The 71,397-nt window shown below is 43.6% G+C and overlaps 2 protein-coding genes across 2 annotated transcripts; both read right to left on the bottom strand.

Annotated features, from left to right (window-relative positions):
• Positions 1 to 20,184: 20,184 nt before the first annotated feature.
• LOC114895485 (epidermal retinol dehydrogenase 2) lies at positions 20,185 to 34,177 on the bottom strand. The gene is made up of 7 exons (XM_029222946.1): positions 33,500 to 34,177; positions 30,500 to 30,846; positions 27,494 to 27,625; positions 24,940 to 25,039; positions 22,741 to 22,885; positions 21,754 to 21,879; positions 20,185 to 20,463 (listed from the first exon to the last, which is right to left on the bottom strand). Exons 2-7 carry the CDS (start codon positions 30,830 to 30,832, stop codon positions 20,370 to 20,372), a joined length of 930 nt encoding a protein of 309 aa, XP_029078779.1. The 5' UTR covers positions 30,833 to 30,846; positions 33,500 to 34,177; the 3' UTR covers positions 20,185 to 20,369.
• Positions 34,178 to 48,997: 14,820 nt separating this feature from the next.
• Positions 48,998 to 56,841, bottom strand: LOC114895362 (short-chain dehydrogenase/reductase family 16C member 6-like). The gene is made up of 5 exons (XM_029222648.1): positions 56,521 to 56,841; positions 55,100 to 55,239; positions 51,047 to 51,122; positions 50,961 to 51,010; positions 48,998 to 49,067 (listed from the first exon to the last, which is right to left on the bottom strand). The coding sequence occupies exons 1-5, from the start codon at positions 56,839 to 56,841 to the stop codon at positions 48,998 to 49,000; spliced, it is 657 nt and encodes a 218-aa protein (XP_029078481.1).
• Positions 56,842 to 71,397: the final 14,556 nt, after the last annotated feature.

Here is a 71,397-nt window from a genome sequence, read left to right as displayed (position 1 = left end):
AAGTGTTAAAAATGAATCTGTTGCCTCATTGTACATATTTTTAAAACAAGCTATAATGGTCTATATAACGAGTATGAGAAAATTCAGCAAAGTTCTGTTTTAGTTTTGTTTTCCTGTAGTAAGTTTGTGTGTGTGTGTGTACAATTTCAAATACTGAATGCTTTCCAAATATTTTTTTCTGGTGTCTTTCCATTACTGGTACCTTGAACACATACTAGATCTGACTATTGGGAAACTGACTACCAAGAGGGAGAATAAAGGATCAATTCCAGGGTGCCCGGGTGGGTGGTGGTTCTATCCACTGACACAGAGAATACCAGGGGAGGGGGTCCTGTGTTTTTGTTGTTGTTGTTTTGGTTTTCTTTTGCAGGAAGGGATTTGTGCAGACGTCCATCAGGCTTTTAGAAATCCAGGTTTAGGGGCAAGGGCTGGGCCTCAGATGCTGGTATGGGAGCCATGGACCTATTTGTGGTTGCTAAAAGAATAAGAGGGATGATTTTTGTTTTGTTTTGTGAAATAGACTCAACTGTCTGTCTAACCATGGGAGGCGCCTAGAGTGACGACTGCTCTGACACAGGCAGAAACCCTGGGGATCACGTGCACTTCAGAGGCGGTCAAGAGAGATGTGAAGAACAAAGAGAAAGGTCAGTGAAGTGGAAGGAAGGTTGTGATAGGGGCCAGGTGTCAGTTCAGGTGATAAAGAGGACAATTATAAGTAACAGACTAAAAAATGTTCATTGGTGATAGTATTATAAAGGAATATAGGATGATGCTGGTGGAATGCAAGGAACCTGTTGATTTGGGGGAGAAAGGCATAAATCTTTTGAGGGAAGTAGAGGGACAGACCCTGTGATCAGAATGGGAAACTGAAACCTAGGGCATCAGGGACAAGGCAATCTGGCAGGCAAATGTCTTAGCTTGGGCTGCTATAAAAAATAAGCTGGCTCTCTTCTTCTTATAGGGACACTAATCCTACCCTGTGGGCTCTGCCCTCAAGGCCTAATTACCACCCAAAGCCCTACCTCTGAATACCATTACATTGGGGGCCTAGGATTTCAACATGTGAATTTTGAAGGGACACATTCAGCACATAACAGTGAGCTCTAGGGAAGCCCACAAACAAGGGGGTTCCTCAAGTACCATTGATGCTCGAGTACTGGATTAGTCATGGGGACAGCATCGTCTGAGCTACCCCAAAGGGTGGTAAAATGGGGGGTGGGGGATGGATCCATGAACCAGGGAACCAGGTTCAAATTCTATGAATGAGGGAAAACTTGGGGGAATTGTTAGATATCAGAGTGACAGAAGGTGGTTTAAACTGAAGATGTAACTTATGGGAAAACATCGTTTCCGCTCAAAGCTGGAGGAGTAATATCCTAGAATCTTGTAAACTAATATTTGTTGAGTGCTTCCTATATGCTAGGCACTATTTTAAGCTTTTTTTAAAACCTATATCAACTTGTTTAATGGTCACAGCAACTTTATAGAGTAAATATTGTCATTATCTACATATTACAGATGAAGTTGTAAAAAAGTTAATAAACAGAAACCTCAGTTAAATAGCGCCAGGAGACCAGCAGGGGGAGCTCTCACACCCTGTGACTCTAGCGGAGCAGAACAGGAAGAAGCCCGACTCCTCTTTTTTCCTGGGAGGACTCAGCCAATGACAAGCCGTGGGCTCCGTTTAATGCATCCCTCTCCACTTCTTTTCCCCTCCATAAAAGCTTCCCTTGCCCTGCAGGGACTTGCTGTGGCTGCCGTGGTTGCCCACCCCAAGCTGCAGTGCTCTGCTATCCCAGGGAAGCCCTTCTTTGCTGGAGAAGCATCTGGCGGTCTGCCTATTTTGGGTCGACGTTTTGGGGGCCTGGTGGGGGCACCAGAGAAGACCACTGCCAGCTCCGGGGCCAGTGAGCAAACAGGTGCAGGACCCACAGTGGACCCCACTGAGGCCATGGTTTTTCTCCCAGACCCTGGAGTCTTTCTCCTCAGTCTGAACCTCCACCCTCTTTGCATTTGAAGCTCTCTGGGCTTTAATGGGGATCTATTTTACGGTTTTGTTTTCTTCTGGTGAAGGCCTTGTTCTGTATGAGCGTACTTGTTTGGTACTTTGGTCTGATTTTTGTAGCATTTGTTTTACTGAAACTGTCCCAGTTCAGCTGTCAGCCCATGCCTTTGGAAGAGGAGCTGACCTATAGGCCCTGGTGAAAAGCCCTTGACCCTGCTCCTCTGGGACCAAGCTGTTGCCTTAGAACTGGCTGGCATTAGGCCTGCAGGTGGTTTGAGATGTCTGAACTCTTTAAGCTGCTTGAATTGAGTCATTTGAGCTGTAATGAGCTAGTTAGGTTGTTTGAAAATTATTCTTTTACTCTAGGAAAAAAAAAAGAGAGAGAGAGAGAAAGGGGATCCTGGTTATCTAAAGATTTTGAGCATGTGCCCCCCTACAGGGATTCTAGCTGATTTTATGTTTAAAAACTCTGGTCCTACCTCATGCCCATTTCTAACTAAATGGACCCACCTGACCACAGGCAGATTAGCACATCAATGGCTATGATGGGGAACCTTGGAAATCCCCAAACCTAATCTTCTTAAAACCAAATTGGACATCTAGAGGTCTAGAATTTCTGGAAGTGAATGGAATGCCTATTTCGAATGGTATTTTGAGGCTTCTAAACGTTATCAGGGGTTTGCCTCTCTGTAAAATGAGACTTTAAGATTAACTGAGGCAAACTAATGATTAAAGAAAGATAAAACGGCTCCTGAAGTGTCAGGCTCTTCTTCCTTGGCTTCTTTTCCTCAGACCCCACCTCCTCCTCCATCTCAGCTCTCTCCCTTGTCTCCTTGTGGTCACACTCTGCCTGTCGTACTATCTTTCTCTTTCCTTTCTTGCCACTTACACCTCCTCTAGACCCTCAGTTCCTCCGTACTAATCTCTCTCCAAACTTCCCTTTCTCTCTGAAACTCTCCCTACATCCTTTTCCTCTTAACTAATCAGAAACTGTCCCTTGAAAATTAAGACTTCTCAGCAGCCAAAGGCTAAACCCTTGATTTCTTATATCCCTGGGCTAAAGCTGAACTGCAAACCATAGACATTCTCCCAAAGTCACCGAAGAGCCTCATAGATTTGTTGAGGAATTTAATTAGTCATTCAAACGGATCAAGCTGGTTTCTCTGACTTACAGCATATGCTTGTCAGTGAAGATCAGGCCTAATATTGGATAAAAATTGTCAATTGGGAAAATCCTGGACTCTCCAGAATTACACCTGGGTGACCAGCCGGCTAGCTTATTATATGATCAGGCTCAGGCAATTGCTAGGTGACTACACTGGGCAATTCCTAGGGCTTTTCCAAAGTCTGTTGATTGGAACAAAATTCAGGCTTGCGCACAAAAATCTGATGAATCTGTTTATGAATATTACGATCGACTTCAGATTGCTTTTAAAGAAAATCCTGGTCTTCCTTCAGATGTTGATTCCCCTGGGTAGCTTGAACTCTATGTTAATGGGAAATTAGTAAAAATTCTAGTAAAAAGAATGGGAAATTACATCCACTCCAGACTTAGTTATTTTGGCAAACCAGCTCTCTTGCTCTCTAAATGAATCACCAAAAGGAAGACCGCCAAAATTCTTAATCTTCAACTCCAGCAAATGAAGTCTTCTAAACAAAACCAAACCCTCCTAGTTTCTGCTATTGTTGCAAAGATCCAGGACACTGGAAAAGAGATTGTTAGAAATTTTAGAGCTTTAGACGCCTTCAGCCTTCTAACCAGCCTTTCCAATGTCCTCCCGTTCACAACGGTAAGGCTCTGAGGAACTACAGGGGCTTTTTCCAATTCTCCCTTTTAATTGGCTTGGAGAAACATTTCCCCAGATCAGGGATGAATTTCGTCCAGTCCTAACTGGCACCGGAGCCACACTCTCTGTGCTCAACCCCACTATATAAAGTAGCCCCTGCCTCGGAGGACTAAAACAGTTCAAATTGTGGGTATCTCTAACAAACCTCAAGAGGTTCCTGTCTCTGAACCTATTCCCTTTTGTTTAGGTCCTTTGAGAGATACACGCCACTTTCTCCTTAGTTACTCTGCCCCTAGCCATCTGTTCGGCCAAGACTTCTCAGAGAAGAATCATGCTGGGATTTCTTTCTCCCAAAAGGAGAAATAATCCTAGAATTTGACAGTAGTCATCAAAGCAGCCAACCAGGTGAATTAAATCACCCTTTGATTTAATTTTTTCCATCTCTTGTGGTACTAGAACTGATTCTGGAAACACTGATCATTTGGCCCTGTTGAACCAGCTACCACCCTCCTTACGGGCAAAAGCTGCAACTGATATGGGCAAAATTCACAGTGCACCTTCCGTCAAGATTCAAACAGAGGCATCAAAATATCTTCCCAGAATTAATCAATACTTGATAAGTAAAGAAGCCTTTCAAGGTATACAACCCATAACAGAAGATTGAAAGTCTCTCAAGGCCCCATTATCCCAGTGCTATAGCCCCTGTAACACTCCCATATTGCCAGTGAGGAGACTGAAGGGCTGAGGGTGGAGGTTTGTCCAGGACCTCTGAGCAGTAAACACCTTCTTAGCCCTCAACACCCTGTGGTTCTAACCCTCAGACTTTACTACCATCCATTCCCACCAGAAGAAAATTCTTTACTGTAATTGACTTATGCAGTGCCTTCCTTAGTATTCCAGTTGACAAGGTTACCCAATACCTTTTTGCCTTCACTTGGGAAGAACAACAATTCACCTGGACAGTAATGCCTCAGAGTTTTACTGAGAATCTTCTTATTTCTCACAAATCCTGAAGGTTGATCTGGGTAATGTAAAGCTCCTTAGAGGTTCTACTTTGTTGCAATATATGGATGATTTACCTCTCTGCTCTCTTTCTCAAGCCTTCTCACAGGAAGACAGCATCTACTTGCTAATACTTTTAGCCTTAAAGGGACATTCTGTCACCAAAGAAGAATTGCAGTTTGCCCAAATCCAGAGAGACTTGATGATAGCCATTCTGACAGGTATAAGGTGATATCTCACTGTGGTTCTGATTTGCCTTTCTCTGATTCGTGATGTTGAACAGCTTTTCATGTGCCTGTTGGCCATCTGTGTATCTTCTTTGGCAAGGTGTCTATTCAGGTCTTCTGCCATTTTTTCATCAGGTTATTTGTTTTTTTTTGATATTGAGCTGTGTGAGCTGTTTATATATTATGGATATTAACCCCTTATTGATCATATCATTTGCAAATATTTTCTCCCATTCAGTAGGTTGTCCTTTCATTTTGTCAATGGTTTCCTTTGCTGTGCAATGTTTTTAGGTTAATTAGGTCCCATTTGTTTATTTTTCCTTTGTTTCTTTTCCCTCAGGAGACCACCGGGGGAGAATATGTTATAGTGGGATGAGAAATGAGTTAAAGATGGGACACTGAGAACAGCAACATGCAACAGACAGCATTTTATGGACTGAATATTTGTGTCTCTCCCTGCCCCCAATTTGTATGTTGAAATTCGAATCCCCAATGTGATGGTGTTTGGAGGTGGGGCCTTTGGGAGGTGCTTAGGTCATGGGGGTGGAGCCCTCATGAATGGGATTAGTGCCCTTATAAGAACAGACACAAGAGGGCCCCTCTACCCCACCCTCTCTTTTTCTCTCCCTCTCCCTTGAGAGGGTACAGCAAGAAGGTGGCTGTCTGCAAGCCAGGAAGCTGGTCCTCACCAGACACCTGATCTGCCAATCTACTGGCACCTTCATCTTGGACTTCTCAGCTCCCAGAACTGGGATAAATAAGTTTATTTTTTAAGCCACCCAGTCAGTGGTATATTTTATTATTGCAGCCTGAACTAAGAAACAGGGTGCACAAGTGAACTGGCATGGAAGATGGAGGAGGGGCTATCAGAAAGATGAGACTTGAGTCAGGAAAGAGTGATGTGCTAGAGGGATATCAAGAAGAAATACATCAGCAGTAGAGAATTCAGTACTTGTGCAGGATGCAGAAGCAACATCTACACCCAGCAGAGGAGAATCTTAGGGTAAAGAAGGAACATGGGAACAATCAGAACACAAACTACACTCTCAAAAAAGTGTTTTAGACTCTGTTAAGCTTCCTGATTACATTTCTACATGACCCATGAATCTACTTTGTGTGTGTGTGTGTTTGTGTTTGGGGGAAGGATCACTGCATTTCCATATCCCTCAGATTTCTGTACCCCTTGACTAGAGTCCTCTCTTAATGTATCATGAATAATGTTTGTTGTTGTTGTTTTGGCCATGCCATGCAGCTTGTGGGATCTTAGTTTCCCAACCAGAGATTGAACCCGTCTTAATGTATCCTGGATGGTTGGGAAGTGTGATTCTGAGCCATGAGGTATATACAGAATATTGCCCAATTTCTTCTCTTTCAAGTCTCACCCCTGCTGTCGGCAGCAACAGCCTTAGCTCACCTTTCTCCTTTGGGGAGTGATTGGCAACTTCCTGCATCTGCCTAGGGTTGATTTTATTTTGAATTTGCCTAATTTGGGACAAAATGTTCTTTCCTGATTGTCTCACAACTAGTGTCACATGAATATTGACACTGTGCTCATTATTTGGGTTGTGCTGGCCCCCGATCACCGATGAGCCATTTCCCAATGCACGTGAGTCCATGCGTGACGGTGGAAACTTGGAAGATGAGATTTGTCAGTGCTGGTCTAGAACATGGCTGTAGGTTCCCTCCAAGGCACAGGTGTGCTGTACGTGGTATATGGAAAAAAATGAAGCTAAGCAAATGATAAACTCCATGTAACTATAAAAGTCTAGGCTTACAACACAGATTGTTCTCTAGGTGAACAATCTTGTCCAAATCCCTTTAAAGTGTGATTCTACATCCTCTGGTTTGACAGCTCAGACACTCAGGTGTGTGCCTTTTATCTGTAATCATGATTAGACAATGTCGGTGATGTTTGTAATTGTCAGGTATTGCTCAACAGTGCTGCAGAACAAGTCATCCCAAAGCTCAGAGTTCATAAAAGTAGGCATTTATTAATGTATTCACACTGTTTGATTATAGGTCTCAAGTCATTGGGAGGCTTTGCTTCAGGCTATGAGTCAGCCCAAGGCCATGCCTCTTAAGACATCTGATTAGATCACTTCCAGTGATCACATCACTTCTTCTGTCCAAATCAAGATACATGGCCAAGCCCAAGGTCAGTGGAGCGTGGAAGTGTGCTCTGCCCCAAGGGGAAAGGGGAGGGGAGTGAATAATAAATTCATCCTTCTGAATTAAATTCCGACTGAACAGAAATCTAATCCTTCGTGGTGCTGGTGCTCAGATCGGAGAATGTTTTTAACAAATGAAATTCAGAAAAGTCGTCTTTTTTTTTTTTTTGGCTGTGTTGGGTCTCCGTTGCTGCACGTGGGCTTTTCTCTAGTTGTGGTGAGCGGGGGCTACTCTTCATTGCAGTGCGTGGGCTTCTCATTGCAGTGGCTTCTCTTGTTGCGGAGCATGGGCTCTAGGCGCGCAGTCTTCAGTAGTTGCAGCATGCAGGCTCAGTAGTTGTGGCTTACGGGCTCTAGAGCACGGGCTCAGTAGTTGTGGCACATGGGCTTAGTTGCTCCACGGCATGTGGGATGTTCCTGGACTGGGGCTTGAACCCGTGTCCCCTGCATTGGCAGGCGGATTCTCAACCACTGTGCCACCAGGGAAGCCCCAGAAAAGTCGTCTTTTAACGACTTTTAAAAGACGTTTAAAACCTTGTTCCAACTCTAATGAAATCCCCTGAGAAATCTCAAATCATTACCTTAAAAAAAAAAAAACAGTATTCCTTGCTTTCCACATATTCTTAATAAAATGAGTAAACTTAGAAGGGGGAAGAAACAATTACAAACAATCTAATTCATCAAAATTCTACTCACACATAACTGCAGTGATACAGGTATTGTGAATCTGTAACAATACAAAAAACCATTTTTTCAATTTGCATATTTTATGATATATGGTATTGTTATCTAACCTTCTAGACTGGTCAGGAGGCACCGCTGACCCTGCCAGGATGGAATGGATCCAATGTAATCACTTACCATGAAGGGCCTGGTTAGTCTCCTTGAGGGACGGTGTTGTAATGGAGGGCCCAGCATCCGTCTCCGAAGCCGCTGCTAGATCAGCCTCAGCGGAAGGGAGCATGTGGTGAAAGGCAGCCGTGCTGGGACATGCCTGGCTTCCTTCTCTGCTACCATGGCTGTTCCAGTCTATGGCCATTGTACAAAGACTGGGGTAGCTGAGGACAGAGGCTGGCTGATGTCTCCTAGCCAAGCCATCCTGTCTGTTCAGTTTAACGTCTCTGCTAAAGGGATGCTCTGCGGTGGACATTAACACGTGGTAAAAGACCCTCACATGCTATGGCCACTCCCATAGGTTTATCTCCTGCCCCTTCCCCAGACCTTCTTGTCTCTGATATCCCAGATTTGCTCCTTCTAGGTCCTGATCACCCACCAAGCCATTTCCACTGCATGAGTCTGTGTGTATCCTGGCTATGAACCCCCCTCTCTTACAAAGGAGATGGCTGGGTACACCGCCTGGACCCCTGCACAATTGGGATGGTTTCCATCCCACTCGGTCTCCTAACACCCTCCCCTTCCCCCGCCAGGGGGTTGAGGTGACGCATCGCTCCTTTGTTGACTTGTACCAACACTGAACATCCCCGTGTGAACAAAGCTTGGGGTTTTCCTCTGTCATTTGGCCACAGGGGACTTCCCGTATGTGTGAGCTGACAGAATGGAACTCATGCAGCAGTGTAAGGTGACAGGGAGCCTGAGTGGCCTGTCTGTGCCCCTTACTTGTCCCTTCTGGGCCTGTCAAGCTCGATCCTGGATATACCACTTCCATCCTGTGATAGACTGAAGCTGGCTTTGCCTGATCCTATGTCCTGGTGAGTGGGACGGTCCTCATTTAACGTGGGGAGTTCTTGCTGCATAGTTACTTGATGCTCTACAGCCAGATGCTTCATCTCTACCAGGTCCCAGCTGGACCCAGGAGCTAATTTCCTACTACGGATGGTGCGGTCTTGCTCCAGAAACCAGGAAGCGTGCCTGCATGTCTCCTATTGGATTTCCAGTATCATGGGATCTTCTGGGTCGTATGGCCCAGGTAGCGGGGCTGCTTATCCCACAGCTTATACAGCTCTGCTGCAGAGCCCTTTCTTATTCTAGGCCACTGAAAACCCCTAGCCTGACCCAGCACTTAGTATGGGTTGGTTGCTAAAACCCTGCACGGCAGTGAGGGAAGCTTTATAAGGAAGGGGAAAGAGCAAAGCCAGGAGTGGGCAGGTAAAGTCTTACCTTGAGCCCGGCTCCGTTGGGGTGCAGGGGGCACTCTGGAGCTTAAACTGTATCCTGAGTCCACTCCTTGTACCCTGAGTCAAACAAATACAGGCCCTGAAGGTGGGGCATTGGCTCAGTCAGGCAGGAAGGAGTCTGGGGAGAAGGTCACAAGCCTCAGTTGCTAGGAGTCCCGTGCAGCAGCTGGGGTGGGTGTATCACAGGGAAAAAGGGGTCTGGGTAGGGGCCCCCTGGCAGAGCTCCTCATTACAATTTGAGAGATACAGGAAGGAGAATTAGGGACAAAAGAGAACTTGATAAAGTTTATATACTAAAAGATTTTATACTTGTGGAACTATAAGTGTTTAAGTGTATAAACTTTATACTTAATGAAGAAGCTTTACACACATTCCTCTTAAAAGCACTATAAAGCTTTTTTTCTTTGCTGTAAGGAAGGCTTTTATATTTATGTATTTGGACTTGTTAGCCCTTCCTTTGAGGTTTAACTAGAAAGGCTTCCCCTACTCCAAGGCTCTATTTGAATTTTCTTATGTTTTTCTTCCAATACTTTCATGTATTTTGAATTAAAGTTTCTCATGTTTTTCTTTATGAATTGAATTTATAAATTGAATATTCTCATGTTTTTCTTCTGGTCCATTTACATCTTCTATTTATTTGAAGTTTGTTTTACTGTTGTGTAAGGCATCTAGTTTGTTTTCCTATTGTCCCAATTCCATTAATTAAAAATCCCATCTTTCTACCACTTTGCTGCAGAGCCCTTTCTCACTCTGGGCCACTGAAAACTCCCAGCCTTCCACCCACTCTACAAATAGGTTGGTTGATTAATACTGAAATAAAACCCAGTTAGATTTATAAATGAACTTTTATACACTTGCTCTAAAAATTTTATGCAGGAGTTAAGATCTAAGGTCCATGATAATTTAAGTCAACCTTAGAAAGAATGCATTGATGACTTTTCCACCAGACATTGAGAAAACTAGAGGCTTATCAATTTTGTTGATCTCCTTTGCTGCTTCCTCTGGTTTTGAGCATTTTTTATGATTCCATTTTATCTCCTCTGTTAGCATTATATTGATTTTTTTCTACTGTTTTCCTCTTTTCAGTTTTATTGATTTCTATTCTATTTTTTACTGTTTCTTTACTTGTGCTTTTACTTGAGGTTTAAATTGCTCTTCTTGTTTCTGGTTTCTTACAGTGGAAGCTTAGGTTGTTGTCTTAAGAGCTTTCTTCTTTTCTAATTGATACTTTTAATGATGTAAATTTCCCTGCATACATTTTGGTAAGTTGTATTTTCATTTTCGCTTAGTTCAAAATATGTTTCATGTTTAAGTTTCTCTTGAGACAGGTTATTTAGAAACATGTTGTTTAATTTCCACATATTTGTGGGCTTTCCAGATAGTTTTCTGTTACTGGTTTCGAGTTTAATTCCACTTCGGTCAGAGTACATTTTTATTTTTTTTTCTTTCTGTACGCAGGCCTCTCACTGCTGTGGCCTCTCCCGTTGCGGAGCACAGGCTCCGGACGCACAGGCTCAGCGGCCATGGCTCACGGGCCCAGCCGCTCCGCGGCATGTGGGATCTTCCCGGACCAGGGCACGAACCCGCGTCCCCTGCATCGGCAGGCGGACCCTCAACCACTGCGCCACCAGGGAAGCCCAGAGTACATATTTTGTATGGTTTCCATTTTTGTAAATTTGTTGTGTCTTTTATGGCTTGGTATGTGGTCTCTCTTGGTGGATGTTCCAGATGACCTTGAGAAGAATGTATATTCTGTTGTTGGATGGCATATTTTATACATGTCATTTAGGTCCACTGATAGTGCTGTCCAGATTATCTGTATCCTTATTGATTTTCTACTTGCTTTATCTATGCATTACTGATTGAGGGATATTGAAGCCTCTAACTATAATAGTAGATTTAAAATTTCTCCTTTCAGTTCTATCAGTTTTTGCCTTATATATTTTGACTCTCTGTTGTTAGACGCATACACATTTAAAATTGTTACATCTTCAGAGAGAATTGACCCCTTTATCATTAAGTAAGGCTTCTCTCTATCCCTGGTAAACTCCCTTGTTCTGAAGTCTGCTTTGTCTGAAGTTAATATAACTACTCCAGCTTTCTTTTGATTAGTATTATTATGGTATATCTTTCTTCATCCCTTTACTTTTAACCTGAGTCTTTATATTTAATATATAAATTATATATGTAATATATAGTTGAGTCCTGGTTTTTTAATCCACTATGACAATCTCTGTCTTTTAATTGGTGTATTTAATCATTCACATTTAAAGTGATTATTTATGTAGATGAATTAAGGATTTCTACTGTTGCATTTGTTCTTTGTTTCTTTTTTTCCCCTCTTTTTCTGCCTTCTCTGGTTTTCATTGAACATTTTATATGATTCTATTTTGTCTCCCCACTTATCACATTGATTATACGTCAAAAATTTTTTTAACAGTTGCTCTCAAGTTTACAATATGTAGTTTTAACTAATCTAAGTCCACTCTGAAGTAAACCATATAGCGTTGTGTGGCCTGCAGGTACCTTATAACAGAGTATTACCAATTCTTTCCTCCTATTCTCTGTGGCATTGCTGTTATTCATTCCACTAATCTACACGCTATAACCATATAATACATTGATGCTATTATTCCTTTAAGCACATAAATATCTTTTAGGTCAATTAAATAATAAAAATAAAAAGTTTTGTTGTACCTTCATTTATTCCTAACATTATTCCTTTCTTTATATAGATCCAAATTCAGACCTATATAGCATTTTTCTTCTCTCTGAAGAACTCCTTTTAACATTTCTTGCTTATAAGATAGGTTTACTGGTGATGAATTCCTTCAGTTTTTGTTTGTGTGAGAAAGTCTTTCTTTCTCCTTTACTTTTGAGGGATAATTTTGCTGGATATAGAGTTCTAGGTTGGTAGTTTTTTTCCTTGAACACTTTACATATTTAAATTCCACATTCTTCTTTCTCACATAGTTTGTAATGAAAGCACCCTGAAATTCTTATCCTTGTTCCTTTAGCTGTAAGGTGTTTTTATTCTTTGGCTTCTTTAAAGATTTTCTCTTTTTTTTGTCTTTGATTTTTCTGTAGTTAGCATATGATATATGTGTGTGTGTTTGGTATTTATCCTGCTGTTGTTCTCTGAGCTTTCGGAATCTGTGGTTTGGTGTTTGTCATTAATTTTGGAAAGTTCTCAGCCATTATTACTTGGAATATTTCTTCTGCTTTCTACTCTCTTTCTTTAGGTTCTGGTATTCCTGTTATGCCTATGATACACATTTGAAATTGCCCCACAGTTCTTGGATGTCTTTTCCCCCATCGTTTCCTCTTTCTGTTTCAATTAGGGAACTTTCCATTGACTCATCTTTAATTTCATTGATTCTTTCCTTGGCTGTGTCTAGTCTACTAATGAGCCCATTAAAGGCATTCATTTCTGTTATGGTGCTTTTGAGTTCTAACTTTTTTTTGCTTCTTTCTTAGAGTTTCCATCTCTCTGTTTACATTACTCTGATGGGTGTTTTCCAACACCACCAACTGAGTTGGGAAGACTACCACACTCACAACACTTCTGACACCAGATGTGTGGGGTTTTTTCCCCACACAAAGCAATTTTCCAGTTCTCAGTGGACACTGACCAGGTGTCTTATAAATTAACACAGTTCTGACACTATCTACCTGGAGATAGCATCTGATCCTACAGGTTATGGACTCAGTCCCATAAGACTGCCCCCACTGCAGATGCCAATTGTAAGCACAGGTTGTCACCTGTGTTTCTGACCAACTGGCTTGACACTGCAGGTTCCCATGACTCCTTTTTCCAGTTTGATTAATTTGCTAGAATGGCTCACAGAAATCAGAGAAACATTTACTTACATTTATAAGTTTATTATAAAGGATACAGATGAATAGCCAGAAGAGGTCCATAGGGTAGAGCTGGGAAGGGTCTCGAGTGCAGGAGCTTCTGTGCCCATGGAACTGGGGGTGCCCATCCTCCAGCCATGGGGATGCATTCACCAACATGGAAGCTTTCTGAAGGCTGTCCTTTGGGTTTTATGGAGGCTTCATTACATAGGCATGATTGATTACATCATTGGCCATTGGTGACTGATTCAACCTCTGGTCCCTCTTCCCTCCCCAAAGTTTCCCAGGCAACCAGCTTGCACCCTTACGGGCTTTCCAAAAGTCCCCTCATTAATATAAACTCAGGTGTGGGTGAAGGGAACTTGTCAGATGAATAATAGGGCACCCATTTCATCTTTATCACTCTTATCACTTAGGAATCGTGAGGGTTTTAGGAGCTCTGTGCCAGAAATGGGGAAGAGGAATATATATATCTCAATATAAGTCACAGTATCACAATTATGTGCATGTTTGTGCATGTTATCTACTTTTTCCATTAGAGTCCTTAATATATTAATCATAGTTATTTTAAATTCCTTGCCCAATAATTTGAACATCTGTGTCATATCTGAGTCTGGTTTCGATAATAACTTTGTCTCTTTAGACTGTTTTCTCTTGCTTTTTGGCATGCTTTGTAATTTTTGGTTGAAAGCCAAGCATGTTTTATTGGGTTATGGGAACTGGGGTAAATAGGCTTTTGGTGTGAGGGTTGATGTTAATCTATTTAGGGGCTGGGCTATATTTAATGTTTACTGTAGCTCTACGTGCCAGAGGTTTCAAATCCCTCCATGGCCCTTGTTTCTGTCTCCCCTCTGGTGTTTGGGTTTCCCTAAGTATTTCTCTTTAGAGAGAGAGCTTGTATGTTGCAATGTTTTCAGCTATAATCCACTGTTATTACACTGGAGCTCTGTTGGTGTGCAGTAAGGTGTGGGGAGAAGGGTAGCAGTCTACAAACTTCTGACTGAACCTCACCTTCTAGGGGACCTGTTTCTCAGAGCTGTAATCTTCATAAATGTTTTCCAGGAGTGTAGCTTTTTCCCTGTCCGTCTTCTTTCCCTGGATGCAGTGTTCCCAATCCACTTCCTGGAAGCCCTGGCCCGACTTGACTATTTTCTCCTCTTAGGTGAGACAGTAGAGCTGGAAGCGGGTAGAATGACCTTCGTCCTGCTGAGATAAGGCTTTGGCAAAGTTCTTTCCCCTGGAGAGTGCTTTGTGTGGGGAAGGCCCTGGGCTTCTTTCACAATGATCCCTCTTCCCCAGAGCCAGGAAGGGATCTTTCTCAGACCTTCACTGTGAGAACCTGCTAGGATTCCCAGAGGTAAACCCACGTAAGTGTGAGGGCCCTTAAGACTTTGATTCCCAAGAGTTTCTCACTGTCATATTAGTTCATCCTCAGCCTCTAGCAATTTGTCAGAATTGCCATTTAAGTGTTCCGACCACTTTATAGCTCCAGTGGTTTCTGCTCCAGGTAAGTAGCTCTTGGCTCCGTCTCTCTGAACCAACTTCTCCAGAGCCTGCAGTGGTGGTTTGCCCTCAGTTTTCTTCTTCTTCTTTTTTTTAATGTTAATTTCTTTTTATTGGGAGGTTTAAATCATTAAACTAATGACCTCATCCATATTTTGCAGCAAGATAATAAACCGCATGCAGCTATAATCACATTTAACACCAAAACTACACAGAATTTGGTATAAAAGATTCCATTATATATTTTATTATTTTTTCTTAAAAATTTTCATTGAAATATAGTTGATTTACAATGTTGTGTTAGTTTCAGGTGTACAGCAAAGCGATTCAGTTTTACATATATATGTAATATATATCTATAAATTAAATATATATATATTTTTTCAGATTATTTTCCCTTATAGGTTATTACAAAATACTGAGTATAGTTCCCTGTGCTGTACAGTAGGTTTTGCCCTCAGTTTTCTGATGGGTCAAAGAAAAGTAATTTATTTTCAGTTTATCCAGATTTTGTTGTTTAAGATGGGAATGATGACTTCATGTCAGAAATGAAACCTGACATTTAGAAGACGAAACCCAACGTTCGGAAGATGAAACCTGAAACCAGAAGTTGGCATCTATCAGCTAGTCCTGCGTGCTTATATTTAGCACTGTTTTTTAGAAGATAAACGTCCTTACCCTCCATGTTTACAGCTTTGTGGCTTCAGCCAAAATTTTAAGATGTCAAGAAAATGTTCCATTTAATAGCCTGTAACATATATTAAATATTTGCATACCTAGTACATAGTACTTTGCAAAGTGACTGAAATGTAATTTTTTGAAAGGAAGAAAGGAAGAGATAGACAAAGAAGTTAGAAAGGAGGAAGTCAGAAGGAAAGAGAGAACAAATAGGAACCATAAGGAGAAAGAGAATTAAGATCCAAAGTTTATCCAAAATTATATCAACATAAGTGGCCTACGTATACTGAATAGTAACATGAATAAAAATCAAAGTAGAACATTATATTTTCTTTTTTTTGGTATACTCCCAAAGGCAGGCAAATTCTTTTAGATAACAAAGAATTAAAATATCTATTCTATAAAAATCCATAGCTCCAGGACTTCCCTGGTGGCGCAGTGTTTAAGAATCCGCCTGCCAATGCAGGGGACATGAGTTTGAGCCCTGGTCCGGGAAGATCCCACATGCCGCGGAGCAACTAAGCCAGTGCGCCACAACTACTCAGCCTGAGCTCTAGAGCCCGCGAGCCACAACTACTGAGCCCGCGTGCCACGACTACTGAAGCCCACGTGCCTAGAGCCTGAGCTCTGCAACGAGAAGCCATTGCAATGAGAAGCCTGCGCACCACAATGAAAAGTAGCCCCCGCTCGCCACAACTAGAGAAAGCCTACGTGCAGCAGTGAAGACCCAACGCAGCCAAAAATAAATAAATAAAATAAATAAATTTATATATATAAAAAATCCACAGCTCTAAATAAATACTGAAATACCCTTAACAAACGGGTTAAAAAATGTCAACGGAAATGTGTTATAAAGAGATTTCAAGTGGTACCAGACTCATTGCTACAAACTAGAAGTTTAAGGTCAGAGTTTACATAGGGGACATAGTAGAAACTGATGTTTATTGAGTGTTGGTATGTACCAGACCCTACATTAGGCATTTTATCACTGTCAACTCATTTAATCCTTGTAGCAGTCAAAAGAGGAATTACAGCCATTTGCAGAATTGGAAAAGGGTTTCAGAAAGTTCAAGTCACTTGACCTAAGTTGCATAGCTAAACTGATTCGAAACCTCATCTACGACTTGGGAGCGCCTGTGGCCAAGATTACTAATGCCCATTTTCCCACACTTAGAAATCTCTGCTGTTATTAGATGGAGTCATGGCTGCTGTAATCAAAGCTACAATCCCCAGTCTCACTTGCATCTAATAATGTTTGAAGAGAGTGTTATGTGGCTGTTTCTAGAAATATCCTTTAAAGTCAAATTGGTGCCTATGTCATTTTCATCCTTACCCTTCCTACATTTGCTGCCTGGAAGGTTCTATGATGGCTGCCATCTTGGCGGTGATGGTGGTGGCCACACTGCAGGGATGGCCGAGTGAGGAGCTGTCCGTAGCCCAGGTCCCTGGAACTTCATAGAGCAGAACCAGCAGAGAAGGTATCATCCACTCACCTCTGGACTTTCACACAACAGAGAGAACACACTCATAGTTCCTACCTCACTGTTATTTACGATCATTATTATAGCTGAACATCATTTTAAAATTAATATAGAACTCAGTACCTTGTCGAGCAGTGCTGCATATGGCAGAAATGAAAATATGTGGTGCAAGTTCAAGTTCTCAGGTGGGAGGTGGCAAGGGCTCAGAATCGTACAGACTAGAAATCTGGTAATCCGTGTTTGGCAGTGGAAACATTTAGTTCAAACTGACCTTACTCTACCTTGAAAGCTCTGTCACCTGCCAAGGGGAGATTGTAGCATGAAGGGAAAAGGTAAGACAAATTCAGAATTTTGCTATGACTTGGATGTTTCTGCTGCTTTAAGTGGAGTCGCCCAGAGTTGAACCCAGGCTGGAGAGCACCTGTGTGCAAACGGAGGTGTGAGGGAATAAAAGTCTGTCCCAGGAGGCCCGCTCTACCTACAATCTAGAGCCTCGGATGGTTGAAACAGCCAACACCCTCTGTGTCTGATGAGAAGCCCTTGGAAGTGTGGATTCCAGACAATGGCCTTAGCAGAGTAAGACTGTGGTCCTAAGCCTTTTTCCAGCACCTTCCATTAAAGGTTGTTTGCCAGACATGGTATCCAGCACAGTAGCAATCATCAAATGATAGGTTTTTCCCCTAAAGCTATGCTTCAGATGGCCCCAAGAGAGTCTTTACTAGATGGGGAGGAACGGGGGGAGAGAGAGAGGCAGGGCATAGATGCCAGTAACAGAGCAGAGCCAGGACAGAGCAAAGTTCTGGACTTTGCAAGACATGCGGTGAGTGCGAAGGGCTTTGAGGTGGAGTGGGTCTGTGGGTTCCATCTGATAAGAGGATAATAGATATTTAGGGAAGCCGACTGTGACAGAACTGTAAGTTGACACCAACACCTGTTTTTATCCTTTCCTACAGTGATATAATCCCTGATCTTTAGCTGGTTCATTCAGGGCAAAACGGGGACCACACTTAGCATCCATGGCAGGCTGGTTTAGTCATGTGACTAATTCTGGCTGATAGGATGTGGTGTTTGAAGCCCTGACTCCTAGTGTGATGATATTTGGAGATGGAGCCTTGGGGAGGTAACTAGGGTCATTAGGTCATGAGGGTTGAGCCCTCGTGATAGGGTTAGTGCCCTTATAGGAAGAGGAAGAGCATGATCTCCCTCTCCATGGCCACACATGGAAGAAAGGCCATGTGAGAACACAGTGGGAAGAGGGCTGACCGCAAGCCAGGAAGAGCCCTCACCAGAAACTGAACCAGCTGGCACCTTGATCTTGCCCTTCCCAGACTTCAGAACTGTGAGAAAATAAACGTTTGTTGTTTAAGCCCCCCAGTCTGTGGTATTTTGTCATGGCAGCCTGAGCTAACTAATACAACATCACAATGTAAAAACCAAGCCCCCAAAACCTCCCCAAACCATGGTCACACGTGTTCCCCAGCCAAACTCCTTCTAATAGCAAGCGTTCTTCCTCATTCTTGAGTAGCGTGCCAACTACAGGATGATGCCATCCGGAGGGCAGCGTGCCCACTTCTGGGGACAGCCCTTGTTTTCCAGCCTTTCCAGTCTTAAGGCCTCCTTAGGTGTTGGGCTCTTGATCGTGGCTTCATTAGGATTAAATTTCAGATGGAAGCTGCTCGGAAACACACGCTGAGGACACTTGCTCCTCAGTGGTATTAAATCAGCTTGTTATTTGTTACCCTCTAGAATCCTCTAATTTACATGTGGTCTCTTCTGTGAACGCTTCAAATAAATCTGAATTCACTTAGACAATTGTATGGGTACTGTAAAACCACAATTAAATTTCAGGACTTTGTAGTCGTCCAGCCAAGATGCACTCCAATTAGAAATAATTGCTGTTAACGCTGTTATGATGTGGTGCTGCCCACTCTGCCCCAGACCTTTGTTCTACAAAATCCCCTGAGAGTCTCTTCTTTATTCTTCAACTAAATAGATAGGCGCCTAGAATATACGCTTTTGGAATTGTAATATAGGAGCAATATTGTGCCTCTCTCTTAATTAACCTTGTTAACCAAGGATTTGGAACATGAGTTGGTTGGCGTAAGCGGGCCTTTGATCCTCTGAATGCATGTCTCTGGTTGAGGAGGAAATAAAACGCTTTTTCTTCTTCGGCATATGCCAAATACCTTTATGATTCTAGTTTAATGAAATAACGTGTGTAAAGCGCTTAGCTTCGTGCCAGGCGCGTTAATATGAGCTATCGTTTTTAGGATCACAAAAGGAGTTTTTAAAAGGCTTTCTGAAGGGACAGGAAATACAGGGGCGGAGATGTCGGAGCCATGCAGGAAGCTCAAGAGAAATCAGTCCACAATGAATCCCAGACGCTGCATTCCCTGAGACGGTTGCTCCTCTAAGAGAATCTTACCCCCAAGATACTCAAACTCTCATTTCTTTTGACTCTCACAGGGTCTTCCAGGATACTTCTCATCCCTTCCCGCGCTCCACCAAAGGATGGGAAGAGACAACGGCTGCTCTTTCTCTTGCAAGGTAGGTGCTCCCACCAGCCTGGGAAGGAGCTCCAGGGATACGGTAATTAACGTGTTTCTCTTAATCGTGCTTTTATAGTTAATCTCCAAAGCGTGAAACAGTTGGCCAGTTGATTAAACTGTAAGCATACAATAGATCTGAAATGAAGGCAGCCCTGAGGAATGCAAATGAATAAAATTTTTCATTCTGTGATAAAAACACCTCACAAGGACCCCAACTTGAAATACTAAATGAAGCACTTGAAATTACCCACATGAATATGATTTCTGGCTTAATAGGGAACAGGTCATCTAACTCAGTAGAATATCATTTCTTCAGGGTGAGAAGCAACCATTCTTGAATCTCTTCTAGGAAAGAAATGTGACCCTACTTAGAGTGTGGTCTAGAATCACTGCCCCTCGGGTCACCCAGGGAATGTGCAGGAAGGCTCCCTGACACAGTGGCCCTGGTGCACCCTCAGCAGGATACCCAGGGCTGTAGAAGCAAGCATTTGTGTGGCTGCTGTGCAGAGGGGGACGTGGGAGGCTGGCCTTTCTACACCAGGTGGCACAGTTTCAACAAGGCCAGGGCTGAGAGCAGGGCAAGGGGGAATCCAGAGCTCTGTGTCCTCTGGAGAGAGGGCACCCAGTTCAGCACTCACCCATCAGCCCTCATCTCTGCGGCCCAGCGCGGGCTCAGCCACAGCCAGCCCCATTTGAGCCACCTCCCCAAAGACCAAAGCAAAAGGATTATCTCACTTTCACATCTGTTGCAAGCAAATGACAAAAATGGGCTGTTGTTTTTTTTTTTTTAATTTAAAAAACTCAACAGAAAAGCAGTACGCAACATTATTTTCAAAGGCATTGGTTGAAAATACTAGTCCGGACAGCAGACGAAGAACTTGTGGTTTCCAGATACATTCTGTCGGACAAACACTTCTTCATTGAAACAGACATTGCGTAGCTTTGGGTATCAGGTGACGTCAGCCAGAGTTGGTCTTTAGTCTTTCTTCTTATGGCCAGAGAAGCTATCCATTGAATTAAAGACACCCATATACTCAGCCAAAAGCATTCCAAGCTTGAGGGGCAAGAAACTAAAGAGAACACAAGAGTGAACTTTCCTGGTTATGATTCATGAAAGCATCTTTACTGGCTCCGCTGAAAAGCAGGGCCACTGACTTGTTGCAGAAGAAGTCATTCACACACGCCCACCTGAATGTCCCTGCCTCATGGTCACTCGGGGCTTGTCCACCACGTGGGAGGACACTGGCCCAGGGTCTCTGTATCTCTCTTTGCTTTATTTACACTATTCAGTCTCCAGGGCCTCACTACACTCTGTAACGATGGACAGGAAGCCGTGAAGTCCTGTGGAGTCGTGAGCCTGGCTTGCATCCCAGTTCTGTCACCCGCAGTGTCACTGGCCTCTGGAGACTCAGTTCCTTCCACTGTCAAAAGAGGTCATCACTCTTTCTTTCTGGGACCACTGGGAGGATTAGATGCAATAGCTCCTCCGAGCTTTGGCATGACCCAACTAAGATTGTTCATCTTCTCCACCCTGCTCACCCCTCCTGACACTCTGACCCCGTCCATCCAGATGTTCACACAGCAGGGTGAGGAGAGGCACAGTAAACAAACCGGAGACTTGTCCTGGGAGTGGGGTGAAGAAAAGGGCCCCGTGCTCATTGTACCTCCGAGGGCAGCCCAAGATATCCAGGTGGCTCCTGCCCTCCCCGGCTTCCGGTCTCTGGTCAAATGTTACCCTTCTCCATGAGACGCCCGTGCGGACCTTACTGACAATTCAATCCTGCCGTGCTCTCTTCCACCTCTTGCTCTGGGATCACCTTCTCCTGCTTTGTATTTCCTTCATAGCACTGAGGACCACCCAGAATATCTTTCTTTTCCTTTACTTTCTTGTTTGTTTGTTCCCTCCACCAGCCCCCCGAGAAGAGAATCTCCAGTGAGAGCAGGGACTCTTGTCTCTCTTGTTCTTTGCTGTAACCCAGATCCTGGGATGGCCAACAGAGCATGGCACACACTAGCCACTCTAATGATGATTGAATGGATATTTGAAGGAGTGTGTGATGTGGTTCCCTGTCACTGAACTTCTTCAGGTTTCCAAAGCCTTCTCAGGACCTATGCAGATAGCTCCCCAACTGGGCCCAGAACTAACAGCCTATGAAAGTAAACGTAACCTCCATTTTCTGACTCATGGGAAGCACCGCAAGTATGCAAATTTGAGATTGTGTCAGCAAATGGGAACAATCAAGGGATCAAAATCCATTCATTTAACAGGTACTTTTTAAGTGGCTCCCCTCTGTAGGACCTGGAGTAATTTGTTGACACGACTGACACATTACAGAAGTAATAGAAGCAGATACTGTTACCTTTTTAAAAACACTATGAAGTATATAAACCTTGGCATATATAAGTACGGTTTTTCTTGCAGGATAGCATCTACTATCTTCCTGACTGCATATTCTGGTTCCAGAATCGGTAACAGAGAAGGACAGCTAGGGGGTCAAAAAAAAAAAAAAAAAAAAAGCCGTATATTAAGAAATTAATAAAAGCAATTCTTAAAAATAGGATAAAACAGTTGTAAGACATTATCATTTATTTGCTTCTTTCCCTGGCCAGATCTGATCTTTTTCTATACTTACTTCCTTATAACCTACCTGGCAAATAATAGCATAACTAGGATTCGAAATGGAAAATGATTCTAATTAATACACTGATGTTACAATATGCACATAGGTGAAACTGTATTAAGTGAATGGTCTAAATGTTGTAAAGTGAGTCTTTGAGAAATCACAGCCGGGACTTCCCTGGGAGTCCAGTGGTTAAGACTCCACGCTCCCAATGCAGGGGGCCCAGGTTTGATCCCTGACCAGGGAACTAGATCCCACATGCATGCCGCAACTAAGACCCGGCGCAGCCAAATACATAAATAAATAAATATTTAACAAAAATAACAAAAAAAGAAAGAAAACTACCTGCCTGTCATCTCATGAGTGCAGACTGGGTATTTATGCCCCTTCAACAATTTCTGGTCCTTCTGTGGAATCAGGGAGAAGGCAGGATGGAGTCAGGTGGCAGAAAGGGGGTGCGATGGGAGTGCCGAGGAGATGGGGGAGGAGGTCTGGGCCACAGGGTGGCTGCAACTTGGATACAGCCTTGATAACCCATTGCTTATTAAACCCATTATCTTAAACACAACTGCATTTGAGGAAGGAAATTCTGAAACCATTTATAAATCAGGCTGCATGCTGGAAAAATCTTTTTAAACAACTTTAGAAAACAGATAGAACAAAATAAAATGGATGGCTAATCATTTTTCAAAACATAGTTTCTTTGAAATCAGAGGACATGCTCACCCAGTAGTACAGCCGTCAAACATTCCAGTTTTTATAAAAAATGGGCACACAATAGTGGTTTTGATCCCGTTTTGTTTCTTGGCAAATGTTTCCATAAATACCGATTCAGCAAATCCAAAGGCTGCAAATTTACTTGCACAATAATCTGAAAAAAGACAAACGATGCTAACGTATAGCGTAAAGTTTTTAAATGTCATTACATTAAGGTTTCCTCGTAACATGAGTATCAACAGAGAATGGGACGGCAATTTCAGAGTTCTTATTCCGTATGATCTTGGTCTGCTCCACCTGGAAGAGGCCAGGAGTGAGCGGGAAGGACCACAGTCACCTCAAGGTCAGATTACAATGACCACGTGGATTCGCGGAGAAGCAGGGCTGCGGGAAGCCTCCTGAGGGGCGGGTCACACAGCCGGCCTTTACTCCTGTGTTAGTGATGGTCAGACACTCTGCCAGCCATGACACGCGGCACAAGATGTGCGTCCTGTCCCTGTCCCAAAGAACTGCAGCCCAGTCGGGGCAGGAAGACACACAAAAGGAGAAATAAAATAATAGGTCAAGTGGGAGTCTAGGCAGTGGAGATCAGTGTGGGCCATGATACTCAGATCAAATTTTCTTCCAACTCTAATTCTTCCACTTCCAGAAGAAAAACAAAGGACTCTGTCCCTTCCGCCTCAACTGCTCAAGTTATCTTCAAGTGCAGGGGGAGGGGAAACTGGTATTTGTGTCAGTTTTGAGCTCTCTGTCCTCAGGTATGCTCACTTCAGGTAAACACCTGAATATTCAATTTACTAAATGGAAACGTGGGGAGAAGAGTTTAGGTGGACTTATCCTTTCCTCTGCCTCACACGATGCACACCTCCTGGCTCCGGTGGAAAGCAGCTCCTCCAGCTGGCAAGATCCAGGCTACACGTGCCAGGTGTGGGCTGGTGGGGGCCCGCTGCTGCCCAAGACGGTGGGAAAGCCGACAGAAGAAGGGGCCGGGGTGGGGGCGGTCCTGAGCCGCTTCTGGGATCATCTGAGTCGTTTGGTAGAAATGCAGCTCTCTGAGCTCCTCGACCCGCGAGATGAAGAGGTGTGGGTACGGCCCAGGGCCAGGGAATCTGCATTCTAAATAGCATATCTGAGGTTCTGACACAGGGGAGCCACCACTCACACTGTGGGAACTCAAAAGGCTTACATTTGTTCCTAAGGGGAGCACGGGTGGGAGAGATGTCCGTCTGAAGACAGAGATGTTGTGTCCAAGAAAAGGATTAAGACGAGCTGTAAATACACTCGTATGATTTCAAGACCCGTGATTTCTCAGATGTACAAGACAGAGGTAATAATAACACCTGATGAATTCTAAGGAGGACAGAGGAAGGGAAATCCAGGGTACAGGGAGATGTGTACAGGCCGCTAATATTTTGGGTGATGGGTGGTTCCGGAAACCTATCCACGTAGCTGAGACGTACTTGCTGAGACTAGTGTCGTGAACCTTCCCCCACACGACTCAGCTCCAAAGCACTAGGCAGGGCCCAGTCGGCCCGCTGGGCCGTCCACTACTGAGTGCTGTAGTTAGGGTTCCGGTGGGTGAGCCTCCAGGAGGGACAGGACTTCCGCTCCTCCTGGGACCAGCTCCCCAGTGGGCCGCCTTCACCGAAGATCTTGGCGTACGTCTTTGTCCCCTCCCCACCTCTAATGTCAAGTCAGTTGCCAGGGAAATGGAAGTCACAACAAGTTCCTGCCAGTCTCCAACCAATGGAAAAGCAAAGAGGTTAATTTTAGGTTTCCTGGGGTGAAGACATTTTTCTCTAAACTCACGGCTAGGGGAGATCACTTAATGGAAACTTAGGAGGGATGAGAGTCCTCCTGGTATCATCCTGATAACAGTGCCGGGTGAGCTTTGGGGGACGGTGACTATGCTGATCACTTGTGTAAGAAATTTATCAGTAGGGTCTCTCTCTTTCTCTCTTTTTAAACCCAAGGGATTGCCTAAGACCTAATGCTTCTGAAGTGCATAGTTCAACTTCGTGTACGTATAAACTGCTGGGTGATTTTGTCGGACCGTGAAGTTCTCAACCACTTACCTTACTTGAATATCCCTCTTCATCTATTATCCTTTATTATGAGTGCATAAGGTCAGTGCTGATTATTCAGAGCTATTACTCAAGTTAAAGTTACAAGAAACTTTGCAATTGTGAAATATCACATTTCTCTTACCGGCCAGTCCATTTACTCCAATTAATCCAGCTGAACTTGAAATGCAAACCAAATGTCCATGGTCATTAGCGATCATCGCAGGTAGAAAGGCTTTATAAGTCTAAGAAGATCAAGGTGAAATGTTTAACATTTGATGCCACATTTTATATTTTTTTCAGATGTTTATAAGATCACTGTGATTGAAAAAAAAAATTAAGCTCAAAAAAATACCTGAAGGCACTGGGATATTCAAACTTAACCGTCTGGGAAATAACCATCTTAACTGGTTTAACCTGTATCGATGCTTTCCTGATGGCAATTCCAATATTATTAAAAATAACTTATTCAGACGTATATTTTGCTCATGTTTGACTTTTAAAAATACAGTATTAAGACAATAATTGAAGCAGTATAGGAAACTCTTAGTTGTGGCAGCCACGACCCACAAACCAATAAGAACACTCAAGGATATGATTATTTCAACTCACGGTGCCTTTTTTCCTCCCTGGGCTTATAGCTGAATTTCAAATTTTTCTGAACATTGTTCACAGGACATGCGACTGCTGGCTTCAGTTTAAAAATATCACTTTATTTTTAAACTCATCTATACTTCTTTGAATAATGGTTTCTTATTTTTATTCCATGTCATAAAGGAGAATATCTGTTAGACAGAGGAGACACACACTGTGTCTCAGTATGTATTATATAGAATACCTTCACCTTTCCTGTGGGACCTGGGAAAAAAAGCTAAAAGAGAAATAAATTTTGGGACATGTATTCTGCAACAAAGGAATAATGAATCAAATATGGATAGTTGCATATTTATATGAAATAAATTTATATTCGTATTTTCAAATAGGAATAATATGAATAAATATGAGAAAAGGGATCTCTAATGAAAGTCAAACAACCTTTGTTTGTCTGCATCTCGATGAGTTTCAGAGAGAAACTAACAGAGAGAGAGAGAAGTGGAAAGTCAAAGAGGCACCAACAGCTCAGCGTGACCCACGGCATCCTGAGTTCCGACAGTCCATGATGATGGGCATCACTGCTCCGTGGGACACGCCCCTTGGGAGCACGGTCACCACGAGCTCTCTGACCCTCAGCAGTCACGTGCCTACTCCGGGCAGGTGCTTAAAGGGCGTTTGCGAACTCGCCTGGGAAGAGTGTACAGAGTGTGAGGACTCGAGGGCATGACAGGGGCCAGGGAAACACCAGCAGCTCAGGAGCAACTAGCAGGGGAGAGAGAAAGAGGAGACCAGGATGGGGACGCGGACAGCGGTGGGGAAGGAACACAACGCCCCGGGGGTGGACACTTAGGAGACGACGCCCTCACATTCATGCTGACCGTACCTTCTAACCTCTGTCTCGAGAAGGAGCGGGGCATTTGCAACAAGACATCATCAATCCCGTGCAGTCGTTCCTGAAGGAGCTCGGTGGCCCCTTAGCTCGGAGTCTTTCCATCTTTCTCCCCAAAACTACACGCAACGCTGAAGCTCCCACCAGCAGCGTTACAGTTTTGGTGAAACCAGGGGACACAAAACCTACAAACTCCACATGGCATGTGAAGGCTGTCACAGGAGAGCTGGGCAGGAGCCCCTGAGGTTGGCGTGGGGAGAAAGGAGGGGGTCTCTGAAATGTCCGGCAAACTCTCACTCCCCGATGGAGAGAGCTGGTCTGGGGGACGGGCTGTGGGCAAGAGCCGGGTGGGGGGGGCAGAACGAGGGCACGTGTGTGGCTGGGGAAGCTGACGTGACTGGTCTTTGCAAAAGCCAGGAAGACGCAGCCTGAATGTGGGCACGTCGCCTTGGAAGTCAGGGCTGTGCCTCAATGTTCAAGGCCCCTAGTCACCAGGTGGGACTGGTGGGAACTCTCCTTTCCCTGGTTAGGTACCGAGTAAGGTGACCATGCGTCTTGGTTTGCCCCGAACAGACCTGATTGATGCTTGCTTGTTAATTACGCCTCCTTTCACTTCAAGAGAGTTCTAGCCAGGAACTCTCTTAGGCAAACGATAAGGTCACCTGGTCATGTCTAAGCACTGTCACTTTTAACTTCTATGGTCCCTTGTCTCACTGGGCTGTTTTAAGGCTTCTTCATGAGGATAGTACCTGACACAGGTTGGCCTTCAGTTCATGATTATGACAGGAGGAGAGGACAGTTGTGTCTCTGTAGGATTCTCTGAGCAGAGGCGCTAGGAGGTGTAGGTTAAGTTGGATCTGGAGAGGACAGCTCAAGCTAGAATTAAGAAGTCTGTGCTTTATTTAGAGACCAATACTACTGTAAGAGAACATGAGGAAGGCACTTTAAGATGACAGAGTAGGGGCTTCCCTGGTGGCGCAGTGGTTGAGAGTCCGCCTGCCGATGCAGGGAACACGGGTTCGTGCCCCGGACTGGGAGGGTCCCGCGTGCCGCGGAGCGGCTGGGCCCGTGAGCCATGGCCGCTGAGCCTGCGCGTCCGGAGCCTGTGCTCCGCAACGAGAGAGGCCACGACAGTGAGAGGCCCGCGTACCGCAAAAAAAAAAAGGTAAAATGACAGAGTAACTTTATATTTATAATGAGAAGAAAAAATAATTACCCATAAATGTGCTTTGAAATTCACATCGAAAGACTTTTCCATAAGCTCATCCGGGCAGTCGAGGAACTTTTTGCCTGTTACGATTCCGGCATTGTTGATGAGGATTGAAACGTCGCCAACTTCTTTCTTAACCTGAATTGAATAAGGAGAACAGCATCACCAGTGCAGTGCAGGCAGACCTCGGAGATACTTCGGGTTCGGTTCCAGACCTCCGCAGAAAAGCAAATACCGCAATAAAGCGGGGTCACACGAATTTTTCGGTTTCCCAGTGCATATACAAGTTACGTTTACACTATACTGTAGTCTAAGTGTGCAATAGCATTATGTCTTAGAGACAAGTTGCCTTAATTAAAATTTTTTTTTTTTTGCTAAAAATACTAACCATCATCTGAGCCTTCAGTGAATTATCGTAGTAACAAAGATCACTGATTGCAGATTACCAGAACAGACATAATAATGATGAAAAAGTGTGAAGTACTGTGAGAATTACCAAAATGTGACCCCGAGACATGAACACTGTTGCTCAAGGCAGGGCTGCCACAAACCTTCCATCTGTTAAAAGCCTTCAAATGGAAAAAAAAAACACAGTACCTTTGAAGTGCAATGAAATGAGGTATGCCTGTAATTCCTTACATCATCCAGGTTCACTTCCCCATAGTTAACTCAGACTGAGTTAATGCGCTCTAAAAACAAAGTATGTTTATCTCCTTTGCAGAGTTTATGGCGCACCAGAAATCTAGGTCTGATGCCTCTCTACTCATTCTCCTCCCGTCCTATGATGGTTCCAACACTGCAATGCTACTTTCCTTCTACAGGTAGAGCTACTCTTATACTCAGTGGTCCTATGCTAAAATGATGTATAAGCAGCACACCATTTTAATTAATGCGATGGCACACCAGGCATGACAGCCATGCCATATAAATCACCACCTGGCCCGCACAGCGATGGGGGCGGGGGGGGGGGAACGGAGGGTTTACGATATTCACATGCATATTTCAAACACACCGTTGAGCTCAGAACCCGTCCGTCCTGTTCTCACCAGCTGGCTGGTTCTCTTCTCCCCAACACAGACTTTCAGGTGTAAGATCTGTGAAAGGAGGATCAGAGGGGGCCCCGTCTGCTGCTGTCACGCTGGCCAGAGTAGGTGTCAATAACCTTCAGGAATAAAAATTCTGGGAGCGCCGCTGGAGCCTTCCCCTTAGAGCAAACCTTCAGCATGTGACCCAGGCCCTTTGTCAGAAGAGAGCAACAGGATTTTCGAGGCTTGACGACAGGGGATGCGGCTGTCCCTCTGCCTTTGTGTTTTGAATTTCATTCCTGTGATGTGTCGCACAGCAGGGGCCCTGTCCCCCGCGAATCAGAGGGCGCCACTGGTTGCGGCACCACTTACATCTCCAGCTCTGTGTGTGTGTGCACACGTGTGGGTGTGCACGTATGGGGGTGAACCTGCCTATGAGGATGGTGCAGCTGGGCACAGGGAGGCTGTACTACTGAAGCCAGGTGGATGCTGCCACCTTCCCCATCTGCTGTTGCAGAAGGCCCGGGTCCCAGCAAGGAGGCTGACGTGCTGGGTATCCACTAGCCAAGAAGATCCATAGCCTGGGGGAAATTTAGGATGCAATCGAGAAAGTTTCTGGATCTGCAAGTTTGCCCCTTGTTTACTCCTTTTTATGGGAAAAAAATCCCTGGTACCTATCGTCTATCAACAACAAGAAGTGGAAATGGTTGCTTTATAGTATCAATATCTTAAGGTCTTTTGTGTTTAAATATGAACCAGTCACTGCTTAAGAGTGGCTGGAGACGTCAGTCATAGCCAGTGGAAGTCAATGTGCCGGGCGATTGGCGCTCCAAGTGCAAAGAGCTTACTCTGTGAGGGTGACCACAGCAAACACCCCTGCGCTTTGAAGGGTGGTCCCTGCACAAGCCCATGCCAATGTGTTAGGTTTGGATCCCCAGACTGCTGGGCAGCCTGACGACTGGTGACGGTGGTGGTCACGGACGTATAAAATGTAAAGACAAACTTAAAACAAAAGAAGCTCACTGGCCAGGGATCTGCGCTAGGGAGTGAGGTGAGAAGCCGCAAGGGGATCCGGGTTTGAGCCGACAAGCTGCGCAGGAACCTTCCCACAGGCCGGTCTGCTTCCTTCCTTCTTGCTAAACTGGGGGATTCTGAGAGCCGTAGAGGGTGATGCGTGGAGCGCTCGTGCCGGTGAGCGGGATTTCCCTGAAATCCTTCTCAGGGAAAAGAGGCAGCCACCAAACAGGTACGTGCCTCCAGGAGCTAAGAACGCCCGTACCGCTGGCCTGCTGGAGCTCTGGTTTCCTGACAGCGTTCTTTCTAAGCGCATCTGTGTCATTTGCCAAAGCAGCAGCCGCAGCTGAGTCTTTAGGACGAATATTCTGATTCTCATATGACCGCTTAAGAGCAATACACGCAAACGGAAAGCACTGATGGGGGCGGGGGGGCAGCTGGACCTACAATGGGGTCACATCCGGGCTTGGTCCCATGCTAGCTCTGTGACCCCAAACAGGTTATTTAATAGCCCTGTTTCTCAGTTTCTTTACCCTCAAAGGGGTGCTACGGCCCACCTCTCGCACGGTAACGGGGGCCAGCACAGCCAGCACACGCGCTGGTTAGAGTGCATTCTTCAGAGTTAAAAGACTCAAGTCCCAGCTGTCGCTCTGCTACTTATTACCTGTGTTTCTCAGGTAAGCGACTCACCTGCCCTAAGTTTCCATTTTCTTATCTGTGATGTGGAGACAATAAGAGCCCTGACTTTACAGGATTGTGATATAACTCACACAGGGCGCTAAGCATGGTGTATCGCACACAGCGAGAACTCAAAAATCCTAATTCCCACTCTCCAGTATTTTTTAAAGTAAAGGGATGTGGGAGAGGTACATCAGCACTGAGGAAGGCGAACAGACAAAGAAACTGATGGATGTCAAAGAATTTACGTAGCGGTCTCACTACCCATAGGCAACAGCAAGCACCCAAGATTTACCTGATCGGCCACTCTATACACTTCCTCCTTCCGGCTGCAATCACAGGTATATGCATAAACCCCTGTGGCTCCAGCTTCCCGAGCCATCTTGCAGGTCTCCTCATTCCCCTCCTGGCTGACATCCCAGAGAACAAGCACCGATCCAAGGCGGGCAAATTTGAGGGCTAAGAGCCTTCCAAGTCCACTCCCAGAGCCTGTTATAAGTACGATTTCACCAGCAACATTCTTCTGTGGCCTTGGGATTACGGCAAAAACCATAACCTCCAGAAGGGCAAACACTGATTTTCCCAAGAAAACGAAAAATTTCTTGACTGAGTTCAGGTTGGGCGCCATGTTTTGGCTGACACCTATAAAGCAAGAGAGACTCATGTAAGGACCTTGGTATCCATTCCCTCTGAGCTTGCTTACTCCATGGAGCTCATACTTTCTGCAACAGTGAAAGAAACCAAGAAGCGTGATGTAAACATCTCTCCTGGCAGCAGACTCTCAACTTAGAAAGGGGAGGGAACCCACAGGGACCATCTCGGCCAACTTGCCTTCATAGCAGCAAGGTCATCGCTATCTGCGCACCTAAGCATTATACGTGACAGAAATGTTCAGTAATCAGGAACTGTACACGTGCCCAGATTTAACCCAAAGGAGAAGTTCACTATTTCTCATAGTTAACCCTTCTTCATAATAATCACAGGTCCTGATTATTCATGGTCAAAGCCTTGACCATGTGGTGTTTATGACGTAACTGCTCCCTTCTGGTTTTATTTTTACCTCCGTTTAGGTTTCTTATTTGCACTGTTTTCTTATTTGCACTGTTGTTCTTTAAAATCTGAGATTCAAGAGGAAAATGTGAGGAGGGGAATAACCAGATGTTCGAAACCTTTCCCCCGGACTTGCTGTCAGCACACGGTACCCCTTCCCCACGCTCTGAGGCCCGCACGCCAGATCACTTACCACTCGGCCCTGTGATTGTAGGATATCGGTGGGAGATGGGTAGGCCCTGCCCCTGCCTAGCTGTGGAACCTGGGGCGGCCCACGAAGGCCCTCTGGGCCTCGGTCTCCGCACCTCTACTGGTCCTGTGGCCTCGGGTGGTTTTGCAGATGGGATGAAAATGTCTGCGGTGCATGTGACCACAGTGCTGGCCAGCAGTAAGTGCTTTACGATGTTACCTTGTTTCTCAGACCCACGGGAAGGCACTCAGTAGGTCTGCTGAATGAATAAAAGGCCTCCCCTTGACAAATGCATACAAGGCTCAGTGCTTCCATCCTATCAGTTACTCACACTTTAGTGAGAATGAGTGTATAAGATGCTTCACTAACAACCAGCTGAGAAAGAAGGGAAGGTCTTATTTCCTCCGGGATGAGGAGAGAAGGGGCAAACTGCTGTGGGTGGAAGGCTTCCCTGAATGGAGTGGTCACCTGAGAGGCAGGGATGAGGACAGAAGATGGACATCATTAGTGAGGTGAAGCGGTTCTTCACTTACTTTGCAGCTTGGCTGAGGACAGACTAATTCTCACAGATTCATCTACAGGATGGCTTGAAGCATGGTCAGACCCTTAGGAAATTGTGACTTAAATTGTTGTTTCTTGGCTCATTCTACAGATGGGACTGAGGACCAGAAGAATATGTGTGTGGTTTGGCCAGGGTCCCTGTGCTAGTTCGTGCAGGCCAGGTGAGTTCATTATCATGTTTACTGAGCACCGACCCCGGGCAGGTAAGATGCTGGTCCCTGGGGCTGAAGGGGTGGGCAGCCTCCCATAATCTCTGCCCTGGTGAGACGCCTCTCTCCTCAGTGTCTCCAGCACCACAAGAGTGGCCGGAAGCCTCACCACTGTGCTGGCTGACATGAAAGTTACCGGATTCTAGACTTCGGTGTTCCGCTGTCTCAGTGCCGGCATGATGCAAGCCCTAAAACAAGCCCCTTGTTAATCCCTGTCCTGGCAGATTCTTCCTAGGTTCTCCAGAGCCTAGCATCCTGAGGTCTCCCTCATTTGGGGTTTAGGGTGTCTGCTGGGTACCTGCACAGGTAGTGAGGTCTAGAGATTAAGGTTTGGGTTGGAATTCGGGATCTGCCACTGACCTCTCAGCATCCTTGCTAAAAACTGTTGCATCTCTTCTGCCTCAGTTTCCTTATCTAAATAGTGGGATTCTACGAGTACATGCCAACATTTATGAAATAGGGAAGGTGTGCAAGTTAAATGAGGTTAATACAGGTATTAAGGAAAGGAGGGTAGTATGGTCACTACTACCCCGTAGGAAACTTCTGAGCAGACTGGGGAAAAACAAAGAAGGGGGCAGCCCTCTCCAGGAGGTAGAGGAGGGCGTGCCGTGGGATCTCAGCCCCCGCCAAGTTACGCACCCCTCCACCCCCCGCCCCCCATAATGCGGAAGCCAGGCACATGAGAGCAAAGTAAAATAGCTAGGGCTGTGATTGGTGTTCCTGCTAGCAATGTGAACTTCGGATCCTCAGCTATACCAAAGAAAGAGGGTTACAGCATGCAGACGATGTACCCAGGCAAACGTCTGGTTCTGTTTTAGTATAAAGTTTAGCAAGTCAGGGAGCATGTGCATTACATTTAATCAGGCTGAAGGCGTCTTTGGTGTCTCCATCCCATGGCTTTCACCCCCTTAGTCCAAAAGCTGAGCTAACTTGGTGCAGCCTAAACAGGTGACTTCCGCTTCCCCGGCCAGGGCGCGGCCGCAAGTCGGCCCTGGTGCCGGGGGTGCGGAATGGGGTGAATGCGGGGGGATGGCTGGGGAGGGGCAGGCAGATGCACAGAGCAGCGGGGAGCAGGGCACCTGGTCAGAATGCCCCGAAGGTGACGAGGTGACCAGGGATCAACCCCGCGCTGCTCCGGGATGGGGCGGGAGGCCACCAGCTCACTCCTCGGGGGCTCGCGGCGCTCCCCCGCGCTCGTCCCCGCCGCCCAGGCTCCCGGGCTGCGCCGTCTCGAGCCCCCGCCCCGCCTTGACCTTAACGCCGCCGGCGGGCCTCGGCTACTCACCCGGGATGCGCTGCCCTCGCTGCGACCGAGTGGCCGTCCTGCTCCGCCACGGGCCTCGCGTCACTGGTTCTCAGCCTCGCGAGGTTCCGGGTTTATCCCCGCGCCACCGGAGACAAAGTCCAAGGGCGGGACGGCCACGCCCGCGCGGGGGTGGGGCGCCCGGGGACCCCGCCCGCCGTGTGGGCACGCGCTCTTTTTTTTTTTCCCAGGCAGCCGCATGCAGGAGCTGGAGATTCTGTTGCGGGGACCCATCGCGCACCTGGATTCCGAGCAGGAGAATCACCAGGGGATGTTTAAACGTTGCGATGCCCAAGCTGCACCCGGGATTATTAAGTCAGAATTGCCGGCTTGGCAGGAGGCCCTGGTACGAGCGATTAAAAAGCTCCCCAAGTTGGGGATTGGCATGTACACACGGCTATATTTAAAATGGATACCCAACAAGGACCTACTGTAGAGCCCGATGGGAGGGGAGTTTGGGGGAGAGTGGATACATGTATACGTATGGCCGGGTCGCTTTGCTGTGCACCTGAAACTCTCACAACAGGTAATCGGCTCTACTCCCACATAAAATAAAAAGTTTAAAGGAAAAAAAAAAGCTCCCCAGGTGTTTTTAAAGAACAGCCGGAGGTTGGGACCCCCGTAGAAGAGAACCAGGGGGCGGCAGATGCGGAGTCCCTGCAGGAGGGGGCCAAGTCCAGCCTCTGCAGCCTGCAGTGCGGGGCCCAGATAACGGTTCGGGTCAAAGTGTGACTCCTCCGCTTGGGATCAAGGTCTACAGCTTCGCTGGCCCGGACTTTGGCGTGTGGGCCTGGGGGAGGCGGGTGGGGGCGGAGCTAGCTGGGGGCCGAGGAGAAGCGGAAGAAGTTTGTTCTGACTAGATCAGGTTGGGAAAAAGAAAGTCAGCAGTGCTTCTGATCCAACCGGTGTTTATTGAACGTCGTCTCTGTGTGCAAATATGCAGAAGACATAGCAGTGCTACATCTGTCAGGGGAAAAAAAGAAAAAAAAGAAAAAAGAAAAACTTCGGTTAAGAACCTTAGCTAACCATTTAATATGAGTCACCACTGAAATGACTGAGGTTGGAGTTTGATGGGTGGCGTGAGGAGAAGAAACATCCAATTACAGGGTGCTGAAAGAAAAACTGGGAGTCGGGACAAGATTGCCTTTGGAGTTCAGCCAGGGTTGAGTAGCAGGTCCGGGAGTGCTGAACACGCAGAGGAGAGCTGGTTAGCCAGCGTATATCTGGGACAGACCTGGGTATGTGAGGAACTGCACCTTTGTTCTTTTTTCGGCTGTGAGAAGAGCCAGGTAGGCTGTATGAGCCTGGAGAACGGGGCAGGTGTGTTCATTGGTTTCAAGTCAGCGAACATCACCCGAGGACACGTGCCGTGGGGGCCTCTGCATGGCTGGGGGAACCGCAAAGTCTTTTTTTGGGGGGTGAGACACAGTCAGGAAATGCACACCTGCAGTTGATATAAACACACAGGGTGCGGCCCCGGGTGCATGGAAGAGGGGCACCTGCAGGCTGGATGAGGAGAGGTAGCTGGGAAGAGCCTTCCCCACTCAGGGACAGAATGGGTCAAGGTGCGGGGGGCACTCAGCAGGGAGTGAGAAGTTGGGTGATGGACACCAGGTCACACAGCCCACCTGCAAGAGCTCAGATCGGGGGACGTCGGAAAACGGCAGCTTTATGTCATCTTCATGGTTTCTCTGAGAAAAATCCTAGGCGGTCTTTCTTCTTTCTGGTGAGAAGTTCACAGTAGACCTCAAGAAAGAAGTCTCCAGCAGTATTAGAAAGCTCATTGAAACAAAACAGGAATGTAAAGCAGTGGGGCTCCACTGATGTTGCAGTTCAGGGAACTAGAGGCCCCGCCTTGGGAGAAGGCCTCAGCCTGACTTGGTGTGGGAACGCTCAGTGGATGACCATAATCCTGGAAACTAAGAAAGTGCATTTTTTCTTTCCTTTTTTTTTTTTGCGGTACGCGGGCCTCTCACTGCTGTGGCCTCTCCCTTTGCGGAGCACAGCCTCCGGACGCACAGGCTCAGTGGCCATGGCTCACGGGCCCAGCCGCTCCGCGGCACGTGGGATCTTCCCGGACCGGGGTACGAACCCGTGTCCCCTGCATCGGCACGCGGACTCTCAACCACTGCGCCACCAGGGAAGCCGTAAGAAAGTGCTTTTAAAGGGTCCTTTGTGGCAAAGGCTATAGGGACAGATAGTTTATGGTGGCAGGTGTACAGTAGAATGGGCTAATGAACATATGAAAGAAAATGCTCTAACTTTATTCTTAGAGAAATGCATATTAAATCATTCCTTGCCTTCCAAATTGACAAATATTAAAAGAGAGAGAGAGAGAGAGAGAGAGAGAGAGAGAATGTCTTCATATGGAGGTAGTATAAGTTATACAAATCTGGAGAGCAAGTAGGTATCAGAAACTAGAAAGGTACGTAACCTCTCACCCAGTTCCACATATGGGTTTATCTTTACAAAATAATCAGATATCATTTGCTGACTCCAGGAATGGAAACTGGCTACTGGGAGTCGGGGTTGGAAAGGAGAATTCGGATTGTATTGATTCATGGAAGTGTATTACTCTTTCTGGAAATACATATATTATTAAAAAGAAACTGCTCATTAATTTCTAAGAAACATGTGCAGATGGAGCACTCTACAGTCATTTTACAAATAAAGTCATGTTCTCAAGGATATAGAAAAATACTCTTCACATAATATGAGTTTAAAAAGCATAGTAGAAGACTAAATATATGATACGATCCAACATTTCTATGAAAACTGTATTTATATGCATTAGAAATGCTGGTAGTGAATTCGCCAGCATCTTGATATTTTTTATTATCGAATAGTGGAATTTTGGTTGGTTTTTATTTTTTCTTTGTGTCTTTTTGTATTTTCCAAATTTTCGATTATGTCCATGTTTTTATTTCATAATAAAAAGTGTTTCTCAGAACATATATACACAGACATTTCCATTCAAGATGGCAGACAAGCATTTTCTGCCAAAGTTCCATTGAAATGAAAGGGAAGTTGTAAAAATGTGAATACAAACAAAGTAGTGCTAGAAAAAAAGGAAAGGATCTATCAGTGAGGACTGACTAGAGGTCCGTAAGCAGATGGATCCCGTTTCCAGAAACCAGAGCAAAAGATACTTAACCTAAAACGCACCCGTGGCAGGAGCTACAGAAATGAGTCATTCTTCCCAACAAAACCCTGAGTAACTACAATTCAGTAAATAAACACGAAAGAGTGGAAATAGGACACAGGGCATCCGGATGGAATAAGAGTCTTGATATAAAAAACAAGACACTGAAAGTACTGAAATAAAATATAGAAAAATTATTTTGTAATTTGGGGCTAGGCAAGCGCCCACCCCGAAACCATCAATTATTGATCTGACTCCATAAAAAGTGTAAACCACCACACAGTAAAAAAAATATCATAAGCAAAATGACAAGCAACAGACTAAGGAGGCAATATTTTCACATAAAGAATCGACATTTGATAATTAGGCATAATTTAGAGCATTCCTCTAAACCACTCTGAGTAGGGCAGTAGGAAAAATGAGTAAAGAAATGCACAGGAATTAATAGGCAAATAAATACAAATGACTGAAAACATCTGAAAAGATGCTAGATGTCACTAGTATTCAGGAAAATGCAAACTGAAAAAGAATATCCTCTTTTTAATCCATTGATATCGAGATATTAAGAAGTTAGAGAAAATCCAGGAATGATGAGGGTGTGGGAACACAGGTGTTCTCGTGCCCTGAGTGTGAGAGCAGATTCTGGTGTACCCTTTATGGAAGGTGATTCGGCAGTAGCTGTCATGCCTTTGACTCTGCTCTTTCACATCTAGGGATCGATCACATAGGAATATTGACACTTGTGCATAAAGAATTCTCACTGAAGCTTGTTTGCAATAGCAAAAAAATGGAAACTCCGTTAATCATGGTGTAGTCATATAATAGAATTCTATGAAGCAACAAAAAGAATGACGTTAGAACTCTATATACTGACAGGGAAAGATCTCCACGGTATGTTAAGTGAAAAAAAAAAAAAGTACAGACTTATCCCATGAAAGTTAAATTTAAGATTGCACTGTGTGTGTGTGCGTGTGCGCGTGTGTGAATACAGATGGAAACACTTAGAGCAATGGGTTTGAGGACACACACCGAACTGTTCAAATGGTTACCCCTAGGAGGGGACCAAATTCAGTGAGGGCCATTAAGGGAGGCTTCTCGCTTTAGGATATAGGTTTCTTTCTTTTTTTTTTTAACTTAATTTTTACTAGAGTATAGTTGATTTACAATGTTGTGTCAGTTTCTGCTGTACAGCAAAGTGACTCAGTTATACATGTACATATATCCACTCTTTTTTAGGTTCTATTCCTATATAGGTCATTACAGAGTATTGAGTAGAGTTCCCTGTGCTCTACAGTAGGTCCTTATTAGTTATCTATTTTACATATAGTAGTGTGTGTATGTCAATACCAATCTCCCAGTTTAGCCCTCCCCCCTTTCCACCTTGGGAACCATAAGTTTGTTTTCTACATCTGTATGTTTCTTATTATTAGACATTTTACAAATGTTGTGCATTATTTTGTAATCTTAAAAACGAAAATACCGTTTAAAATGGACATACTGTCTGTTTAGAAAAGACTCATTTTAAGAACAGATTGTCAACACAACATTGTAAGTCAACTATACTTTAACTAAAAAAATAAAAGTTTTAATTCCAAATCTCCAGAAAAAAAAAAAAAAAAGACCAGGTTGCCTTTGGGAATTACTTTGTAAAATAGTGGAAGAAGTCTAGTCAACAGGTGACACATTCAAACTATATTAGTTTTACCAAAATGTATTATTTTGGGATACTGTCTGGATCTGGTTAGAAGGAAATTATAAAATTCTCAGAGAAAAACAAAATTAGCTTAAAAATAGACTTGTTTGTTCCATGGCAAGAGGAAAGCAGTGTTAGCTGGGACAGAAGTAGGAAATGGGTGTATGTGAAAACTTCAAGGAGGTACGAAGCAAAGTGGGCTGATTTTAAGGGAATTAATTTCCAGGTCTTAAACCCCGCATGTGATCTTTCCTAAAGTGACTCATGTGAGTGGGTAGGAAGAACAATACATATAAACAAGTAACCCAAGAGTTGAAGGAGGCGAGGGACAGTTCTGCTGACACATGGCTGGGGAGAGTAACCATATACCACAGAAACTCACAAGTTCCCCTAAGACTTGGGGAAGACAGTGATAGGACAGGGCACATGACTGGCATTCCCTGTGTGCTGCATTTCTCAGGAGGGCTGGTCACACAGCCAAACACTCTTCATTCCACCTCTCACAGAAAAAGACAAAAGGAGGGGTTGTTATGAGTTTGTTCTTGCGCCTCTATTTATCCCAAGATCACTTTTTTTTTCCTGAGTAATCATAGCGTGAGTGTCATGGTGGTGAATTAACGCAGATTTGACCTGGTTTGCTATGCCAAGGTTGCTTGAGTCATGTTGGAAGACAATTCAGACACAGCCGGTGTCTCACGGCACGGATAAGTTTTCTCCTCTTCATTCTGCCTTTCTGTTCTTGGATTTCTTTTCCCTTTTGATTCTGTCTTTGGTCAGGAAACACTGCTGGTGAAGGGCATTAGCTGCCTGTATTGGCTATTGATATACGATCAGATCGGGAGCAAGACAGGCAATCTGCCTCCTACCTCTGCCCCCAAAGCGTTACTGAAGTATAATTTACATGCTATAGAATTCACCCATTTTAAGTGTACACTTTGGGTTTTAGTAATTTACATAGCAAATTTACATATGCAAGTTTCGTTAATTTAGCATATTTACATAGTTGTGCATTATTGGGCTGCCTTCCATCACCCCAATAAGTTGTTGGAAGCGTTTTAAACCAACCATCTGGCTGAGATTTATTGTAGGGGATAACACGGATGATATCAATTCTGGTCCCAGCTGCACTGTATCTCACTAGGGCAGTTCTCTAGAGAGAACTCCCTCCCCAGCTCAACCCTCTGACAGTGTATCCTTTCTGGGATTCTGGGTTCATGTGGATGTTTCCCAATCCATCCTCTTGACTTTTACAGGCCCTGTGTTTTTGTCTTTTCTCCCCACTCTATGACCACCTAGGAGACCCAGGTACACATGCCTGCCCCACCTCCTGACAAACGCCAGCATAAGAGAGGCTTAACTCTCAGGATTTTCACGTTCTTATCCTTATCTATCCTTTTCAAAACAGTTCTACCAATTGGTTTAAAATATTAAAAAAGTTTTATCCAGAATGTTTAGATCCATATCAGAAGGCTTTCTCCGGACATCTAGTCCCTCATATAACCAGAAATGGAAGTCATTATACTCATCCTTAAAAACTTTCCTTTTTTGAGTTTTGAAATAATATTTAGAATATTCCAGGAGTCTTCAAAATGGGTGTATGTGAAAACTTCAAGGAGGTACGAAGCAGAGTGGGCTGATTTTAAGGGAATTAATTTCCAGGTCTTAAACCCCACATGTGCTCTTTCCTAAAGTGATCTGCCCGGAACTAGACTGTGCTCTGCTGGCTCTCCTTTTCCACCTTCCCTCATAATCGAGCTGGTCCTGTTGTACAAAGTCTGGGGGTGCTTCTCACTCTTTCTGAACTTTACTCATGTTTTGCCCTGGATGCAAACCCCTCCTGGATGACAATTAGATAATTCTAGAATGGATAGCTCCTGAGGAAGAGATGCACGAGGGCAAAGGAAAGCTAGCACAGAGCTGAAGGGGGCAGTGCCTATTCATCCAGGTGGCCAACTCATGACAATGCTTCCTGCTTTCTCTATCTTAGTGCTAGAATTTAGAAGTGAGGTTTTTTGTTTTTTTTTTTAAATTTTATATTGGAGTATAGTTGATTAACAATGTTGTGTTAGCTTCAGGTGTACAGCAAAGTGATTCAGTTATACATATACATGTATCTATTCTTTTTCAAATTCTTTTCCCATTTAGGTTATTACAGAACATTGAGCAGAGTTCCCTGTGCTCTACAGTGGGTCCTTGTTGGTTATCTATTTTAAATATAGCCGTGGGTACATGTCAATCCCAAACTCCCAATCTATCCCTCCCTCCCCCCATTCCCCCCTGGTAACCAGAAGTTAGTTCTCTAAGTCTGTGAATCTATTTCTGTTTTTTAAATAAGTTCATTTGTATCTTTTTTTTGGATTCTGCATATTAGCAATATCATATTATATTTATCTTTCTCTGTCTGACTTACTTCACTTAGGATGATAATCTCCAGGTCCAGCCATGTTGCTGCAAATGGCATTATTTCATTCTTTTTAATGGCCGAGTAATATTCCATTGTATATATGTACCACATCTTCTGTATCCATTCCTCTGTCGATGGACATTTAGGTTGCTTCCATGTCTTGACTATTGTAAACAGTGCTGCAATGAACATTGGGGTGCGTGTATCCTTTTGAACCATTTTTTTTCTCCAGTTATCTGCCCAGGAGTGGGATTACTGGATCATATGGTAGCTCTATGTTTAGTTTTTTAAGGAACCTCCATACTGTTTTCCGTAGAGGCTGTACCAAGTTACATTCCCACCAACAGTGCAAGAGGGTTCCCTGTTCTCCACCCCCTCTCCAGCGTTTACTGTTTATAAATTCTTTTGATGACGGCCCTTCTGACCGGTGGGAGGTGATATAGCTCATTGTAGTTTTGATTTGCATTTCCTGACCTTGGAGAAGTGGCTTTACGTAGGGGACGTCCTGTGGGCCCAGCAGTGCATCTCCCTCTGGTCACCAGGGTTGCATGCTCTAGGGGTGCCCTGTATGTGGGCTGCGCGGGCCCTTCTGTTGAGGCAGGCTGACTGCTGTGGGCAACTACTTAGTTGCCGGGCCCTGACTAATGCAGAGGATGCTGCCCACTGGTGCGTGGGGCTGCGTCACGAGGTGGCTGGCTTTGGAGCCCTAGGAGGGTCCTGGGTCTAGTGCTGGCCCGTTGGTGGGTGAAGCCAGGTCCCGGAGTGCCTGACTGTGGGGCGGGGGGTCCTGGAGTTAGTGTTGGCCTGCTGGGTGGGCTGGGTCCTGACATGGCTGGCTGCAGGGCCACTGTGGTCCCGGGCCTGATGCCCACCCACTGATGGGCGAGGCCAGGTCCTGGGGTCTCTGAGCTTGTGTCAGCCTGCTGGCACGTGGGACCGGTCCTGGCACTGATAAACTAGAGGGAGGATTCCAATGTTGTGCTTCCCAGCACCAGTGTCCCCGTGGTAGAACGAGCTCCCAGAATGGCTGCTGCCAGTGTCCGTGTCCCCAGGGTGAGTCCCAGTTGCCTCCTGCCTCTCCAGGAGGTTCTCCAAGATCAGCAGATGGGTCTGACCCAGGCTCCTTTCAAATTACTGCTTCTGTTCTGGGTCCCAGAGCATGTGAGGTTTTGTGTGCACCCTTTAAGACTGGAGTCTCTATTTCCCAAGCCCTTTGGCTCTCCCAGAAGTAACCCTGCTGGCCTTAAAAGCCAAGTGTTCTGGGGGCTGATCTTCTTGGTGCAGGATCCCGGGACTGGGGAGCTTGATGCAGGGCTCGGGCCCCTCGCTGCTTGGAGAGAACCTCCGCGATTGTAATTATCCTCCTGCTTGTGTGTCTTGACTATACTGCGTCTCTGCCCCTCCTACCCATCTCCTGAGGTTCCTTCTTTGTATCTTTGCTGTAGATCTCTTCTGCTAGTCCTCAGGTTGCTCTCATAATGGTTGCTCTGTAAATAGTTGTAACGTTGGTGTGCCCATGGGAGGGGGTGAGCCCAGGGTCTCGCTTCTCTGCCATCTTGGCCACTCCTCAGGATTTACAATTTAAAAAGTTTTAACAAGTTTGAAGACTATTGACATATACCAATTTTTCTTTAACGTTTTTATATTGTCTTTTTTTAATTGCTTTTGCAATTACCATTTTAGAGTTTTATCATTTTAGTCACTTTAGTAATAGATTTTGTAATTAATATTGATTAATTAGTAAAACTTTAAAAATCTGCTTCATCTAGCAAGAAACAATGGAAAAAAATAAACAGACGAACTATTCAATTGTCAAATACAGTAAAGCCATGGTTAGAAATTAGTTTTGAGTTAAAGGGCTTCTACTGAGTTAGGTCAACCTCCCTTTAATGATATAGACAGAGTGCTCATTTTAGCATTATCTTAGTGGCTCCAAACTGGACCAGGTATCCAGATAGCTTGTGGCATATTCATACAAGGGAATACTATACAGTAATGACAAGGAATGAGCTACTCTGGACACAATCTGTGGATGCATCTCACAAACAAAATGTTGAGCAAAAGAATGATACACACAAGTAGATACTGTGTGATACCACTTATATAAAGTTCAAAACCAGCAAGATTTACCTCCGGTGCTAAAAGTCAGGACAGTGGTTACCTAGATGGAGTAATGACTGAGAGAGGGGCCAAAGGGGGTGGTCCTGGGGTGTCCTTTGTCGGCTACATCATGATCCGGGTGGAAGTCACAGAGATGAGTTCACTATAAAGAAAATCTATCAAGCTATATACACTGGGTGTACTTCACAGAATGTATGTTCTATTTCAATAAAAAGCTTACTTTAAAAAAAGACATCGTGCTTCTTTTACCCAATTAAAACCATGGCAACTCTTTTACATTAAATACTCTTTGTTTTACCTTTTTACTGTTGCCGATAACGATGATGATTTTCAGGTGAATATTTTTCACTTAGCGTATCTTTTAGCCTTAGCCTGTGGAGAAAACACAGCTTAGTGATATTTTTATGCCAGGTCCCACCTTGTTAAGGATTTGCATCCTTCTGCAGCCTTTTTGGCTGAAGAAATCGCTGAGAAGCAGGTTACTTTTGAGTCTGATCATGTTTAACAAGCTTTCACTTGAGCTTGGTTTCCTGTAGCATCTCTCATTTACAGCAGGACTGAGGTGGGGTCTGAAACGCCAAGTGCCCAGAAGATTTTCTCGTCGAATTGCAAAAGCCGGTGCTTGGTGGGGACGCTGTGGGACCGCCCGCTGGCTTCCAGGGGTGCAGGTGGGTGCAGCGAACAGCACCCCGAGGCGGTGGTGCTGGGGAGCCTGGGCTGAGCACGTGGTGCCTCTTCCTGTGCCCACAGCTGGGACACATGCCTACCGCATGACCAGGCTTCCACCACCCCTACCCACGTCCTTCCAGCCACTCCCACCGCCTCCCAGGGGGCCAGCTCACATGCAACCAGAGCCTCGGGGGCCAAGACAGCCAATCTCTTTGCCTTTAGGCTTAACTGATCCCTTGAAAGTTTAGCAGTAGACTCACGTATTCTTCAAGAGATTCATTCACAGACAGCTTCCATATTATCAAATCCATAATCATGGGTTTTGCATATCTGCTGCCATAGTCTAACCTCTACAGTTTGAAAAATGACAGTAGTAAAACCTGGAGAAGCACCCCTCTAGGTTTATTAGGTGCCGAGCACCTCTCTCCCAGAGTGGGAGCAATACCGGCCTCTGGGAGGACCAGCAGGGCATCCTTCATCCTCTCTGCGACCCCAGCCACTGGCCGCTCCTGGTGAGTTGGGAGCCCAGCCTGGCCTCTGCTGAAATGTGGCTGTTCCTGAGGAGGGGGGTTCCAGGGTGCATGGGAGGGAGAGGGAGAGAGGGCAGTGGGGCACAAGTGACCCTGGACCCTGGCTCAGCAGAAAGGGAGGAGGAAACTGCCTCGCTGGCTTGTGGATGGAGGCTGACAGCAGGCCGTCCCATCAGGTGACGACGGCACAGATCCCCACGTGTCTGTTGATCTGTTCCATCCGCCAGGGCCAGCTGGGGAATGTCAGCGCATACGGTGGAAACTGCAGTGAAGTTTGAATGCAGGAAAGTCCACAGGCGATGTCGTCCGGCTTTGCCTTGGGTTTACAGGATGTTAGAGCTGGGAAGGATTCTGGAAATCAGTTAAATCCAGAAGTTTTCTACCTGTGGTTTTGCAGACGTGACTTAGGTGCTGTGGGACCCTCACCACCCAGTCAACTAGATCAGGTACGTTTTGAGCCTCTTCTATATTCGGGAACAGCAAGTGGTTCTGAGTTTGGGCCCTGAACTCAGCGGAGGAAGGATGGAGGTGCAGCAGCCCGGACGAGACCCGAATCTACCCCTCCTGGGCTCTGTGACGCTGGGTGACCTGCTGCTGGACCTACTGGAGCTTCAGTTTTCTTCTCTGTAAAGTGAGCGTCACAACAGGTACTTATTCTGGTTGTAAGAAGTAAATGATGATAATGAAAAATAGTCAAAGCTAACACTTACCGAATCCTTGCAACTTGCCAGGTGCTTTTCTGAGTTCTTTCCGTGAATCACTCAGTGAGTTCTGTTATAGACAGGACACCTGTAGTGCAGAGAGGATGACTTGCCCAGAGTTACAGTTGCAATTGGTGGCACCAGGGCCGGATTCCAAACAGGGCTACCATCTTGACGACAGTGTTCTCCTGCCTCTCGCCATGGGTAATAAACTATGGAGAACTGTAATGTATTGAGCCTGGACGGCGTACCAGGCATTGTGCTAAGAGCTTTCCATGGATGCTTGCAACGCACGTCCTCCAGCAGTGTTTGGAGTTGTGGTGTGTTATTACTCTCATCTTACAGGCAAGAAAACTGCAGCTTAGTGAGTGACCTTGGCGAAGGTCAGCTAGTTGGTAAGTTGGGAGTTGACCTTGAACCAGCCATCACGTGGCCTCTCTTGCAGGAGATCCAGCACAGTGTGTGACACGGAGCGTCACGACCGGCTTCAAGGACCCTCGAGTGTGAGGATGCACAGGGTCCTGTGTCGGAGGGCTTTGTATGGACTTAGCGTAATGCTCTGCCTTTGCTCTCTTCGATCTGCTCATCATTTAACCTTGAGCTTGTGTGTTGTGAGTTGAGTTTGATAGGACAGCAGAGTGTGTGCGTGGGCACATACAGTAAGCAGGTACCTGTGTGCATGCAGGGCTGTGGTCCAGCTCCGCCCACATGCACAGTGGGTGGTGCACAGAGAGATGACTCCGAAGGCATGTGCTTTTGCTGTGGGGCAGTTTGGGGTGCATGGGGCCCAAGAAGGTGGCTGGGCCTGGACCTGGCCTGGTGGTGGCCACAGGGGATAGAGGGCTCCACACGGGGGCAGTGCCAAGACCCAGGGTGGAAGGCTGCCTTGTCCTTTGTCCCGAGAGCCTGTCCCTGAGGCACCCACCTGAGCACCAGAATAGAACCTGCTGTTCTGTCTTGCCTCTTGCTTCAGGGAGGGCTTATTCATCATTCCAAGATGTTTCTGGAATTCTTGCCAGCTAACGCCTAAGGTTTATCCTAAGATGATCTTCTAAGAAAAGATATTCTCCATTTTCTTTTTTGCTTCACTTACCTTTCATCGTTTTTCTTCCAAATTCTGCAAAGTTACCCTCAAATTCTCCTATTTTCCTTTTCTCTTACTGAGTCCGACTAGTGAGTCAAAAGTATGTTCAATAATTTCACAAATATTTATGATTTGCACTTAGGTTCTTGATAAAGATTTATGACAAGAATGAGCCCTAAATAAAGATTTTCCAGATTGGAAGGGATCCAGATAATTTAATCATTAACCTCCTTTGCTTTTCAAAAATGGGAAACTTCATTTTTCAAGAGTCTAAAGTCATTTTTATCTCAAGCAGCTGTTATTATTAGAAAGTCCTTTCTTAGGTTAAGCCAAAAATCTGCCTCCCTTCCAGTATCAAGAAGAAAGGGCTACTTTAAGAAATGAACTTACGTAAAAGAAAGTGCTCTCAATTTCCAAACCCTTGGAAGATTCTAGTCATCAATTTCAGAACCATCACAAACTTCTCCTATCTCTTCAGCCTATAAATTTTTTTCAAGCATTTAACTAAAAAATGGCTAATTCATTATTAAATACTGTTTTCACATATTTTAATTTTTAATATTTTTACTATTTTTTATTGCATTGGATTAGGAAAACTTTTGTAGGATGAGAGTCACTATCAAGTATAATATTATTCTGTTGCAAAAATGAATCTTCACTTCTCAGAACACGCCCATGAAGTGTTTTAAGTACGGGGAAAGGGTGAGGGGGGCTTCACATGTAAAGTACTAGGGTAACGGGGGTTTTGAGAACTTGGTGGAAGGAAATAATAGAGGCGGCCAAACTTCGGACATGATAATCAATTCAGTTTTGCTGCTTCTGTTGGACAGAATTCATTGTTATATATGAAAACTGGGAACAGAGTTACATGGACAGCTGTTATATATTCTCAAATTTCAAAGATACTGAAATAGGAAGAGAAAATGCAGTGCCCACCAGGAAATCGTTTTTAGCTTCAACTCCACATTCAGACTCAGGGGACAGGTATCTGCTCCGAGGTGGAGAGGAGGAACCGGGGAGGGGGTCCTTCCCTCAGTCCAGGTAGCACTGGGCACAGATGTCAGGAAACTTCTCAGGTGCCAGCTCGTAAGTGCGACGTCCCTCCCCATCAGGTCCTTAGAATTCATTCACAGCTCCTCTCAATCTGAAGCAAGGTACCAATCATTTGTCCTTTTCATCATGAGCAACGTTGCTTAAAAACGTGTTTGACATTTGACTCTTGCCAGGTTACCAGGGGAACAGAGCTAGGATGTCAACCTAAGGGAACATTCTCTTGAAGAAAAACAAAAGGTTGGTTAACCCTTTACCTACAATACAAATGAAAGATAACAGAGAAACAGACTATGCAGTTTCTAGATACAGTAAACCTAGGAGATGAGAAAGCCAGACTTCCAACAGTATTAAAATAGGCAAAACCCAGCCAAAGCCCCTATGTGGCTGAAAGTTGTCACAAAGATCTTGTACCTCACTTAGTGACTGTCTTATTCGCCACCGTGTTTCTAGTGCCACACATAGTAGGTACTCAGGAAATACGTGTGGAATGAATGAACAAGTGAATGCCTAAGAGACCCTCCTGAGGCCTAACAATTGAAAATAAGATGGGCCCGAATTAGAAGTAGCGTACCCCTCTTGGCTGAGTGAAGTGGAAGGTGATGCCCAGTGAGGGGGTGTGGACCAGTTTACTTAGAGATAAATGGCCGTTCAAAAGCTACTACTGGGGGTCAACCCAGGTAGACAAAAATATGTCAATGCTCCTTAGGCATTAAGGAAAATTGATGGAAGTTTAAGAAAAATTTAAGTGGTTCTTTGAATACTTGGTTTAAGAAGGTATAGAGATGTCAAAATTTTACAAAGGTTTTACCTAAGAAATGACCAGATTTGGTTGTATAGCTGATTCACTTTGTTATAAAGCAGAAACGAACACACCATTGTAAAGCAATTATACTCCAATAAAAATGTTAAAAAAAAAAAAAGGTTTTACCTACAAAACTGTTAAAAGAGAACTCATTTCCTGAAAGTTATTGCACTTTGGAATTTTTATCCCTCTTTTAGTTCAAAAGTTTTCTCTAGTTTGTTCACCGCAAGTTAAAGTTTCTTTGCAAGAATATAGAAATATTACGTCCCCAATAATGGGATAGATCTTATTTGTTGAGTGTTCACTTTTTGGTTAACAAATATTTACTTTACTTGATACTTCTTTTTTTGGTTTTACCGTTACTCACTAGCTCTTGACCTGTTAGAGGCAAAGCTACATTGCTGTTCTGTAACCCAGCTCAAGAACATTTCCAAACTCGGAGCGTCATTTAGGAAAGTTTGCTGAGAGCTGGCAAGGTGAGGTGCACATTCGAACGAGTATATGCTTTTTTAAGGGGAGTGGCTCCTATTGTGTATACAAATTCATCAGAGTTAAGGCTACTTTATTGACTGAATTATGAAAATAAGTCTCCTCCTCAAACCAGCAGTACCTAGTCTAATGTGTACTTTTTTTCTTATGGAATAAAGAAGTTAGGAATTTTTGACATGTTCAGATGCAAACAAACATGATTAGTTGTGGACTTATTTTGTCCAATAAGCAGATTCAATCTCCCTAAGGACCTTGATGTGGTCATCCAACTCCAGTAGGAATTAATAGGCAAACAGAAAAGTGTTATTTTTCTTCATTGCAGAACTGAAATGTTTCTTTACATCTGATGTTGGAAAATTACCATCCTAAAACGCTGATTTACAAGGTCATTATTTATAATGACTCCTTTTCTAAAAGTATCCTATACTATTTAAAAATTAAATTAGTGTCAATTTGCATTAATATGTTTTTATTAATACATTATATTCTCTGAGTTCATTGGAATGGCTGCACTATCCTTATTTACCAAACTAAAAAGTGACAGGAAAAACTGTCCAATATATAATTTGAATGCCTAGGGAAATTATCAGTGTGCAAACCATGTCCTGGGAAGTAGCCTAGCCCTTCTGAAAGCCTCAGTAATCCTTGGTAGACTAGACTGCTCTAAGCGTGAAGAAGAGCTCCAAATGGTCTATCCTCACAACACTTGGTTTTATTACCACATGTGAGGCTTCAGCTATAGGTGTTTCCTCTCGTTTTCAGTCTGAACCTCACCTGTTTTCTCTTGACCTGTCAACGAAGCCACGGAGGTGTCCATTCCAATGTTTCGGCAAGGGTGATCATCATGTCTGGAGATATTATTCTAGAGAAAAGCTGAGGAAAAAAAGCAGAATCCTTTAAAAGGAGTCAAAGTGACATCTTTAGGGACTGCCCTGGCGGTCCAGTGGTTAGGACTCTGTGCTTCCACTGCAGGGGGTGCGGGTTCCATCCCTGGTGGGTGAACTAAGATCCTACAAGCTACACAACGCAGCCAAACCCGCCCCTAAAACAAACAAATAGAAAAGGGACATCTTTGTAAAGATTACTTTGAATTACACGACGTGCGAGTTGTCGTGATTCACACTGCGCACGTGTCACCGTTGAAAAGGACGGGCAAGCACTGCGTCACGTGCGCTGAGCGCAGTCCGACAACCAGGGAGCCTCGAACAATCCCAATGCTCAGGCCACAGCTTAGCCTTTTTTTTTTTTTTTTTTTTTGATGTGGACCGTCTTTAAAGTCTTTATTGAATTTGTTACAATATTGCTTCTGTTTTACATTTTGGTTTTTTGGCCACGAGGCATGTGGGATCTTAGCTCCCCGAGCAGGGATGGAACCGGCCCCCTCTGCACTGGAAGACGAAGTCTTAACCACTGGACCGCCAGGGAAGTCCCTTCATATGTTAACTCACTGCCTTCTGTGGTAAGACTGTGTATATCCTGATTTACTAAACTAACACATGGTAGCAAAAAGTAGAAAGAAAACCAGACCGATTAAAGCAGAATTCCTCGGGAAGGGGTAGGCATCAGTTGTTTTAAGTGATTCCAGTGGACACCCAAGGTGGAGAATCATTGCTTTAGTTTCTTGAAGAGAGAGGAACTGTGCCTTTGGCTGAATTCTGCTTAGATCAGCTCAGCTCTGCTCAACTCAGCAATTATTTATTGCGTGCATATTCTGTGTTAGGTACTCAGCCTGGAGCGTGGAGCAGGAAACTGTGTCCTGTCCTCAGGCCGTGTGTGCTATCAGCAAGGAGGACAGATATCACACACGCAACCCACATGTGTGGTGGGTGTTGCAAAAGTCAGGGACAGATGTGAGGGTTTGCAACATAAGGGACTTTGACCTAGTTCAGCAGCCAAGGCAGGATGAACAGGAGGTGGTGTCTTAGAATCTCCTGTGCGCCTCCCTGTTCAGCGAATGCGTGAATAAACCCACAGGTCCCAAAAATATGTTGAAGAGGGTATAAATAGTAAAGAAAGTCCTAGATTTATTAATAACATAATTTCATGATAGTGAATCACCGGTTGTGTTTTCCACTCTGCTAGTAACTTACAGCAGGAGAGGAGTATATCTGATGGTAAGAGCTTAAGATCGTAATCAGATGAAAACTTTGTTCCAGAGTTTATTAGCTGTTTAATCCTATAAAAATGACTTACTCTCTGTAATCCTCAGATTCCGTAAGTGTGATAAAATGCATGCAAGGCTGTTATGCAGAGTCAGGCACATATAGCCTCCTGATGAATGTGAGATGTTGTTCCAGAGAAGACAGTGGGCCTGGCCTGAATCCACCCGCAAAGACTCCAGAACTCTTAGCATGAAGGTGCCGGTGCTCTTTTACTAAAAGCAGTGAGGAGCTTGCCAAATATCCTTAATACTTTTCCGTCAACACACTCAGGTTTATTTGTCCTTTGTTTTCAAAATAGAATTTTACATTAGCTGAACCAAAAGAATTCACCAAAAAAATTGGTGTTCTATTTGTTTCTCTTGAAGTTAATAATTTGTCCTCTGTAAGACCCAATAGTTTCTAAATTTTCTCAGTGTCTGGAGTAACCAAGCCCAGATAGAAACAGTCCAATAAATTACCCTTGAACTATTTAAATATTACTTTTCCTTTATCATTTAAAAGGTATGAGGTTGCTTTCTGGCAAGAGAGGAAGCAATGATGAGACAATTTGTTCACACATAACCAAAATGATAGAGAAGTCATTATTAACTTACGCTTTAAGGAGCAACACAACATGCAAAAGTGTGGGCATTATCAAGTAAACCTGTTCCTCTAAAATAGCATTTATTATCCAGTAAACCTGTTCCTCTAAAATAGCATTTAAAACTTTTGGGGCAACATATTCCTGCTCCAGTATAGGCAGCAGAAGTGGATCCCTGGAATGAAAACAACAAAAAGTTATATTGTCAGAGTGGTATTTTTTTTGCTGCCATCGTGAGCACTAATTATTAAATTTTAGATATCAAGTTATTAACTTGATAATTAATTAGATTACAGTCATTAATTAGATGTCATTAATTAGATGTCTCTAAATATGCAAACTAAATGTAAATATCAGGAACTGCCTTGTGTTTTCTCTCATGACCAACATTGGGACCAGTGCTAATACATTTAATTTTTTAGAGTGAACGCCTGGCCTTTATTGATTTTCTGCTATGTGATGGTCTACACCTATGGAAGGAACTGCTTTGAGATTTTTTCTTTTTGTATTTTTCTTTTCTCTCTTTCAGTCCAAACATCAAGCAATTGTACACTATTAGGAAGCAAAATTGCAAAATTTTATTACCAGAAGGAAAAATCCCCTGAGCATGCGTCATGTGTCTTTGCTTTAGGCAGACTATTGTTACCACGTTAAGCAGATTTAGCTGTTTGTGAAATCAGTTGGAGTTGAGATGGGATAAGCACGGAATAGAGCTCCCATTAGGCATTACTTTGACATTTTATACTTTTATATTATGCTTCTCTATTATTTGAACTACACTGCCTCAAAAATTCTATTTACCTCAGCTGATTATTGAAAGCTGATTGATTTCTTGTAATTAAATGTTGGTAATTAGTCTTTATATTTTTTCTCCTAAAAGTTCCTTAGAACCATAGCCTAAAGGGCTCCAACATTTATTAAAAAACAGTTTTCCAAAGAAGAAATACAAATGGCCAACAGGTACATGAAATTGAGCACACGAAAAGGTGCTCAGTCATGATGCAAAGCAACACTGCAATGAGATATCACCTCATACCTGTCAGATGGCTATCGTCAAAAAGACAAGTGATAACAAATGCTGGTGAGGGTGTGGAGAAAAGGGAATCCTTGTGCACTGCTGGTGGGAATGTAAATTGGTGCAGCCGCTATGAAAAACCATACGGCGGTTCCTCAAAAAATTGAAAATAGAGCTACCATATGATCCAGCAATTCCACTTCTGGGTATAAATCCAAAGGATTTGGCATCAGGATCTTGTAGATATATCTGCACTCTCATGTCCATTTCAGCATTTTTCACAATAGCCAAGATATGGAAATATCCTAAGTGTCCGTGGGTGGATGAATGGATAAAGAAAATCTGGTGTGGATAAAGAAAATCCAAATACACAGTGGAATATCATTCAGCCACGAGAAAGAAGGAAATCCTGCCGTTTGTGACAACTTGGATGAAACCTGAGGGCATTATGAAAAGCGAAATGATCAAGGACAAACACTGTATGATATAACTTGTACGGAGAATGTAAAAGAGCTAAATTCATAGAAATAGAGAGCAGAGTGGTGATTACCAAGAGCTGGAGGTTGGGGAAATGGGGAGATATTGATCAAAGGGTACAAACTTCCAGTTATAGCATTAACAATTTCCGGGGATCTAAAATACAGCTGTGATTATAGCTAACAGTATTTTGTTACATACTTGAATGTAGCTAAGAGAGTAAATCTTAAATATTCTCACCACAAAAAAGAAATGGTAATTATGTGATGAGATGGAGGTGTTAGCTAATGCTATGGTGGTAATCCTTTTGCGACATATAAATGTATCAAATCAACACATTTGTACGTCTTAAACTCACACAATTTTATATGATGACTATGTCTCAATGAAGCTGGAAAAAATATAATCTACACATCATTGTTCATTTCATACTCTACCAGTTAGGATTATTCATCTTTCTTTTTCTAGAGACTTTGTTTTTACCTTTTATGAACTTAGGAACTCCACGTTTATACGGGCCATCATTTAATATCACTGTTTTCATTGGCTACCATGCCACCTCCTCTTGGCTGGTCACATTTATTCTGTGACCTTGACCCTCTAGCTTTTGAAACTAATGTTCTGTTATCAGCAAAAGTTTCTTAGCAAATGCAAAGGTCTCATTTCTGATTTTATCATTTGAAACGCTTTCTGCCATTCACGGCTGTCCTTTCCAACCAGATATACTTTATCTCTGCTGAATTCCAGAGCTTTTAAACTCTTCTGTGTAGAGTTCTTTTGTAGACACACTTCCTTCAAATTTTCTAGAAGTCTATTTCCAATAGTACTACATTTTCCCTTTATGGCCATTCCGTCAGCTAATATGAATTTTTAATTCATTATTTTATTTAAAATATTTATTATAAAGAATTTCAAAGAAACAAAAGTAGAAAAGTATAATGAACAGTGATGTGATGGTAAATGGTGAACAATTGTTCCTCTGGGGGGAAAAATGTATTTATGGTTTCTAACCTCACCTGACTTTACTCTCTACTTTGCTCACCGTGCTAAGACACAGCAGCCTTCTTTCAGGTTCTTAAGAATCCCCATTTCCTTCTGATCTCAAGGGCTTTGTGCAGGGTACTTAGATGCTCTTCCCACTTGCTCTTTACCTAGTTAATTCCTACTTCTCTGACTTTTGGGTCTCAGTTTTCTTTTCTTTTTTTTTTTTTTTGGCTGCTCTGTGTGGCACGTGGGATCTTAGTTCCCCAACCAAGGATCGAACCCATGCCCCCTGCAGTGGAAGCATGGACTGCCAGGGAAGTCCCCAGGTCTCAGTTTTCAATGTCACTTCCTCTGAGAAACTACCACTGACTCCTCCTCCCCATTCTAAAGTATATGTCCTTTATTCTCTCTCATAACACCTTTTTACTTTTATATCACTTAATCACATATTATTATCAATTCTTACTAATATTGTTATTTAAATAATAATATTAGAACAAAGAAGTAGAGAAAATAATTCTTAAAGAGGAAACTTACTTCAGTATAACAAAGGTCATATACAAAGCCCAGAGCTAATATCATATTCAATGGTGAAAAGACAGTTTTTGATTAATGTTTTTAGCCTGGTTTTCTACTAGACAGCAAGAAAATTTTAAACAAAAAGGAAAGATCCGTGGGGGGTGCTGGAGATTACAATACTTTTGATAAAAGGAAGAGGATTGTGAGGCCGTCGTTTCATTGCTCACACGTTTGTGGGTCACTACTGGGGAGGCACCAGGGCCCCTGACGCCAGGCAGATGGAATCACAGCTCTGCTCTATCACTAATTTCCTTCATGACTTGGTTTCTTGTCATCAGTAGAGTGGACAATGTTATAGTACCTACTTTATTATAAAGACTATATATAATAATGCTGCAGGCCTCAGAGTCCTGATCTGTGACTTAGTGCTGGCACTGGGACTGGGGCCCCTCCTCCGCAAGCTCCTTTCTTGAGCTCACCCCAAAGACCTTCATCTGTGAACCTTTCCTGTCACACTGTTTTTGCTTTTGCAGAATAAGAACTGATATTGATTCCACTTGTTCTGTTCTAAAATACACCTAGTGGGGGCTTCCTTGGTGGTGCAGTGGTTAAGAATCCGCCTGCCAATACAGGGGACACGGGTTCGAGCCCTGGTCCGGGAAGATCCCACATGCCGCGGAGCAACTAAGCCCATGCGCCACAACTACTGAGCCTGCGCTCTGGAGCCCGTGAGCCACAACTACTGAGCCCGCAAGCCACAACTACTGAAGTTCACGTGCCTAGAGCCCGTGCTCCGCCACAAGAGAAGCCGCCGCAATGAGAAGCCCGCGCACCGCAACGAAGAGTAGCCCCCGCTCACTGCAACTAGAGAAAGCCCACACGCAGCAACAAGGACCCAACGCAGCCAAAACTAAAATTAAATAAATAAATAAATTTATTTAAAAAAAAAATAAAATACACCTAGGGATCTATATATAATCCCTAGGTTATATTCTCATTAGCTGGTGGTGCATTATAAAAAACAAATCCTATGGGGCCCCAAAGAAAAAAGGAGGCGATAGAAATTGAAGGAGAAAAGTGAAGAGGAGGTTTCAGAAGGTAAGTGTCCCAGAGCCGGAAGTTGATCAACGTTTTCTGAGTGAGTAAGTGTATTCTACGCTTGGAGCATGGATCGCCAGAGGAAAGGACAGTCTCTCGGAGTTCTGCTATCAAAGCGAACTGTGTGCACCCTTTCAGATCGTGGTGCAGAGGATGAGAGCGACTTTGACTCTAAGTCCTGGTGGGTTTGGCTCCGCCTCTGATCAGTTTCAGGATCTTGGGCAACTTACACATTCTCCTCACTCCTAAGTTTCCTCATTTGTAAATGGGGAGGGTGAGGACAATATACTCCCAAGAGGGCTGTGTGTGTCTTATTAAATGAGTTAATAGGTGCCTATAGTGCTTAGAATAATAGCTCCTGGTAATACCGTGTTTTGTCTTGTCCTGTCTTCACCCAGTTTTGAGGCCCTGGCTAGAGGCTAGTCCATTCCCCCTCTTGATCAGCTGATTAAGTCTGCACCCCAAGCACCTCCCTTACTGGGCTCTCACTCTGTAGACTACCGTACACCTGTCCTAATCGCCCCAGGGTCAGGTATCAGATGGCCAGGGATGCCCTGTGTGGCCCAGATCCTGCTGACGTGATTCAGATCAATCCATCCTAAGCCTGCTGGTCCTGCCTCACCTGTTCCTACTTGTGGAAACCACAATAAAGTCTCTGGTCCACGTCCTCTGTCTCACCTGCCTCCTGACCAGCCTGGTGTTTCCCCTAGTGGCCCTGCGTGGCATGCCGTGTTCTCCCCAGGGAACTGTTAGTCTAGCAGGACTGTGACACTATTTCTGGTTTCTCTGCTTCATCTGTGTATTTATCTTCACTGCACCTCACCCAAGGCATATGGTCGAAACACCTCTCAGCAGCTAGACCGTTGTTAGAGTGCGTGGAAACTGCACAGCAAGTAGCTGTTATTATTAAAGTATTTATCGATATTTAGTGTGAAGTTAGAACGAATATCCACAGGCTAAATCTAAGAGAAAATTTAGTCTAGAAACATGCTTAATGCTTCTTCCCTATCCTCCATACTTTCTACCCTCAGTACAGGTTGACAGTGGATGTACATTGGAATCATACAATGCAGAGACTTAAGTTAAAGCTGAGTGTCATATTGAAGATCATCTGGTCCAATCTTTTCATTTTACTGATAAAGAAACAGAGACGTAGAGAGGACAGGTAACTAGGTAAATGAACAGCAGAGCCAGTGCTAGTTCTAGTTTCTACTGACCTCTGATGGCAAATGAGTCACCAGAAGAAAGCAGCTGGGCAACAACTCAAAAGGCTCAGCAAATGCCCACTTGCATTGTTTTCTTCCGTTTCCCTTTCTGGAGGCCACAAAGTCAGATTTCTGACATGCAGAATCAAGCGAGAGGCACACAGAACTCTCAGAGGAAGTGGATGACAGATTTTCTCCTCTTCTCGTTGTAAAAGCATACTAGATGCAATGCTTTTCTTGGGCATAGAAACTAAGAAGAACACCAATCAGCTTACCTGATCAGCAAATCTGTAGACATCTTGCCTGTGGCCACAGTTACATGTGTAGGCAAATACTTTCACATCACCCTTTTCTTTGATCATTCGACACGTTTCCATGTTGCCTTCTTCGTTAATGTCCCATAGAACTAAAATGGCTCCAAGGCTGGCAAATGTTATGGCCGATAACCTCCCAAGTCCACTTCCAGCTCCTGTTATAAGGACAATCTTTCCAGCAACATTCTTTTTCTTCTTGGGAATTATCCTGTAAACTAAAGATTCTAAAATATAATATAGAAAATTTCCCCAAAATATGGAGGTGTCCAAAATTGTACTCATGTTAATTCACTGATGAAAGGAACGTCTTAGTTAGGAAAGAGGTAACTGATAAATTCATGACATTATCACAACAACTGCAAAAGACGTAAAGCACTTAGTCCAAGGGAAATTACCCTTGAGACATCAGTTCTTCAAAATACAAATTTCCGCAATAACTACTACCATCTTTGAATGCTTAAATTATATAAATAATGAGTATGAAAATATTTTATGTTAACAAGAATCTTTCCAACTTACAGGGCGCTTTCTTACAGGTAATCTAATTTGACCTACAGGTAATCTAATTTGACCTACAGGTAGATCGCATGTTACTAGGAGAGCTTCATAGTGAGGGACATAAGATCTTTGAGTATCAACTTGCCCAACATTATGTGACTTGTACACCAAGACTTCGGATTCTTAGTCTGGTCAGTTTTCTATTACATGAACTCGATTCATGATCTCATATCTAATAGAAATTTGCTTTTCATTAAGAAGTTGTTCAATAACATAGAAATAATATTTATTGTAATACAAATAAAGTCTTTTTATGTTTTCACATGATATTTGTAATATCCCCCTGAGAGAGTCAAACCAGGTACAGTTATTACTGGTTTATAGTGAAGACCTGAGACTAAAATGATTGAGTAGATTTATTCAAGGTCACATAGGCAGCTAATAAAATAGGGAGTATCTGGATTGGGGACAGAGGTCTTCTGAATGCCCAGGCCTTTACCATTAGAACAGGCTTTTTCTGGAGCTAATGTGCCTTTTGCCAAGACCCACCTTTTAAAAAATAAAATAATGGAGCATTTTTTGTTTTCGGTGACATTTCCTTGATTTTTGATAATCATCTTGTTACACTTGAACATTCTTACATGATCATTTCTGTAGAAGTTAGATGTGGACACCTATAAAAACCCACATTAAAGCGGATCACAGCTCCTACACTGTTGGTGGGAAAGTAATTTCGTGCAGCCACTATGGAGAACAGTATGGAGGTTCCTCTGAAAACTAAACATAGAACTACCATATGATCCAGCAATCCCATTCCTGGGCATATACCTGGAAAAAACTATAATTCATGAAGATACATTCAACCCTATATTCACAGCGGCACTCTTCACAATTGCCAAAGCATGGAAACAACCTAAATGTCCATCGACAGATGAATGGATAAAGATGTGGTAATATGTACAATGGAATACTACTCAGCCATAAAAAAACACAAAATAATGCCACCTGCAGCAACATGGATGTAACCAGAGATTATCATACTAAGTGAAGTAAGTCAGAACAGAAAGACAAATGCCATATGGTATCGCTTATATATGGAATCTAAAATATGGCACAAATGAACCTATCTACAAAACAGAAACAGATTCACACACACAGAGATCAGACTTGTGGTTGCCAAGGAGGAGGAGGGGAGGGAGAGGGATGGATTGGGAGTTTGGGGTTGTTAGATGCAAACTATTACATTGAGAATGGATAAACAACAAGGTCCTACTGTAGAGCACAGGGAACCATATTCAACATCCTGTGATGAACCATAATTGAGAAGAATATGAAAAAGAATGTATATATATGTATAACTGAGTCACTTTGCTGTACAGGAGAGATTGCTGCAATATTGTAAATCAACTATACTTAAATAAAAAAACAAAACGATAAAACAGACCACAGCTTCTTGAGGAAATAACAAACACTAGCACCATAATAATAATAATAATAACAACAGCAATACGTTTGGACTCTTCCTACACACCTGGCAAGTTCTAAGTGTTCTGCATGCGTTGATTCATTTAACTCTTCCAAGCGCTGCCCTGTTTTACAGTTGAGAGATCAGAGTTACTAAGAGGCTAAGCCAATTAGCCCACGGTCACACAGTTAAAAATAATGAGGATGGAATTTGAAGCCACACAGTGACTTCACAGCCAAGCTCCAGATGACAAGAGATATAACAACAAAAACAAAAATGCAAAAGTTGAGTCTGGTAAAAAGAATTATTTTTGTGTTACATCTATTTCATTTTAAGTCAGTGAGGAATTAACGTTGAGATGTCTCTGGGACCTAAGTGAGATTGCCAAAAGACCCAGGCTACTTTCATCTTGCTGTCAGTCCTGACCAGCCAGAACTTTCCACTGAGAAAAGATATAAAAGAGCATTACTGCAAGAACACTGTTATAAATATTTATGTGAATTTCCATAGGGACACAAAAAGTCCCCAGGAAAGCATCTAGGCCTTCACTGGATTAAATGAGTATGTACTGAACATGAGTCACTTTCAAAACATTAGGCATTGAGGTTTTTTTTATGAAATAACATTTATTTTCCTGTTGATATATTTGAACAATTTGCATTGAAGTTAACACACACAGGAAAGGAAGAATTCCCTAAAGATTATTGCTTTTTTTTTTTTTTAGTTTATGTAGCTTTTTATTTTTTTTATTTTTTTACATCTTTATTGGAGTATAATTGCTTTACAATGGTGTGTTAGTTTCTGCCTTATAACAAAGTGAATCAGTTATACATATACATATGTTCCCATATCTCTTCCCTCTTGCGTCTCCCTCCCTCCCACCCTCCCTATCCCACCCCTCCAGCGGGTCACAAAGCAGGGAGCTGATCTCCCTGTGCTATGCGGCTGCTTCCCACTAGCTATCTACCTTACGTTTGGTAGTGTATATAAGTCCATGCCTCTCTCTCGCTTTGTCACAGCTTACCCTTCCCCCTCCCCATATCCTCAAGTCCATTCTCTAGGAGGTCTGTGTCTTTATTCCTGTCTTACCCCTAGGTTCTTCATGACATTTTTTCCCCCTAAATTCCATATATATGTGTTAGCATACGGTATTTGTCTTTCTCTTTCTAACTTACTTCACTCTGTATGACAGACTCTAGGTCTATCCACCTCATTACAAATAGCTCAATTTCGTTTCTTTTTATGGCTGAGTAATATTCCATTGTATATATGTGCCACATCTTCTTTATCCATTCATCCAATGATGGACACTTAGGTTGTTTCCATCTGCGGGCTATTGTAAATAGAGCTGCAATGAACATTTTGGTACATGACTCTTTTTGAATTATGGTTTTCTCAGGGTATATGCCCAGTAGTGGGACTGCTGGGTCATATGGTAGTTCTATTTATAGTTTTTTAAGGAACCTCCATACTGTTCTCCACAGTGGCTGTATCAATTTACATTCCCACCAGCAGTGCAAGAGGGTTCCCTTTTCTCCACATCCTCTCCAGCATTTATTGTTTCTAGATTTTTTGGTGATGGCCATTCTGACTGGTGTGAGATGATATCTCATTATAGTTTTGATTTGCATTTCTGTAATGATTAATGATGTTGAGCATTCTTTCATGTGTTTGTTGGCAATCTGTATATCTTCCTTGGAGAAATGTCTATTTAGGTCTTCTGCCCATTTTCGGATTGGGTTGTTTGGTTTTTTGTTATTGAGCTGCATGAGCTGCTTATAAATTTTGGAGATTAATCCTTTGTCCGTTGCTTCATTTGCAAATATTTTCTCCCATTCTGAGGGTTGTCTTTTGGTCTTGTTTATGGTTTCCTTTGCCGTGCAAAAGCTTTGAAGTTTCATTAGGTCCCATTTGTTTATTTTTGGTTTTATTTCCATTTCTCTAGGAGGTGGGTCAAAAAGGATCTTGCTGTGATTTATGTCATAGAGTGTTCTGCCTATGTTTTCCTCTAAGAGTTTGATAGTTTCTGGCCTTACATTTAGGTCTTTAATCCACTTTGAGCTTATTTTTGTGTATGGTGTTAGGGACTGATCTAATCTCATACTTTTACATGTACCTGTCCAGTTTTCCCAGCACTACTTATTGAAGAGGCTGTCCTTTCTCCACTGTACATTCCTGCCTCCTTTATCAAAGATAAGGTGACCATATGTGCGTCGGTTTATCTCTGGGCTTTCTATCCTGTTCCATTGATCTATATTTCTGTTTTTGTGCCAGTACCATACTGTCTTGATTACTGTAGCTTTGTAGTATAGTCTGAAGTCAGGGAGTCTGATTCCTCCAGCTCCGTTTTTCGTTCTCAAGATTGCTTTGGCTATTCGGGGTCTTTTGTGTTTCCATCAAATTGTGAAATTTTTTGTTCTAGTTCTGTGAAAAATGCCATTGGTAGTTTGATAGGGATTGCATTGAATCTGTAGATTGCTTTGGGTAGTAGAGTCATTTTCACAATGTTGATTCTTCCAATCCAAGAACATGGTATATCTCTCCATCTACTTGTATCATCTTTAATTTCTTTCATCAGTGTCTTATAATTTTCTGCATACAGGTCTTTTGTCTCCTTAGGTAGGTTTATTCCTAGATATTTTATTCTTTTTGTTGCAATGGTAAATGGGAGTGTTTTCTTGATTTCACTTTCAGATTTTTCATCATTAGTGTATAGGAATGCAAGAGATTTCTGTGCATTAATTTTGTATCCTGCAACTTTACTAAATTCATTGATTAGCTCTACTAGTTTTCTGGTAGCATCTTTAGGATTCTTTATGTATAGTATCATGTCATCTGCAAACAGTGACAGCTTCACTTCTTCTTTTCTGATTTGGATTCCTTTTATTTCCTTTTCTTCTCTGATTGCTGTGGCTAAAACTTCCAAAACTATGTTGAATAAGAGTGGTGACAGTGGGCAACCTTGTCTTGTTCCTGATCTTAGTGGAAATGCTTTCAGTTTTTCACCATTGAGGATGATGTTGGCTGTGGGTTTGTCATATATGGCCTTTATTATGTTGAGGAAAGTTCCCTGTATGCCTACTTTCTGTAGGGTTTTTATCATAAATGGGTGTTGAATTTTGTTGAAAGCTTTCTCTGCATCTATTGAGATGATCATATGGTTTTTCTCCTTCAATTTGTTGATATGGTGTATCATGTTGATTGATTTGCGTATATTGAAGAATACTTGCATTCCTGGAATAAACCCCACTTGATCATGGTGTATGATCCGTTTAATGTGCTGTTGGATTCTGTTTGCTAGTATTTTGTTGAGGATTTTTGCATCTATGTTCATCAGTGATATTGGCCTGTAGTTTTCTTTCTTTGTGACATCCTTGTCTGGTTTTGGTATCAGGGTGATGGTGGCCTCGTAGAATGAGTTTGGGAGTGTTCCTCCCTCTGCTGTATTTTGGAAGAATTTGAGAAGGATAGGTGTTATCTCTTCTCTAAATATTTGATAGAATTCACCTGTGAAGCCATCTGGTCCTGGGCTTTTGTTTGTTGGAAGATCTTTAATCACAGTTTCAATTTCAGTCCTTGTGATTGGTCTGTTCATATTTTCTATTTCTTCCTGATTCAGTCTTGGCAGGTTGTGCATTTCTAAGAATTTGTCCATTTCTTTCAGGTTGTCCATTTTATTGGCATAGAGTTGCTTGTAGTAATCTCTCATGATCTTTTGTATTTCTGCAGTGTCAGTTGTTATTTCTCCTTTTTCATTTCTGATTCTATTGATTTGACTCTTCTCCCTTTTTTCTTGATGAGTCTGGCTAATGGTTTATCAATTTTGTTTATCTTCTCAAAGAACCATCTTTTAGTTTTATTGATCTTTGCTATCGTTTCCTTCATTTCTTTTTCATTTATTTCTGATCTGATCTTTATGATTTCTGTTCTTCTGCTAACTTTGGGGTATTTTTGTTCTTCTTTCTCTAATTGCTTTAGGTGTAAGTTTAGGTTGTTTATTTGAGATGTTTCTTGTTTCTTGAGGTAGGATTGTATTGCTATAAACTTCCCTCTTAGAACTGCTTTTGCTGCATCCCATAGGTTTTGGGTCATTGTGTCTCCATTGTCATTTGTTTCTAGGTATTTTTTAATTTCCTCTTTGATTTCTTCAGTGATCACTTTGTTATTAAGTAGTGTATTGTTTAGCCTCCATGTGTTTGTATTTTTTACGGATCTTTTCCTGTAATTGATATCTAGTCTCATAGCATTGTGGTTGGAAAAGATACTTGATACAATTTCAATTTTCTTAAATTTACCAAGGCTTGATTTGTGACCCAAGATATGATCTATCCTGGAGAATGTTCCATGAGCACTTGAGAAAAATGTGTATTCTGTTGTTTTTGGATGGAATGTCCTATAAATATCAGTTAAGTCCATCTTGTTTAATGTATCATTTAAAGCTTGTGTCTCCTTATTTATTTTCATTTTGGATGATCTGTCCATTGGTGAAAGTGGGGTGTTAAAGTCCCCTACTATGAATGTGTTACTGTTGATTTCCCCTTTTATGGCTGTTAGTATTTGCCTTATGTATTGAGGTGCTCCTATGTTGGGTGCATAAATATTTACAATTGTTATATCTTCTTCTTGGATCGATCCCTTGATCATTATGTAGTGTCCTTCTTTGTCTCTTCTAATCGTTTTTATTTTAAAGTCTATTTTGTCTGATATGAGAATTGCTACTCCAGCTTTCTTTTGATTTCCATTTGCATGGAATATCTTTTTCCATCCCCTCACTTTCTGTCTGTATGTGTCTCTAGGTCTGAAGTGGGTGTCTTGTAGACAGCATATATATGGGTCTTGTTTTCACAATCAGCCAATCTGTCTCTTTTGGTGGGAGCATTTAGTCCATTTACATTTAAGGTAATTATCAATATGTATGTTCCTATTCCCAGTTTCTTAATTGTTTTGGGTTCGTTATTGTAGGTCTTTTCCTTCTCTTGTGTTTCTTGCCTAGAGGAGTTCCTTTAGCAGTTGTTGTAAAGCTGGTTTGGTGGTGCTGAACTCTCTCAGCTTTTGCTTGTGTGTAAAGGTTTTAATTTCTCCATCAAATCTGAATGAGATCCTTGCTGGGTAGAGTAATCTTGGTTGCAGGTTTTTCTCCTTCATCACTTTAGATATGTCCTGCCAGTCCCTTCTGGCTTGCGGAGTTTCTGCTCAAAGATCTGCTGTTAACCTTATGGGGATTCCCTTGTGTGTTATTTTTCCCTTGCTGCTTTTAATATGTTTTCTTTGTATTTAATTTTTGACAGTTTGATTAATATGTGTCTTGGCATATTTCTCCTTGGATTTATCCTGTATGGGACTCTCTGTGCTTCCTGGACTTGATTAACTATTTCCTTTCCCATATTAGGGAAGTTTTCAACTATAATCTCTTCAAATATTTTCTCAGTTCCTTTCTTTTTCTTTTCTTCTTCTGGCACCCCTATAATTTGAATGTTGGTGCGTTTGATGTTGTCCCAGAGGTCTCTGAGACTGTCCTCAGTTGTTTTCATTCTTTTTTCCACTCTGCAGTAGTTATTTCCACTATTTTTTCTTCCAAGTCACTTATCCGTTCTTCTGCCTCAGTTATTCTGCTATTGATTCCATCTAGAGTATTTTTAATTTCATTTATTCTGTTGTTCATCATTGTTTGTTTCATCTTTAGTTCTTCTAGGTCCTTGTTAAATGTTTCTTGCATTTTGTCTATTCTATTTCCAAGATTTTGGATCATCTTTACTATCATTATTCTGAATTCTTTTTCAGTTAGACTGCCTATTTCCTCTTCATTTGTTAGGTCTGGTGGGTTTTTCTTTTGCTCCTTCATCTGCTGTGTGTTTTTCTGTCTTCTCATTTTGGTTATCTTACTGTGCTTGGGGTCTCCTTTTTGCAGGCTGCAGGTTCATAGTTCCCGTTGTTTTTGGTGTCTGTCCCCAGTGGCTAAGGTTGGTTCAGTGGGTTGTGTAGGCTTCCTGGTGGAAGGGACTAGTGCCTGTGTTCTGGTGGGTGAGGCTGGATCTTGTCTTTCTGGTGGGCAGGTCCACGTCTGGTGGTGTGTTTTGGGGTATCTGTGGACTTATTATGATTTTAGGCAGCCTCTCTGCTAATGGGTGGGGTTGTGTTCCTGTCTTGCTAGTTGTTTGGCATAGGATGTCCAGCACTGTAGCTTGCTGGTCGTTGAGTGAAGCTGGGTGCTGGTGATGAGATGGAGGTCTCTGCGAGATTTTCGCCGTTTGATATTATGTGGAGCTGGGAGGTCTCCTGTGGACCAGTGTCCTGAAGCTGGCTCTCCCTCCTCAGAGGCACAGCACTGACTCCTGGCTGCTGCACCAAGAGCCTTTCATCCATACGGCTCAGAATAAAAGGGAGAAAAAGTAGAAAGAAAGAATTAGTAGAAGTAGAAAGAGAGAAAGAGAGAAAGAAAGAAAGAAAGAAAGAAAGGAGGGAGGGAGAGAGGAAGGAGGGAAGGAGGGACGGAAGGAAAAAAGAAAGGAGATAAAGTAAAATAAAATAAAGTAAGGTAAAATATAATAAAGTTATTAAAATAAAAAATAATTATTAAGAGAAAAAAAGAAAAAAATTAAAAAAACAAAAAAACACGGACGGATAGAACTCTAGGACAAATGTTGGAAGCAAAGCTATACAGACAAAATCTCACACAGAAGCATATATACATACACGCTCACAAAAAGAGGAAAAGGGGAAAAAAATCATAAATCTTGCTCTCAAAGTCCACCTCCTCAATTTGGGGTGAGTCGTTGTCTATTCAGGTATTCCACAGATGCAGGTACATCAAGTTGATTGTGGAGATTTAATCCGCTGCTCCTGAGGCTGCTGGGAGAGATTTCCCTTTCTCTTCCTTGTTCTCACAGCTCCCGGGGGCTCCGCTTTGGATTTGGCCCCGCCTCTGCGTGTAGGTCGCCGGAGGGCGTCTGTTCCCCTAACCCAGACAGGACGGGGTTAAAGGAGCCGCTGATTCGGGGGCTCTGGCTCACTCAGGCCGGGGGGGGGGGGGGGGGGGGGGGGGGGGCACGCAGTGCGGGGCGGGCCTGCGGCGTCAGAGGCGGCGTGACGTTGCACCAGCCTGAGGCGCGCCGTGCGTGACGTTGCACCAGGCGCGCCGTGCATTCACCCGGAGTAGTTGACCCAGGTTCCCGGGACCCTGGCAGTGGCGGGCTGCAGAGGCTTCCCGGAAGGGCGGTGTGGAGAGTGACCTGTGCCCGCACACAGGCTTTTTGGTGGCGGCAGCAGCAGCCTTAGCGTCCCATGCCGGTCTCTGGGGTCCGCGCTTTTAGCCGCGGCTCGCGCCCGTCTCTGGAGCTCCTTTAAGCAGCGCTTTCAATCCCCTCTCCTTGCGCACCAGGAAACAAAGAGGTAAGAAAAAGTCTCTTGCCTCTTCGGCAGGTGCAGACTTTTCCCCGTACTCCCTCCCGGCCAGCCGTGGTGCACTAACCCCCTGCAGGCTGTGTTCACGCCGCCAACCCCTAGTCCTCTCCCTGCGCTCTGACCGAAGCCCGAGCCTCAGCTCCCAGCCCCGCCCGCTCCGGTAAGTGAGCAGACAAGCCTCTCGGGCTGGTGAGTGCTGGTCGGCCCTGATCCTCTGTGCGGGACTCTCTCCGCTTTGACCTCCGCACCCCTGTTGCTGCGCTCTCCTGCGTGGCTCCGAAGCTTCCCCCTCCGCCACCCACAGTCTCCGCCCGCGAAGGGGCTCCTAGTGTGTGGAAACTTTTCCTCCTTCACGGCTCCCTCCCACTGGTGCAGGTCCCGTCCCTATTCTTTTGTCTCTGTTTTTTCTTTTTTCTTTTACCCTACCGAGGTACGTGGAGGGTTTCTTGCCTTTTGGGAGGTCTGAGGTCTTCTGCCAGCGTTCAGTAGGTGTTCTGTAGGAGTTGTTCCACGTGTAGATGTATTTCTGGTGTATCTGTTGGGAGGAAGGTGATCTCCGCGTCTTACTCTTCCGTCGCCTTCTAGGCATTGAGTTTTAAAAATGCTAAGTTACAATCCCTGGCCTTGAGGAGCATGGAGTCCAGTTCTGGAAAATGACAAGGAAACACAGGGTTGCAGAGTGAAAAGTGCTGCAGATAAAACCTGGACAAAGCTTGGTCCCAGGTTTGGGGACAGGGAATAAGTTTCTTAGTAGAGGAGTGAAGAAAATGGACAGGAAGATTGCATCTGAGTTCTCGCTAGAAGGCTGTGCCTTTAAGACAGCAAGAGAAAGGGCATTTCAGATCTCTCCCATTAACCTATTTGCATTTATGAAGAATATTAACTATATCCCTAATGGTATTATCCTAGGAAAACTTTAGAGACTCCCACTTACCTTGATGTTCAGCAGGAGTTAATGCAGATGTCAAGTATTCAGTCAGGAAAGAGATCAAGCTTCGGAAAGTTCTCTCTTCTCCAAGCTTATATAGACTTTTCTGGCTTAAGCACAATCCTGGCAACATGTAGTGTGTTGCCATCGTGAAAGGAAACCATATCTTATCATCTATTAAAAACAAATACAGGGCTTCCCTGGTGGCGCAGTTGGTTGAGAGTCCGCCTGCCGACGCAGGGGACGCGGGTTCGTGCTTCGGTCCAGGAGGATCCCGCGTGCCGCGGAGCGGCTGGGCCCGTGAGCCATGGCCACTGAGCCTGCGCGTCCAGAGCCTGTGCTCTGCAACGGCAGAGGCTACAACAGTGAGAGGCCCGCGTACCGCAAAACCCCCCCCCCCCAAAACCAAAAACAAATACAAACGCAACAGAGAAGGCATTCTGGATCACAGGGTTCTCATGTGGAGAACGAGAAGATTTCAGCTTTCCTCTCCTCCTACGTTTTCTGTAGGAGGAAGTTCGTTCTCGAAGTAGATGATTTATCTTGAAAGAAGTTCAAGTAGCTTTCTCTAAAAATTATTAAATTTCAGCAACAGATTGTTATGCTTTGGGACCATTTTGAGGACAATATTTTGACATTTCTCCAATCATTCATTGTTTAAAGTTTCCCTGAACTAAGAGGCCGCACTCTCGGGCCTCGGAAAGCATTCAGTTTGGGAACAAAGGGAAAAAGTACACGTAAGCCCTAGATGTAGGAAGTACTGGTGAGAAAAGATGACTACTCCCAGGTGGTCCTTGGGCAGTCATGGTAACCAGGCAGTTAGAAAAAAAATGATGAAGCATTGTGATGAGCAAACATTTATCAAGTTCTAAACCGCATCACACCTTTCCATTACCTCGTTTTTTTGTAAGCCTCAAAAAGGCCCTGTGGGGTGAGTATGAGACTCAGGTAGAGACAAAACTCAGCGGCACATGGTTTGTGAATAGAAGTGGGACTTGAACGCAGACTGTGGTTCTGGAACTTCTTCTGCCCCTTTGACCACCACACATTGAACTTCCCATTCAGTAAACTGGACTTTGAATCACAAGGACCTTCTTTCATTTTTCAGGCCCTCCTGAGCCCTTCGGGTTAAAAGGTTGTCTGTGAGCATGGAATATGTATTTGTAGAAATCTCCGACTCTCAGGAATGTTAAAAATATTGAAATAACCCATGTCACAAAAGCCTTTTGTAAATTGTGAAGTGCTGCGCAAGTATTGATTTTTATCAGGGGCATCAGCGGCTTTTGGGTGCTGGTGCTGAACCCGCAGCCGGTCATCCTGGAGGATACCCGTCAGGGAGGTATGGAAAGCTCTTCTTTACCGCGGAGGGTGTGTCTGCGCTGTGACCTTGCTGAGTGCGGCTTGGGAGCCGGGTTCGCACAGGATTTCATCTGAGTCGCAATCCTCACGTTAGCTGTTGGTGAATGAAGGCCCTGTTGCAAGGTCAAACGCATGCAGTCGCCTGTGTGCACAGCGGCGCCCACAAGTACCAGCCCCTGGGCTCCTTCCTGGCTTTCTCCGCTGTCCTTTCACCACCTTTTCCCTCACCTCGCCCAGAGTGAGCAAAACCAGAAAAGAAAAAAGAGACCCTGGAGGTGAGAATGGAATTACCTCATGCCCCTGTTTGGGAAACAGCACTAAATTTTGCCCAGAGAAACTGGTTCTCAGCAGCGGGAGCCTAATATTTGCTCCTGAGGGGCCAGGAAGCCCAAATCTTACCTGCAGAGACACTGAACTCCAGTGGCACAAAGTCCTCCTTACAGGGGATGAAGCAACAGAGCTCAGGTCGCAGCCAGACGCTGTCTTTTTAAATGATTTTGGTTTTACGTGTCTTCCCACACCTTCTGCTGTATCTATGGCTCTCAGATAAAGGAGTGTCAACTGTGAGAACCTGCCTGAGTTTCACCCACTTTGACCTTACCGAAGCGGGTGATATACATCTGAAACTTTCACATCCCACAGTGACCTGGAGTGAAGGTGTGTCCTGTGAAGGGACACGTTTAAAGTGATTTGCAGGCTTAAGCCCTCCTGAAGGTGTCCTGAAATTTTACTTCTAGCTCAGTTAGGAAAGTGGGAAACAGTGTTTGACTCATCTCAGCATCTCGATGATCAGGATACATCATTTTCCCCCAATTTTTATTATGAAAAATTTTCCAACACACATAAAACTTGGATAGTACGTAAGTGTTCCAAGAACCTACACAAAGACAATTTTAACATTTTACCATATTTGCTTTTTATCTCCTTCACTCTGGGTGAACTATTGCAACGTACGCTGCAGGCATGAGCCTTCACTACAAGTACCGTGCACTCATCTCCTGAGAAGGAAGTTACCATACATAACCACAGTAAGATGATCACACCTCATGAAATTAATATTAATGCTATAACATCATCTAACATGGACCTATATTTAAATTTGCCCACTTGTCCCAAAGATCCAATTAAATTTTATGCACTACTTATGGCTGTCATACCCCTTTAGTAATTTTCACCTAGGATAGCTCTGTCCATCTCAAAAATTTTTGAAAAATATATAGTCACTGACTTTGAAAAGTCTAGGCCAGGTTTCTTATAGAATGTCCTATAATTCTCTATTTGTCTGTCTTTTCTCATGGTGTCATTTAACTTGACCTCCATCCCCTGTATTTTTTGCAAACTTTAAGTTAGACTTAGAGCCTTGATGATATTCAGTTTAAACATTTTTGGCAAGAAAACATCATACATTCTGTTGAACACTTCCTACTGCAACCTGGCGTAATGTCTGGTGTCAGGCTGTTCCACCAACAGAGATGCTAAATTTGGTCCCCAGGAGAAGGTGGCACCACAAGTTTTCTCCATCGAATTTCTCCTTTACAATTCATAGTGGTCTGGGGGATGGCACCTGGGCACCCTGGGACTATATTGCTTCCCACAATCTTTTACTTACTGATTTTTAAAAATATATAGATTTTAGTTTTTAGAGCAGTTTTAGGTTAATACCAAAATTGAGTAGAAAACACAGAAAGTTTCCGTATACTCCCTCCCCTGCCACACAAACACTTCCCCCACTACCAACATCTGCACCAGTTGGTACCCTGGTTATAATCGATCAGCCTACATTGACATGTCATTCCCACCCCAAGTCCATAGTTTACATTAGGGTTCATTCTATTCTTGGGTTTTGACAGATGTATAGTGACATGTATCCACAATTACAGGATCATACAAAGTAGTTTCACTGTCCTGAAAATCCTCTGTATTCACCCCTCCCTCCTCCAGCCCCTGATCTTTTTATTGTATGCGTAGTTTTGCCTTTTCCAGAATGTCAGAGTTGGATTCATACAGACTGTAATTCTTTAAGATGGACTTTTTTTACTTGGTATTATAGTATACATTTAAGTTTCCTCTTTGTTTTTTATGGCTTGAGAGCGCATTTCTGTTTTTATTATTTTATTTTTAAATTTTTATTTTATATTGGAGCATAGTTGATTCATGATGTTGTGTTAGTTTCAGGTGTACAGCAAAGTGATTCAGTTATACATATACATGTATCTATTCTTTTTCAAATTCTTTTCCCATTTCTTTTTATTTAATGTATAGATTTTGAGTTTCTTTTTTTAAAAATTTATTTATTGATTGATTTTTGGCTGCATTGGGTCTTTGTTGCTGTGCACAGGCTTTCTCTAGTTGCGGTGAGCGGGGGTTACTCTTTGTTGCAGTGTTCAGGCTTCTCATTGCAGTAGCTTCTCTTACTGCAGAGCATGGGCTCTAGGTGTGTGGGCTTCAGTAGTTGTGGCTCGTGGGCTCAGCAGTTGTGACACACGGGCTTAGTTGCTCTGCGGCATGTAGGATCTTCCCGGACCAGACCTCGAACCCGTCTCCCCTGCATTGGCAGGTGGATTCTTAACCATGTGCCACCAGGGAAGCCCCGCATTTCATTTTATTGTGGAATAATCTTCCATTGTCTGGACACACCGCAGTTTATTTATCCATTTACCCATTGAAGGACACCTTAGTTGCATCTTAGTTGACAAATATGATTGAGGCTGCTAAAAACATCTGTGTGCGACTTTTTCTGTGGACATAAATTTTCAGCTCCTTTGGATAAATACCAAGGAGTGTGATTACTGGATTGCATGGTAAAAGTATGGTCAGTTTTATGAGAAACTGCGAGACTGCACCATTTTGCATCCCCATCGGCTATGAATGAGAGTTCCTGTTGCTTCACATCTTCACCAGCACTGAGTGCTTTCAGTGTCTTCATCTTAGCCATTCGAACAGGTGTGGGTGCACCCATTGATTTTAACCTCCACTCATGACCCTTGCCTGAGTCAATGTTTATACTGGGGCTTGCAAAATGGTGAATTTCTAATTTAGCATCCCTTACTACATTTATTAAATAGCCTTCTTCTGTAACAGGAAACATTTTGCCATGTTTCTTTCTTTTTTTTTTTAATCTCTCTTTCACAGTGGGGAATTCTAAAGAAAAGAATGACTCTCTTGCCCATGTAGCTTTAGCATGCTT

This window comes from Monodon monoceros, unplaced genomic scaffold, assembly GCF_005190385.1.
Source record: "Monodon monoceros isolate NGI ecotype Baffin Bay Population unplaced genomic scaffold, NGI_Narwhal_1 Super_Scaffold_14, whole genome shotgun sequence".
In the NCBI taxonomy this organism is placed as follows: Eukaryota; Metazoa; Chordata; class Mammalia; order Artiodactyla; family Monodontidae; genus Monodon; species Monodon monoceros.
The sequence above is the reverse complement of the archived record's forward strand: the minus strand, read 5'-3'. Positions and strand labels throughout refer to the sequence as shown.

Coding starts and splice junctions, on each gene's coding strand:
- LOC114895362 (XM_029222648.1), bottom strand. CDS start 56,841: ATGAGTACAATTTTGGACACCTCCATATTTTGGGGAAATTTTCTATAT. Junction 51,123..55,099: donor TGGCGATCCATGCTCCAAGC/GTAGAATACACT, acceptor TTTTCATTCCAG/GGATCCACTTCTGCTGCCTA. Junction 51,011..51,046: donor ATGCTATTTTAGAGGAACAG/GTTTACTGGATA, acceptor TTAGAGGAACAG/GTTTACTTGATAATGCCCAC.
- LOC114895485 (XM_029222946.1), bottom strand. CDS start 30,832: ATGGCGCCCAACCTGAACTCAGTCAAGAAATTTTTCGTTTTCTTGGGA. Junction 27,626..30,499: donor TGTATAGAGTGGCCGATCAG/GTAAATCTTGGG, acceptor TATTCAATTCAG/GTTAAGAAAGAAGTTGGCGA. Junction 25,040..27,493: donor ATTTCAAAGCACATTTATGG/GTAATTATTTTT, acceptor TGATCTTCTTAG/ACTTATAAAGCCTTTCTACC.